Source organism: Henckelia pumila, chromosome 4, assembly GCF_033568475.1.
Source record: "Henckelia pumila isolate YLH828 chromosome 4, ASM3356847v2, whole genome shotgun sequence".
Classification (NCBI taxonomy): Eukaryota; Viridiplantae; Streptophyta; class Magnoliopsida; order Lamiales; family Gesneriaceae; genus Henckelia; species Henckelia pumila.
This window is the reverse complement of record NC_133123.1, coordinates 17,804,686-17,876,774: the sequence shown is the minus strand read 5'-3', so window position 1 is coordinate 17,876,774 and position 72,089 is coordinate 17,804,686. Positions and strand designations below refer to the sequence as shown.

Below are 72,089 nucleotides of genomic sequence, written 5' to 3'. Positions count from 1 at the left end.
GAGTTATGAGTTTTGCAAATATGTTGAACAATAGCTATTTCTGCAAGGAGCTAACTGCTGAAGTATCGGATTCAGAAGACTACTGGAATCGATGGAGGCATCCAAATCCAATATCCACCAATCAAGATAATATCCGGATGTTACAAAGATTTTGTGTTAATTTCAGGCCAATCCAACGGATGGATTGTGAGATTCGAATTTTTGAAAAGTAATGCTCAGAACAAAAGCGAGAACGTGATTTTGCGACTTCCGAGATTTACTGGACGTGTTTGATTCTTTCAAATTCAATCTCCACCGTTCAGATTGAAGATTGAGATGTTTTCAAGCGACTGTCTAAATTTGAGCTCAATCCAACGGTTAGATTGAGAGATATGATTTTTCCACAAAATCTGCTCAGTGCTGGAAAAAGAAGGCAGCGGCGCCTACACTTTGTCTCTACTCCTTGGCTTCCCAATAAACGCTCCAAGCACACAAATTCAAATTCAAATCTTTGCCAACTATAAATAGAGGCTTCCCAAGACCATTTAGAGACATCCCAACTCATCTCTTCTCTCCTTTGCAAGCAATTTCTCACTATCAAAGTGTTTGTGTGATATATTTGAGAGTGTTTGTAAAAATAGTTTGTGAGTTGGTTGTGCTATTGTTGTAAACACTTGAGTGTGAAGCCAAGTGTGTTGTGCTATTGTTGTAAACACTTGAGTGTGAAGCCAAGTGTGTTGTGCTATCGTTGTAAGCACTTGAGTGTGAAGCCAAGTGTTGTGTTGAGGCTATCCTTGGAGCCCTTAAGGCCAAGAGTGTTGAGTTGTATCGGCGCGGTGATCGTGTCAAGTTGTAAGGCTATCCTTGGAGTCATCAAGGCCAAGACATTCGAAGTGCTAGTGGATCCTTGGTTAATCGACTTAACCAAGAAGGGGAGACGTAGACGATTTATCGTCGAACTTCCATAAACAATTCCTATCTCTCTTTTACTGCTTTATTTACTTTACGCATTTATTTACCGCTTTATATTTGATTGCTTTACTAGTCTTCCGCTTGCGTACTTGCATAATCACTTTAAATTGCTAAAGTTGCCAATAGAACCTAAATCTCCCCCCCCCCCCCCCCATTAGGTTCTAACAAATATGAAAAGCTCATATAGGTGAATTATCAGAAAAATTAACGATATCGGTTAAACAAATGAATCAGCTACGTTGGTATGACCAGGTGTAATCAATTGTGAGGAGATAAATCTAGTTGAATACTGATGTACAAAACTTTGTAACTCAAACAAATTGCCAAAATAACTCAATCGAACAAATAAAATTAGTATGATGAATATATTTATAAATAAAAAAATATTGGGTTATCTAGACTATGAGTGAACATATATATTAGCAAATAGGTGAGGCTGCCAATTATATAAAGTTTATCATATGACTGGATAACATGGTTGAGTAAAATAATAACAATAAAATGAGATATATTCTAAAAGAAATGAAAGTAGGAAAGTGACAAATTTTGATATGAACATCAGAGGTAAAACTGAAATAGTTTATATAGAATGTGGTATGTCTTGAATAGAATTACAACAAAACTAAAAAGAATGATATTGTCAAACTGATCTTATTATATCAAGATGAAGAATGACTTTGGAAAAATAAAGTCTTACTCAAATGTATAATCGGAGGCGAAAAAAAAACGAAAAGAAAAGAAAAGCGTATACAAAATATGGTATGAACAAATACAATGTCTAAACTATTGGGTAAGGTGAAAAGAGAAATCAATTTTATAGGTTAATTGAGAGGGAGAAAATAACTTCAAAAAGATGAATACATTTTTGTTTTAAAGACTAATAAACTCTTTTGTATCCTATCTTATTTAAACCCAAAAAAAATAATTTTGACACAATTAATCTCCATAAAAAATTTTCTTATTGGCATATATCTACTAGTTGAACCCAATTTACATAATTATCTTACTTGGTTCTATCAAGTTCACTAAAAAACCCATCCTCTCGGCATGTTTCTTTTAGCCGGACTTTTCTTAATTCTGTCTATGAGGATTACCTACCCAAATTCTTATTAGATGAATCACTAATAGTTGAATTCTTCTCTAAATATATCATGAACCATATTTTTCAATATTTCAAACCTAAATTCCTTTAACTGAGTTACTCCTAACTAGAATCATCCTTAATTAGTTTACCCTTAGCTAAACACACAAGATATTGTGTGGCAGATTTACGAATTAAAATTCTTCCGTTTGGTGATAAGCTAGTCTGTGGCATTTTAGGCACGTATACTTCTATTGGCTCTTCTTCATGTACGTTCTTTGCGCTAACTGGTGTTGGGTTGTAGCTAACTTGATTTGAGTACTTGCACGTCCCATAACTCGTTCAAGGACAAAATTGAAGTTCATTCTAGTATCTGATTACTATTAACAAATCTATTCTATCAGTCAGCTATTTTGTCTTTTCAGATTTTTTCTCTCCCAACTGGTCTATTGTCCCAGCTGGTCTATCTGAACTAGGGCTGCTTCACAACCGAATTTTTTTTCAGCAAAAAACTCCTCCCATCCGGATTATGGAACCTGGCGGCTCCGATACCACTTAAATGTCACGTCCCGAAATCGAGGTTGGTCGAAATCGACGTTGTTTAATAATTTAATATTAAAACAACAAGCCTCATAGTACAAATATTGCCAAAAACTAGTCCATTTCATAAGCCATAACTGTTTTTACAAAGAAAAACACAAGTGCGGAAGCGATAACGTAGTAAGAAATAAAATTGGAATGGCTACTTGAATTTTCATATCTTGAACTTGATCACCAACCCCAAAATGTATGTTGTTCATCATCTTCCAACTAATCTTCGCCCGTATTTGAGCAGGGAAGTAAGAGGGTGAGCATTTGGGAAAACACTCAGTAAGTGGGGGCCGATCGAGCATAATAAACACCAAAGATATATTTACATATATACGTATACAGATCATAATCATAATCTCGAAATAATATAAGTATGTTGAATCTAACATGAACACAAAACAAACGTAGACTGAAAATCATCTCATTTTTCATGGTTTACTGATCAGTCCCCAATATGTTAGTCCTCTAAGGAGCGATGTCAAAGAAACGGTTATTATATCCCACCGCATCAGGGCCAAATCAAATCAAATTATCGAAAATTTCCTTAGCCACTTCTAACTCGAATCTTAACAGTGCATTTCAAATAATTCTAACATGCTTCGAATACTTTATCTAATATCGAACAACCAACGAATTCAAGGTAGCATATCAAGTAAAACGAATATATATTATGTCTATCGAGTTTTCAAAAAAAAACATATGTAATTTATTTTATAAAACTTGAACTCACTCAAAAATAAATATAAGTGTAAAGACTTATATCAAGAAATATAGGTATAAAATCCCACTTACTTCTAATGCTTAAATAGGTTTTGGTAGTCTTTGAACTTGCTCAACTGGATTAAAAATGTGAATGAAACTTGCTGACATGATCGAACACGAAAGCTTTCAAATCCTCGAACTTGTATGTGCAGAATTTGGTGCTTCGAATTTGTAGTATCTAATCGGTCTTGGGTAGCAGCTCCCTGTGTGATTCTTGGACGGAACTTAGGCCCTCATTTGACTTTGAAATTGGTCAAAAAAGGGTACAAAATATGCTGCACTTCTTGCTCGAAAATAGGAGAGTTCTCGGATTTGCATATTCTTGATAATCAGTCACCTTTCATAAGAGTTTGCGACATGTTGAACCGTTGGATCGTGATAAAATTTGGACAACACGTTTATAGAGACGTGAAAGAAACTCTGAACAGTAAGATCGAATTTGGTTGTAATTTGAATTGGTTTCTGGACAAAAAACAGAAACTACTCTCTTCTCGCTTTAAATTTGTGCAGTATTCTTGAGAAGACGTTTTACACAAATATAACCGTTGGATTAGGTTGAAACTTGAAGAGAGTATGTATAAATAAAAAGGTACATTGTGAACGGTGGATATCATATTTTGATCTCTGTATTGGCGAAAAGAGGTTCTAAAAGATGACCTTCTAACTGCTGCAGAAATGCTTAAAATTTAAGAGCTTATGTTCGAATTTGGGAGATGTTTTGCTGCGTTTTTGGGTGTGATTTCTCCCTTCAGCTGATGTATATTTGTAGGTGGATTATAGGCATTCAATCCTAGCATTATGACCATTATGTCTTGATATAATGATGAAATAATGGTGGTCCATGGCTCTTGGTTTTCTTGAACTGAAATTAGCCTTCATTATTGGATTTATGGCTTGTTTAACTACCCACAAAAGCCAATATAAATGACATTTTCAAAATATTCCTTTTTTGTGGTTCAACAATTATCATCTCCCTTTCATGGTTGGTCCGGGTCTTCACAGAATATGGGGATGATGGAGCACGAGATGAGGGTGAGGGAACAAGAAATAATCAATATGGAGGAAGAAAATCGAATAATGAAAAAAGATGTTAACGATCCAAGACTTACTGACATTCAACGTCAGAATTACATGAAGAAGAAAGAAAATATTCTTCGAAAAAGATTCAATTAGTAATTTATTTCGTTAGTATTTTCATTATATTTTATTCGGTTGTAATTTTTTAATTTATTGTCTTCTTTATTTTATTTTATTTCTTTTCTTTTGTTATTGTGTGAATTTTTATTTTGTGTGTTTTTATATTTTCAGTAAGTTTTAAAATTTTAATTATGTGTATTTTAAATTTGTTATATTTATGTTCAATTTTATTATGTTTAAAGAAAAATATTAAACATAATAAAAATTAATATTTCAACATCATTACTATAACATCATCACACCATCTACCATGAAGTTATCAATACTGACATTATCATGCGATCAAATTATCAATATCCTCACACCAAAATTCTCACATTGTTGAACGTGCTCTTATATGAGTAAGCCCAACGTATTTGGGATCGATTCATGCTACCCTTAGGATAGCTACCCTGACTTGATCTGAACGAACCAAATCGCACAGCAAAAAATCTGCTGTGCAATCCGGTCCGTCCATATCACTTTTACGACACTACCCACATATTTGATCCGCTGGTTGAGTAGATGTTATGATTGATTAAAATCAGTGAACCCCATGTGTGACCCACTAATTTTGATCAATCATAAAGTTACACATCACCCGCAAGGTAGTGCCCTGCGAACGACATGTACTAAACCCCGCTGCACACCCGGACATAATGCAACATATTTTGCGCACCCAATTGGATGTCTTCATATGAAAGACGTGGCACGTGAGCTGCAGGAATATTCCTGTCTCCACTTCAGACGCAGAATATTCCACGCTGGCTCCCACGTGGCAGCATTCCCCTGTTAATTCATCTTCCTCAGCTCTGAATCTCGACCGTCAACTCCCGACAGAAACCAGGAAAGTCAAACATTTCTAGTAATCTGACGGTCCAAAAGTTCCACCTTTCGTACTCCCACTGCTACAGGATCAAGAATTCCTCCCATTTCTTTACTACTGATCCGGCACTCATGTTTCTTCAGATTCGCCGCCGAATTTTCCTCGCCATGTTCTTTTCTATTTGCAGATTCCCACTTCGCATCCCCATAAACAAACGGCAGAATCGGATAAATCCAAATGGATGTACGTGCATATCTGTTACATCACTTCGTCTACTGTGTGTAAATTATTTGTGTAAATGACTAATGAGTGATAAGTGAACATATTTCCAAGAAAAACAAACAAAAGGAAAAAAAGAATGAAAAAGGGTAAAAAAAATTCATGGGTTTTGGTGTAGTTGTCGATTGCTTTATTGGAAAGTTCGATCTTTGCTTTTGAACTTCTGCTCGTACATTATTGAAGCCTTTTTTGACATTATAATTATGCAACGCAGGATTCGATCAATTCTGGGTTTTATTTAATCTGCTACTTTCCTTTCTCGACTAATTTTGTATTTCTTTGTTTTAAAAGTGAAGGTTGGCTCGAAGAAAAGTGACAGGGGGAGAGAATTCTAAAGTTTTTTTCTGCGTGTATGTGGGGTGAGTGGTGGCGATGGAGGAGGGAATACACAGCTGCGGCGGCAGAGGTGTCGGACTAAGAGATCTAAGGCCACGGTTGCGATGGACTCCTGATTTGCATGATCGTTTTGTGGATGCTGTCACTAGGCTTGGTGGCCCTGACAGTGAGTCATTTTTTTCTTTATTTTCTGCTTTTTTTGGCTCTGATTGTGAGTAGATTCATCTATTTTCGGTAACTTTGTTATTGAAATTTGTCAAAAATTTCCACATGTATCTCTCTTATTTCTTGTGATGCTTGCTCAAGATGTCAGTGTCGACGATTTGATTTACACATTGTAGAGTTGTATTAAAGAGGATGAACTGGGGATAACTTTTTCAAATCATATATAAGCAACTTTTTTCGAAGAGTAAAGTTTCGTTTTCTAAAACGCACTCAATGATCTGATGGGATCCGCGAAAATTATTAACCCGCTCGGACCTCGCCTTCCTGTATATTTTCACTGGAAAAAAGATGGAAAAGTATGATGTGTTTGATCACAGATAGATAAGGTGAGCACACCGAGTTTCTCAGTACTCTGTTGCACATTATACTGCCAACTTTGTTTCAAAACAAGGCTATGGTGTGATTCATATTCATTCAAGTTTGTGAAACTTTTAATCTTTTTGACTAACATATTCATTAGCTTTGCAATTTCCCATGTCCCATATCGGTTTTAGGGAAGAATTTGACATGATTTATGAGGCTACAGAAATAATTTCTCCAGCAATTTGAGAATTATTTTGGTATCAGTACGATGAAAACGAAGTAACTGCTAGCATAATCTGCTGAATGGTCTGGCTTGTGTTGGACCTAGGATGAGAAGTCTTTTTATTCTATCATTATGATTGAATCATTGGAAGTATTGTTTAGTGCACTTCGCAGGACTTCTATATTTGTCATATGTCGAGAAATCGGATATCAGAGCATGAACTCCTCTGTCTTAATTAAATTAAATGTAAACGTGGTATTCGCCCAGAAAACAATGTGCATTAGTATCAATGTTGTGTTTTAAGTTTGATGGTTTTGAACTTGCAGAGGCAACTCCCAAATCAGTACTGAGGGTAATGGGATTGAAGGGCTTGACACTGTATCATTTAAAAAGCCATCTGCAGGCACTGTTTCTTGTCTCGTAAAAGCATATCATTTTTAATCAATATCATTCATATTCTCGTCAGACAAATAAAGGGATAATCTTTGATATTTGGTAGTGCAGAAATATAGACTTGGACAGCAACAGGCAAAAAAACAGCAAGTAATTGAACACAATAAAGAGCACAATGGTGAGTTCACTACGGTCTTCGGTTAATGTAATTCTTTTTTAGAATGAAATCCCTCTTAGAGACCATTTCTGAATGTTTTGGTAGAGATAATACCCTGCAAATTCTGTCATATTGCAGAAGAGATATAGATGGTCTTTTAAGAAAATGTGCTTAATTTTACTACCAACTGAGTAAAAAGCATACAAAATAGTTGTTAGTGGAGCTCATTGTGCAAAGTCGCCCCTACATTGGTTTGTGGCCTCAGAGCCGGATAAACAGTGCTTCAACCTAATAGAATCTTTATTTTACGATCGTTTTTTGTTTCACTTTTGATCTTTTTGTAAATGGCTTAGCACAAGTGCCGGATCCAAAAAGTTACTGAACAAAGGGACTTGTTATGTTTTAACACGACAAAACTTACAATTTTTTAAAACTCTTAGAGGGTGACTTTTTGGTTGTCCGTGTTAATTTTGGTCTCCCGCTCGGCTACATGACAATTTAAGTAGTTGTTCTCAATATTTGCATTCCTGCTACTTTAATCTCAGCAGAAAATTCTGATGGATATCAAACCTGGCACGGTGTGAGCGCAAGTACAAATTCATCAAGCATGACCAATGATCAAGGGTAGGTTACTCCAATATAGATTACTTTACACATTTTTAGGTATTGTTTTCATGTCTTGTTAAAGTGGATGATAATATTCTTCGCAGGGAAATTCCCATTGCTGAAGCACTAAAGTGTCAGCTTGAAGTGGAGAAAATACTTGAAGAACAGCTTGAGGTATGTCGACCAGGAGTAGACCTGCTTTGGATATAATCCAGTTCTTGTCATTGTGTAAATATTTTGTTTGTAAGGAGATGGACACAAGACAGATTTGAATATTTAATTGCTTGACATGCTAGAAATAGACTCACATGTGTATCGAATTGCTTGGAATTAAGGCCCAAGATCAAAACCTTCAGATTGATTGACAAGTTCGACTACGAGCTCAACTAGAACAATGGCTTGAGGAGGTCAAGCTTTGATTTTCAAGTGCTACTGACAGACATGAACTGCTGAATATAGGAGTCCTCGTATAGTTTAATAGATTTGAGTTGTGATGTGATTACCAACTATAATTTTTGATACAACTATACTCGGTCAACAGTTTTGACATGTTTTAGTTGCTCTTCGGAGCAATATTGGGAGACATTGTGGAGGCACAACATGCTGTATATCCAATCATATCTCTTATTTTGGCAAAGAAAATAAAAAGCAAATCAAACAACCTGAGATTACTTCATTCCTTTTCTTGTAACAGGTGCAGAAGAAACTGCAAATACGAATTGAGGCTCAAGGGAAGTACTTGCAAGCCATATTAGAAAAAGCTGAGCACAGCTTATCAGCTGACTTGAACCACCCCGGTAGTCTAGAGTTCACGAAAACTCAACTTACCGATTTCAACTTAGCTCTATCAAGTTTCATGCAAGGCATTAAGGAAAACGAACGAGATTGGAATGGCAATGATAGATCACCGCTATTAAATGGAGTCGATGGAACAGTTTGTGAACCAAGTTACACAAGAGGGAGACAAGAAATAAAAGGCGTTGAGATTAAACGCGAAGGTCCATCCATGGATCTTGCGTTGCATACAAGAAGTGGCTATGATTTTATTGGGATGAATGGATCAATTTGTGAAGCCAAACCTCTAGCAAATGTATGAGATTATGTTAAGTTTAATAGTGTGGTAATGGTTCCCTTGTTCTTTCTTCTTTTCCTTTCTTTTTTTAATTTTAAAAAACTAATGGCTACCTTGTTTTAAATATACATATATATTCAGTGAGAACTCTTTATATTGCTAGCTCGTATCAGAGTATGCAATTTGTCAGTATGAAATTTTCTTAGTTTTAGTAATAGCAAACATGTGATTGTTTTAGGAAGTAACTACTATTTTAATGTAACTATAGTTTTAGAACTGGTCATCCTAAAATCAAATTGGATTGATTTCTCTTTGAGATTCTAGCTGGACCGCTATCTATTCATGATAGTCATTCTAAAGAAAAGTTGTTGACCGATAATTTCGATTGGGAATTCTAGCAAGCGCACTAGATCAAGTTATAATAAAATTGGATCAATTTCTCTTTGAGATTCCAACTGGACTGCTATCTATCCATGATAGTCACTCTAAAGAAATGTTTGTCAATCTAATATAACACACTAGTTGTTTCCATAACCTAAGCTGGAATCATTTGAATATTTGGCTCTTACACTACTACATCAAGATAGTACAAGTCACCTACTACGTTGACAAGTGAGAAATCGTCAGACTAATCTTGCACAACAATCATTGTGTTTCAATGATTTAAGAATATCTTCTAATAACATGTAGATATGCTATGACTAATTTTCTCTACTGAATTAACTTTATCGGGAGTCGTCAATTGCCATATTTGTTATGTCTAGAATCATTAATTACAGCATATTATGAAGATAAAGGAAATAAACATATTGTTTTTTTTTTCAGTCAATGCTAAAAATCTTAACATTGAATAACATATACAATGTTGAAACTTGAAAGTTCGTGTATTTGAGGAGATCAAGAATCATTAAGAACTCTCGACTCATCTCTTTACAATTTGATCTATAAGAAATTCTCGAGCAATCACTTTCATATTTAAAAAAAGTTGTTCATTCATGTCATACTTTTCAAGCAAATAAATGATCATCAAGGTTCCCCTTGTTCCTGGCCAACACTCAAGTTGTTCGTCTAAGCTATTAGTTTGAAGTGGTCACTTTTATCTGAACCTAGGGTTCAAAAAACGAGATAGTTTGAATAATGAAATTGGTTAAAAAAATTGATCTACGACATTTCTTAAGAAATTTTTTGCAAATTGACCTTCAAACATATAAGAAATATAGATAAATGAAAGGTAATTAAGAACTAAGAAGGTTTGATTTCAAATTTATGGTCAAACAAATGTACGTCATTTAGTTAAATAACTCCTTCAAAAGAATCATTGTTTGATTATTGTGTTGAAATTTATACTAGGAATTTTCAGAATAGGCGATGAATATGTCTTAACTGAAGTATGTTATTACAAATCTATATCTATATATATATAAAAGCGGATTTTTTACTAAATATAGTAATTTTCCGCCAAAACAAAATTACTAAAAAAAGAAATCATGTTAATTAATGATTTTTGGATTTAAAATTTTAAATTAATCGGATATTTTCACAATTTTGAATTTCAATTAATAGTTTTGTGTATATAAATATCCATAAATATTATAAATGATAATATGCCAATTTTTTATTCAAAATTTGAAATTTGAAAAAAATTTACCATTCCTAAAAACAATTAGTTAATTTTTGTGTTTCCAAATATATGTGAAGTATCCATAAATGTCATATATATAATAATGTCACTAATTTCACTTAATTTTTTTTATTTCCATATATATGTTAAAATTACTAAAAAAAGAAATCATGTTAATTAATGATTTTTGGATTTAAAATTTTAAATTAATCGGATATTTTCACAATTTTGAATTTCAATTAGTAGTTTTGTGTATATAAATATCCATAAATATTATAAATGATAATATGCCAATTTTTTATTTAAAATTTGAAATTTGAAAAAAAGTTACCATTTCTAAAAACAATTAGTTAATTTTTGTGTTTCCAAATATATGTAAAGTATCCATAAATGTCATATATATAATAATGTAACAAATTTCACTTAATTTTTTTATTTCCATATATATGTTAAAATTTTCATAAATACTATATAGTGAACTAATTTTTGATTTAAAATTTGAAATCTAATCGGATGTTAACACTATTTTTAATTTTATTTAAATTTTTTGTCCTTATATATATATGTGAAAATTTTCATAAGCGTTATATATAATCATATACCAATTTTCGTTCAAAATTTGAAATTTGATATTGTTTTAACACAATTTTTAAAATTTCTGTTATTTTTATGCGTTTATATATATGTAAAAAATTTGATAATGTTATACATGATAACGTACCAATTTCAGTTCAAAATTTGAAATTTAATCCGGCGTTATCAATACTTTTTGAAATAAGTTAATTTTTTTGTTCATATATATGTGAAAATTTCAATAAATACACTATATGATAATGCACCAATGTTCGGTTCAAAATTTGATCGAATTTTATCTTTAGTTTTAATTTCAGTAAAATTTTTTTCTACATATAAGTGAGAATTTTCTTATTGTTATACACGACTAATGTCATAATTTTCGGTTCAAGATTTGAAATTTGATCGAATCTTATCACTAATTTTAAATTTTATTTAATTTTTATCCATATATATGTAAAAAAATTTATAAATATTAGATATGATAATATCAATTTTTGGTAAAAAAAAAATTGAAATTTGGTATATATGAGGAAATTTTTAAAAACTCTAATACTCTATACATGATAATATATTATTTTTTTGTTCACAATATGAAATTTGATAAGATATTATCATTATTTTTTAATTTAAGTTAATTTTTGTGTATAGATATACATAATTTCCCATATATGTATATGCGTGAAACTTTTCTTAAATGTTATACATGATAGCATACCAATTTTTTATTCAAAATTTTAAATTTGATTTGGCGTTATAACTACCTTTTAATTCTGTTATTTTTTTTAATTATTTTTGTGTTTCAAATTTCCATAAATTTTATGTATGATAGATATTATACCAATTTTTAATTCAAAATTAGATTGTATGTTATCACTAATTTTCAATTTCAAGTAATTTTTTTGTTTGCATACATATCGAACATTTTCATAAAATGTATATTTGGATAATATTCTAATTTTCGATTCAAAACTTGAAATTTGATACAATGTTATCGTTAGTTTTTAATTTCAGTCTGCAATATATATATATATATATATATATATATATATATATATGTGTGTGTGTGTGTGTGTGTGTGTATGTGTGAAAGTTTTCACATTTTTATATATGATATCGTACCATTAATTTTTTCAAAATGTAAAATTTAATCGGAAGTTATCACTATTTTAAATTTTAGTTAAATTTTTTGCGTCCATATTTATGTGAAAATTTTGATAAATTATATATATAATAATTTATTGATTTTCAGTTGAAATTTGAAATTTGATATATATGTTAAAATTTTCATAAATACTATATATGATATTGTAATAATTTTTGATTCAAAACTTGAAATATAATCGGATGTTAATACTATTTTTAATTACAGTTAAATTTTTTGTCCATATATATGTGAAAATTTTCATAAGCGTTATATATAATCATATACTAATTTTTGTTCAAAATTTGAAATTTGATATTTTTTTAACACAATTTTTTGAATTTAAGTTAAAATTCTTGTGTTCATATATATGTAAAAAATTTCATAATGTTATACATGGTAACGTACCAATTTGAGTTCAAAATTTGAAATTTAATCCGGCGTTATCAATACTTTTTGATTTAAGTTATTTTTTTCATATATATGTGAAAATTTCAATAAATACACTATATGATAATGCACCAATGTTCGGTTCAAAATTTGATCGGATTTTATCTTTAGTTTTAATTTCAGTAAATTTTTTTCTACATATAAGTGAGAATTTTCTTATTGTTATACACGACTAATGTCATAATTTTTGGTTCAAGATTTGAAATTTGATCGAATCTTATCACTAATTTTAATTTTTATTCATATATATGTAAAAATTTTCATAAATACTATATATGATAATATCAATTTTTGGTAAAAAAAAATTGAAATTTGGTATATATGGGGAAATTTTTAAAAACTCTAATACTCTATACATGATAATATATTTTTTTTGTTCACAATATGAAATTTGATAAGATATTATCATTATTTTTTAATTTAAGTTAATTTTTGTGTATATATATACATAATTTCACATATATGTATATGCGTGAAACTTTTCCTAAATGTTATACATGATAAATTACCAATTTTTTATTCAAAATTTTAAATTTGATTTGGCGTTATAACTACCTTTTAATTCTGTTATACTTTTTAATTATTTTTGTGTTTCAAATTTCCATAAATTTTATGTATGATAGATAATATACCAATTTTCAATTCAAAATTAGATTGTATATTATCATTAATTTTCAATTTCAAGTAATTTTTTTGTTTGCATACATATCGAACATTTTCATAAAATATATATTTGGATAATATTCTAATTTTTGGTTCAAATTTTGAAATTTGATACAATGTTATCATTAGTTTTTAATTTCAGTCTACATTTAATATATATATATATATGTGTGTGTGTGTGTGTGTGTTTGTGTGTGCGTGAAAGTTTTCATATTTTTATATATGACATCATACCACTTATTCGTTCAAAATGTGAAATTTAATCGGAAGTTATCAATATTTTAAATTTTAGTTAAATTTTTCGCGTCCATATATATGTGAAAATTTTAATAAATTATATATATAATAATTTATCAATTTTCAGTTGAAATTTGAAATTTGACATATATGTAAAAATTTCTATAAATGTTATATATAATACTGTACAATTTTTCGTGTAAAATTTGAAATTTGATCATATTTTATCACTACTTTTTAATTTCAGATATTTTTTTTGTCTTCACACACACAGAGATATATGTGTGTAAAATAGAATTGTTGTTAAAAATAATAGAAGACATTTTTTTTCTAATAGAAGAGTTTGCTTTATTAGAATTTATCGTCTCCAAACAAATTTAAACAGTGACCAACCTCAAGTATATGACACGATAATGACTGCAATTAATTGAAACCAGAGTGGAGTATTCTTTGTATAGAGTTATGGAGGTACTGAAAAAACATTCATATGAAAGACTCTATCGGTAGCCTTGAGATCGAATGGAGAGATTGTGTTAAACGTGACATCCAATGATATTATATCTCTTTTTTCTGCCTGGTGGAAATGTTCATCCCCTCTTTGAGAAATTCCCTTCAATCCTAACAAAAATTCAACATGCAATATCAAACAGGGGAGTCCTATCACGGAGCTTATCGTGAAATCCAAACTTATCAAATGAGATGAAGCTCCAATGATGCACAAGTTTTGTTTTGAATTATTAGACAGAAGCATACGCGACATAATAAGATTTGAAAATACTTCAAGCTTTCACTTCCTTTTTGGAGGCAAAATAGTTGTATTTGGCGAGATTTTCGACAGATTTTTCCTGTTATTCCGAAGGGTGGTAGGCAAGACATTGTTCATGTCACTATTAATTCGTCGTATATGTGGAGACATTGCACAGTTTTGAGATTGACTAAGAATATGCGTCTTTGTAATTTGGTCTCTGATGAGAAAGACGATGAAATTAGAAGATATTTGGATTGGATTGCAAATACAGGAGACAGAAAAATTAAAGAACCAAATGCCGGTTGCACGATGATTGATATTTCAGATGAATTGTTGCTTAATCAAGGACCCTATCGCAACAATCGTCGAGAGTACATATATGTTGTTTGGTAGCACGATAAGTGATACGTCATACTTCCACCAGAAAACTATATTGGCACCGACTTTGATTTTGTTCAGTTCATAAATGTATACATGATATCACTGAACAATTCGGATGGAAGATTGTATTTAAATTATGGTTCGGCGTGTCATTCATAGAAAAATGTTGATATGTTGTACGATTTGCACACTCCAAAATTCTTAAATGGAAATAGATACTCCGGAGTTTTGAACCACTAGCTAAATTTGATGATTGACACTCATGTTATGTTATTGCGGAATATAGATAATTCTCTTGGATTATACAATGATACTAGATTGATTATCACGAATCTCGAAAACCATGTTTTGGAAGGAAAAATTCTTAACGGATGTAATGAGGGTCATAAAGTGCTTATTCCAAGAATGTCATTAACTCCATTTGATTCAAGGCTTCCTTTCAAGTTCCAACGAAGAGAATTTCCCTTAATTGTTTTATATGCAATAACAATTAACAAAAATCAAAGACAATCATTATCACATGTGGGGTTTTTTTTTATTTTAGGAAATATGTTTTCTGTCATGGTCAACTGTATGTCGATGTATCTAGGATTACAAATCGAAAGTGTCTTAATTTTAATATGTAATGAAAATGACAATGAAATAAACTCGACTACAAATGTTGTGTTTAAGGATATTTTCAAAATTTGTAATAATACTTTTCACTTTATTTTTAAAATTTATTTTAGTGAGTGTTAAATTAGATTTTGTATTTACTATTTAATTAGAAACTCAAATTTTCATACTATGTAATTTTTAATCGTTATATGCACAATACAATCCGTGCATCGCACGGATGAGATACTAGTATATATAAAAGCAGAGTTTTTACTAAATATAGTAGTTTCTCGCCAAAATGTAATTAGTAAAACAAGAAACCATGTTAATTAATGTTATATATATTAATAATTAATAATGAGGATAATGATGATGATTTTTTAGTCAAAATTTGAAATTTAATATGATATTATCATTATTTTAAATTTAAATTAGTTGTTTTGAGTGTAAAAAAAATACATAAATACTATATATGATAATATACAAATTTTCGATTCAAAATTTGATAAAATTTATATTTTTTAAAAAAATTCATTTAATTTTTGTTTCTCAAAATATATGTGAAAATTAAATGTTATATATATAATGTTGTCTCAATTTTCAGTTAAAATTTTTTTATATCTGAAAATTATCATTAATACAATATATGATAATGTATCAATTTTTGGTTAAAAATTTTAAATTTAATCGAATGTTATCAGTATTTTTTATTTTAGTTAATTTTGTTGTCCATATATGTGTGAAAATTTTCATAAACACTATATATAATAATATAACAATATTTTGTTCTACTTTTAAATTTTATATCATGTTATCAACATTTTTAATTTCATTTAATTTTTTATGGTATTTCAGTTAATATTTTTTGTTCATATATTTGTGAAAATTTCCGCAAATACTATACATGAAAGTACTAACGTTAAGTGCAAAATTTAAAATTTAATTATACGTAATCACTAATTTATTTGAAATTTAATCCGATGTTATCACTAAATTTAATGAAGTTTAATTTTTTAATCTATCTATATGTAAATTTTCCATAAATGATATATATGATTATGTACGAATTTGTAATTTATTTTTTTATCCATGTATATGTAAAATTTACTATAAATGATATATATATATATATATATATGATAATGTGCCGATTTTTTTTATATATAAAAATTCTAGATTTGGTATATATGTTAAAATTTCAATAAACTCCATAAATGTTATACATGATAGCATACCAATCTTTGATTATATATATAGAGAAATGATATGGTGAGCAACCACCGTGAGCACCCATGTGAGCATCTGCTGACGTGGCATCATGCACATCCAATAGGTGAGTGACACATCAGCATGTGCTCACATGGGTGGTCACGATGATTGCTCACCATATCATTTATATATATATATATATATATATATATATAATTAATTTACATAAATGCATTTTAAATTTTGCTTCTTTTAGATTGATTCACATTTTCATGCACATACACAAACATACCATGAGGTGACACTCAACTATAAAAGAACTCTCTCTCTCTCTCTCTCTCTCTCTATATATATATATATATATATATATATATATATATAGAGAGAGAGAGAGAGAGAGTTCTTTTATAGTGCCCAACACTATCTGCCCACTTCATGCCCACCATGTACAATAGATGAGTTGACCGGTACAATAGATGAGTTGACTTGTACATGGTGGGCATGAAGTGGGCATATAGTGTTGGACACCATAAAAGAACTATATATATATATATATATATATATATATATATATTACAAAAATACTGATTTTAGATTTACTTGCTTAATAAAAATTTGATTTGCCAAAAAATTAATAATAAAAAATAGATAATAATTAATATTGTAAATATAATAATATAGCAATTTTCAATTAAAAATTTGATGTGTCATTGACATAAATTAGAAAGTATAATTTGTTTAAAAAATAATCATGTTATAAAATAGAAATATATCAATATTAATTATATACACATTTTATACGGAGTAATAAACGCTTAAAAGTTTGTTTCGGTTCAAATTTATTAGATTTACCATATATACATAAAAATTACTATTTCAAATTGAACACAATTGAAATATATAAACAATGCAAATACAAAACCATAAAATAATAATTCAATCAAATAATATTATATATGTGCGTGTGGGCACATTAGGTGGCACGATATGTGGACAACATCATCATATATATGTGTGTGAAATATTCAATAATTTTTATGTGTGTGTATCATATCACAATTTACTGTTTTTACTGATGAAAATTTAAAACTCTACCATATATACAAGAAAAATATCATTTGATTTGAACACACACGAAATATATAAATAGTGTTCAAATACAAAACCATGATATAATAAGTCAATCAAGATACACATATGACTCATTTATTTTGATAAGATTAGAGTTATCCTTGATTGACACTTCAATCTTGCATTTGTTGTTTAACATATGATTAGTTCGTTATTACAATCTACCTTCGTATGAAAACAAGGTAGATTCCAGGTTATAATGCATATTTACTGATTTTGGTGTGTATATATATTTTTTTCTTATTGATATTTATCTATTTATAAATGTGAGTGTAATTTATATTTTTCTTTATTTTATTGAGTTCACGCATACATATAATAATAAAATATAACTATTTTATAGGGTTCACGTACATACAACAATAAAATATGATTTCATGGAGAAGTGAAACCAATTATAAAAAAAAATCATCATTTTGCTATTAAAAACATAATTATTGCATAAAATATATTGAAATATAAAATCAAATTTATAACTAAAGCAAATGTATGCAAGATTTTTAATTATATTTTTTTCTTTCAAAAATATTTGAATTCAAGAACTTTAGATATCTGAAAAATGTGAATGTTATTAATTCAACAAAATTTTTTGTTACGTTTATTTCTCTTCTTCTTGCTTTATGAATATATATCATTTTATATCTTTTTTGTTTAATTATTAATTTTTTACTTATGTTTTATTAATCTAACATATTTTTTATCATTTTAATTTTTTAGACGTCATTGACAAAATGGTATCAAGAGACTCCTTCCAAAATAGATAAATTAATATCGTGTTATGAAACTTATTAATTTTGTCATTGAAGATTTAGTGTTAATTTAATTTTTATTAAATTTCTAATTTCATTTATGGTGAGTTTTTTTTTTATCTATATTTATTTTTTGTCTGGAACAATAAGTTACCATATACTTTATGTGAACAATTTTTTTTCTAATTGTACAATATATAATCCATTTAACCAATTTTTATTTATTTTAATCGTTGTTTGGTCTCGTGGGCAATTTCCGTTTTGGATGATAGATCTTGTAATTAAGGATTTGATTCAATAATATTATAAGATCTCTTTTCTTTCAAAAAAAAATTATATAAAATAATGTTTCGTGCATCGCACGGGTGAAATACTAGTTGTTATAATACCAAAGTTTTGCTGAGAATTTATTTCTTGTTGGCAATGATACTTATTCATTCGTTATTTTGTCAAAAACTCAAGTCATACAAGTATCAAATAGTAAATCCTGGACCTTAATTTCCGCAACTTAAAAATCATTTTAAGTAGTTTAGCTGCATCCAACTAGTTAAGAGAAAGGCATTGATAACTAATAACTATGAGTGTAAGTCTCCTATTGCCCTATAAATACTCATATTCGATTATTTTTTGTCAAAAAAATAAACTTGGGACTTGACCTGTAAAGACTTATGTAAAATTCAAGATCGAACAAGATAATACCTGAACTAGTACAAAAGTACCTAATTTTTGTCAAGTCATTTCCTTGTTACTAGGAGTGGGCGTTTAGTGTCGGGTATCGGGTACCAACCCGACTCAATCATGTAAACTTGATAGGGTCGGATATTTCTAAAAAATGTCGTGTTGGTGTAGGTTAGATTTTTGGGTACCCAAATGGATATCGGGTATCCGATTGTTTAACCAATATTTTTAGATCTGGCCCATGACCCACCTCAAATCTTCCATCTTCGTCTATCAGGGAGGGGAAAACACTATGATTGCCATGAACAACACCAAACCTAAATCTTAGAGGTTTCAGCCGCGTTGGTTGGAGTCAAATTCAGAGGGTAAACCTAGGGTCGTGTCGTGGTGATATGAGAAAGAAAATTAAAGAAAATGTGTGAAAGCTAGAGGTTGTCATTGTCGGTTGGAAGCCATAGCCACAGATCTGACTCACCTTTCCACGAGAACAAATAGGCGTGAAAATTCCAGTGGGTTGAAGTAAATTACCCAAAAAATTTTGGGTACCCGAGTTTCTATTATTGAGTCGTGTTCGGGTAGTCAAAATGACTATCCGACTGATCGGGTATCCTACCCAAAAAGGCCGAACCCGATGCTATACAACCCGACGCCTACCCTACTTGTTACCCGACTCTTTACAACAATCACTTCACTTTTATTAATATCACAATTTTTCACAGTCCAAAGATATCCCGGCAACATTTGGCCTAAACTAGCAATTCAATCAATTTTCAAATCAACCCTAAAATAGGTGTACACTTCTTTAAAAAAAAATTTTACTTTCGTGTTCAACGTATAAATTTATTTTGCTACGCCTTTGTAAACAATACTATTCATAGAATTTTTTAGTGTGAAAATGTTAGAACTTTACATAGTTTTGATATTTACAAAACTGACCAGTCAAAGTCGTTAATGTGTGAGTATTGCACTCACTCGACAAGCAAAACCAAAGAGGAAAAATGGTCAAGCCGCAGAGCTAAACTTAAGATATCAACTGAGTTCACTTTGACCAAGAGATAAACTGAAGACCATCAAACTATCAAGTGGTTTCAAGCAGTCGAGTAAATAAACTATCTTCACATAGCAAACTGCATTCAGTTTAGGGAGCTAAACTGAATGAATTCTATGAGGCCAAACTACATCAAATCTCAACTGAAGATTTGAAGTAAAATACATTCAGTTTACGAAACTAAACTAATGTCTGACTCAACTGACCAATAAACTGAGCAAGCAAGACTTAATCATATCAACCCATTTGGATATACTTTTCCATACAAGATCAACCGCCGCATTTATAGAACATATCAGTGTACGTTGATGTTAGGGAATGTCTGCGGAAAAGACAAGTTAACGGACATTGATTTGAATTCGAAAGAGTCGTTGCACGCTCAGTATAAATACCCTTAAAAGGCATTAGAAATTTCATCCGGCTTCTTAGAAAAGTAATCGCACATTATCAGAGGTAAACTGAATACCCACACACAGTCAGTCGAGGAGCAAAGAGCTTATTTCAAGATCGTATTAAAATAGACGAAGAACACGAGCGAGCATAGCATTATATCATATCAATTAAGATCATATATTGCTCAAGTGTTGTATATGTAATTTATCAGTTGAGGTGCGGTAAACTTCGTTGTAACAAGAATCAGTCGAGGGCTGAGTTCTTGAGTGTCTAGGAGTTCTGGGATACACGTTTGTGTGTAAGTACTAGTCTTGAAGTGAGTTGTTATAAGTTGATTGTAATAGTCAAAGTCTTCTAGAGTGAATCCTTCCGAGGTGGAAGAAGGGGTGATGCAAGAGTCTTTGAAATCTCCGAAAATCCATAAACAAATTCTTGCGTCTTTCATTTTCAGTCTATCATTCTCATCCACTCACGATTCCATTCGAACTATGTTCTAATCTATTTTTCGATCTCATTTCGCACTTTACAAGTTGATTGATTAACATAGACACGTGAGAAAGAAAGGATTCAGTTGACCAACCTCAACTGAAATCCATCTTTAAGTTTAAGGGGTCAACTGCTACAGTGATTTACCCAACTGATTACCCCTCAAACACGATCCCATCAAGTGATATCTAAGAAGTTTACCTCACCCAACAGATCCTTACATAAACACTCATTGCTTGGAGTATACACGAGCAAGATCTAGGTAATGTTTGGAAGAGCTTCTAGGAAGCACTTTTAAGTTTTTTCTTAACAAAATAAAATGTCAAAATTTTGTTAAGAAAAATATGAGAAGTGATTCCTAGAAGCTCTCCCAAACACTACCCCAATGTGATTTGTAACTGATAGGAAAATTAAGTGCTTACATCATTCTAGAACATCTTTGTTTAGTTTTAACAGCTTGCTCAATGTACTCATGTCTAACTTTGATATCAATTCTGAAAAATCATTATCTTTGACCCTCTTCTGCTTCGTTTTTTCGAGCATCCCAATCACAATAATCCATGAAAAAATTTAAAAAAAAATTTTAACTAACCTTATGATGAAATTATTAATTGACTTTTATCGACAATGTGTACTGGGACATGGGGAGACATGCAATATATGTCATGATTATAATTATGCTTTTTATTGCTCAAAATATTAAAATTGGCATGAACAAGGTTAGATCATAGTTTGCTTCCAAACAAACAAAGCAATAATTCATGCTCATACAATATTATGGTATCATATTGCAGAATACACCACCACAAAGTTAAAATAACAAACATAACAACTCAAACAAACATAAAATGGAAAATTATGAGTTCATAAAAAATAAAATAGTTTAAGATATTTGTACCCTAAAGTATCCCCTGATGTACTTTTCAATAATATTTCTATGTTCGGTTGATATTTGATCATGTCCAGTATAGTCTTGTCTTCCCCGCGCTTTCAGTTATACCTTCAACATCAATATCATAAAGAAGAAAAGATGCACAAATAAAATTCAATAAAAAAATTAAGCACTACAAAATCATAAAATATATAAATTATTAGGTATTGTGTAAAGCATATGTATTAAAACTACCACAACCAAAAATTGGGTTGAATGTTGTTTTCTCTTCCATTGTGGGCTCGGGCTAGGGGAGAGAGAGAGTCATATAGTAAGAATCTTTTCTATTTTTAACCTCGTTTATTCTTTTTTGAACGATCTTCACAATAGATGATTTTGAATTATAAATAATCATATTTTTCTCTTCTCCAATGTCGCTACCTACTTGATCGTTGTCTCCATCATTTGTGTTCATTTTCACTTCTTCCACAACCACTCTGTCAAAACTCTCCAGTTTATAGTTGTTCTCTATGTTCATTTTCTTATTGTCAACCACTTCATTCAAACTTTCAACAGCAGGATCAACATTTACATTCAAATCTTACTTGGTATGACCTTCATCATACATATGTGGGGCATTCTTAAAGCCAAATCGGGTTGCATCATCTACAACCATTTCATTTTTTTCCTACAACATTTTAATCTCTTTTTCAAGCCTTTTTATGTGATCTAAAAATTCCATTACATTGGACTGAGAATGAACCTGAAAATTGAAACGTTAATTAAGCATTCTAATTTGTTGAATAATATACTATTAATAAATTTGTTGTCATGAATTATAAATGGTTACCTCACCAAATCTCTCTATATCACCAACAAGTATTTTTTCCTCTTGAAATGGTTTGATCGGTACAATCTAAAAATATAAATGAATTTTTTTTTAATTTAGTTAATACATTTAAACAATTTATATAAGGATATAGATTAAATTGCACAAACCAATCTCACAGTCATTAATACAACCTATGAAACTTTAGTATTAACGGGAATCTTGTTCTTTCCCCACTTGAATAAATGAGGAAAACAATTTAAAACACGAGGTTCACCAAGCATAAGAACTTTTTCATATACCCAAGCCTATACAAACATATTACCATTTTCAAGCTTCTTTGCAGAACTCGCTGCCATCACTATTGCTTGTTGTCCGCTGGAACTCTTCCACATTCGAAGGGGTTGCTGTTGGTTGGGGGTGGAGGAGTCGATGGTTCTGTCAGGTGCATGGAAATTGTTCTAGCTAGAGGTGAACCGGTGACTTTGGTCTAGCTCTCTCTGCTGCTTTGTAGTGACTTGTGACCAGAGACGGAGCTGAGATTTTATGTTAGGGGCGAATTTAGTATTATGAAATGATTGATTATTTAAAATTTTAAAAATATATAATAAATAAAAATATAAATAAATATTAATTTTTTACTCATATCATTGGTCTATCTCTCTCGGGCTAGGGGAGAGTCATATGGTCAGGATCTTTTCTATTTTTAAACTCGCTTGTTCTTTTTTGAACGATCTTCACAATAGATGATTCTAAATTATAAATAATCATATTTTTTCCTTCTCCAATGTCGCTACCTACTTGATCGTTGTCTCCATCATTTGTGTTCATTTTCACTTCTTCCACAACCACTCTGTCAAAACTCTCCAGTTTATAGTTGTTCTCTATGTTCATTTTCTTATTGTCAACCACTTCATTCAAACTTTCAACGGCAGGATCAACATATCCGTTCACATCTTGCTTGGTAAGACCTTCATCATACATATGTGGAGAATTCTTAAAGCCAAATCCGGTTGCATCATCTACAACCACTTCATTTTTTTCCTTCAACATTTTAATTTCTTTTTCAAGCCTTTTTATGTGATCCAAAAATTCCGATTAATTGGACTGAGAATGAACCTGAAAATAGAAACGTTAATTAAGCATTCTAATTTGTTGAATAACATACTATTAATAATTTTTTTGCCATAAATTATAAATGGTTACCTCACCAAATCTCTCTATATCACCAACAAGTATTTTTTCCTCTTGAAATGGTTTGATTAGTACAATCTAAAATCATAAATAAATTTTTTTAATTTAGTTAATACATTTAAACAAATTTATAGAAGGATATAAATTAAATTGCACAAACCAATCTCACAGTCATTAATACAACCTATGCACCTTTAGTATTAACGGCAGTCTTGCTCTCTCCCCACTTGAATAAACGAGAAAAATAATTTAAAACACGAGGTTCACCAAGCATAAGAACTTTTTCATAGACCCAAGACTATACAAACATATTACCATTTTCAAGCTTCTATGGCAACCGATATCTTCTAAGCAAAATGTATTTCAAATATTCAAGATTCTTTGCAGAACTCGCTGCCATCACTTTTTTTTGTTGTCCGCTGGAACTCTTTCACCTTAAAAGGTGTTGTTGTTGGTTGGGGGTAGGGGAGTCGATGGTTCTGTCAGGGGCGTGAAAATTGTTCTCGCTAGTGGTGAACCGATGGGATTGGTCTAGCTCTCTCTGCTGCTTTGTAGTGACTTGTGACCAATGAAGGAGCAGAGATTATATGTTAGGGGGGCGAGTTTAGTTGTGACACTCGGATCCAAAAAAGTCCTAGGACGGTACATAGTCCGCAATATGGATGGTTAATACCTGAAAGATGAAAATCCCACAAAAAAAAATGGGCGATGAGTGACATGAATGAACCGATCTCATGCCGAAATTAAAGGTACAAAGGATTTGATATGTACAACTCATATCAAGAAGGTGCATCTTCTTTTCGAGAGCTTATCACATAAAAATTCCAAAGTTAACTGTGCTTGACTTGGGGCAATTTTAGGATGGGTGACCCCTGGAAGTTTCTCAGGATGCGTGTGAGTGAGGACATAAGCACGCTAAAAAGACTCGTCTTGATACAAGTATCAGAGCTTGTCCTCTCCTAGTATAGAGTGGTTCGGGGACGAATCAGGCGGAAGCTGGTGGGCATGTGACACCCGGAGCAAAAAAAGTCCTAGGACGGTACATGGTCCGCAATATGGGTGGTTAATATCTAAAAATGGACACCCACCAAAAAGAATGGGAGACGGGTGACATGAATGAACCGATACCACAACGGAATGAGAGGTACAAAGGAAATGATATGTACAATTCATATCAAGAAGATGTATCTTCTTTTCGGGAGCTCATCACATAAAAACTTCAAAGTTAAGCGTGCTTGACTTGAGACAATTTTAGGATGGGTGACCCCCTGGAAAGTTTCTCAGGATGAGTGTGGGTGGTTAATACCTGAAAGATGGAAATCCCACCCAAAAAAATGGACGACGGGTGACATGAATGAACTGATCCCGCCCGAAATGAGAGGTACAAAGGATTTGATATGCACAACTCATATCAATAAGTTGCATCTTCATTTCGGGAGCTCAACACATAAGAAATCCAAAGTTAAACGTGCTTGACTTGGGGTAATTTTAGGATGGGTGATCCCTTGGAAGTTTCTCAGGCTGCGTGTGAGTGAGGACATAAGTACGCTAAAAAGACTCGTCTTGATATAGTGTGACATTACATTAGTATTAAGAAATGATTGATTATTAAAAATTTTAAAATATATATAATACATAACAATATAAATAAATATTAATTTTTGACTCATATCATTGAGAAAAAATTATTATAATTTTTTGAAAAAAGTTTGAATTTCTTATAATGAAATTTTAAAATTAGAAACAACTACTTCGAAGTTTTTTAATATTTAAAATACTAAAATTAAAAGTTAATCACTGCAAAGAAAATATTTAACATGTAGATTAAAAATTAAAATAGTATATAATTTTTTTTATTTACATGTATATTATATTTCGATAATTTATTATGCTCAAATTTTTTTACAATTTCAAATTAAATAGTGATTAAATTTATTACGAAATTTTGAACAAAATGTGTATAAGTGTAACATTAACGAATAGATGTTACAACATAAATATTTTATTTCATTTGATAAACTCATATTTAATTATAATTTTAAAAGCTAAAAATTCGCACTCTATATTTATAATGAAAATCGAAATATTTAAATAAATATAACTAATATATCAATGACTTATTAGTTTTCAGTTTTTTAGAATAATAATTATAATTTTAGCAGTTTGATACATTCGAAATTTGATGATTGTGCAAAAAATCAAATCAATAAATCTAAATTCTTATTTATAGATACATGTTTATGATTTGTTAAATTATCAAATAAATTTGTTTCAAAATATTTGCAAATGTAATTCATGTTATGTGATTTTTTTTTGTATAAAGTTTGTTTTTACGCTACTAATCATCGATCACGCAAATATAACAGGAGCTCTTTTTTCAAATAAAATTAAAAATATTTATAAAGTTTTAAAAAATAAAAAATTAAAGGGTGCAAAATTGGATCAAAAATTTTAATTTTAATTTATTTATTTAATTATATAATGATATAAATACAAAAAAAGATTAGGCAAGCGGTCCCATCGCCACATCTAGCTAGAGCTGTCAAAACGGGTCGGCGTGGGGCCAACCCGCAACTACCAAAACCAGTCGATTGGCGGGGTGGGGCGGGCCAGCCTACAATTTAGGCGGGTTGAGAAATTATCAACCCAACCCGCCTATTTGGCAGTGCGGGGCTGGTCAACCCGTCAATTTTTAGTTATATTTGACGGGTTGGCTCGCAACCCACCACTTGGCGGGATGGGGCACGCCGACCCACTATTTAGGCGGGTTAAAAATTTGTCAACCTAATCCGTTTATATAGCAGGATGGGACGGACCAAACCAACGAGCTCAACCCACTTTGTCAACTCTACCTCTAGCTCCCACTCTAGCCAAAAGAGACTGGAGAAGAGCCGAGAAATGAGACTTTGTGTCAGGGGAAGAGCCGAGCCGAGAGAGAGAATGAGAATAATTGACTTAATTGGATTTCAAAGTTAATATTAATAATTAGAAAATGATAATAAAGTAAAAATAAGTCATGGGGGAGTTCAAAATAAATTAGAGTTTTTGTGAGATATTAATTCTAAAAAAATACCTAGGAACTTAATTCTAATGAAAAGTTTGGCAAATGGATTTACTATAATTTACCGTAATTTATTCTTTATTAAAAAATGTTAATTTACACTATTTTAAATGGCAACACGTGACATGAACATCACATGGTGATTTACATGCTGACAGTGGAGAGACATTCAATGATTCCTTAATAATTTGCCGTCTTTATATCCTCCACCCTGTTTAGCACTTTTGACCCCATTAACTTTCTTTGATCCCCATCAAGACAAAATCCTTAAAAAGATAATCAGTTTCATGAAAAAATTCCATCTTTTTTCTAAAAAAGGTTATTTTCCCATGTGGATTTTGCTCACAATATGAACAGTTCTTATTGGAAAATATGCTGGTAATATCTTCTTTCTTTTCTCTCTTTCAGTCGTTTTTAGACTGAATCAGCTTAAATTTGCACAAATATGATAAAACTATGAGCTAAATTTGCGTTGAGCCGTTGTGCGACAATCAGATGTGTAATGGGATTTACTTTGATGTGCATTTTCCTATGATTATTATTTCGCAAATGTTGAGTCCGCGGTCCCGTTTCTACATGTGTTGGCTTTGATTGAATGAACCGCCGCCATAGATCTGGGCTTGGTTTTTGGATTTTTTGACTGTTCTTTTTTTATTGGTTGTGGCCTGTGGGTTAATTTCTTTCCAGCAATCCATTGTTGACTTTTATTTTTGCCTCTAATTTTCAAAGTTTGAAAAATTCGGAATTTTGAAAATTGACCCGAGAGGAATAATTTGGTTTACCAAACTTCATCGATTTCTTATTCTCGATAATTTTTTTTCTTGAATTAGGAGAAATATTTGATCAAGAAAGTACTTCGGTGATTGATTTCTCAAGAAACTATTCAGCTATTAAAATTTTTGATACAAATTTCTGTGGACAGGTGGTATTCAGGTGTTCATGTTTTTTCGATTCGTGCCAGTGAGTTGCAGACAGAGAAAGAGGAGAGGCGGAGAGTAGTGGGGTGACTCACTGAGAATAAAAGATTTGGATGTGAAGAACAATATTAGAAAGTATGCTGTGAAAAAGGGAGAGGAGAACACACTTTCTTGGATTTGTTGGCACTGTGTCTTCTAAGGTTTTGTGTTTTCATGAATTTGGTTCATATAGCTTGAAAAGTGAATTCTTGATTTCAAAAGAACTGGAGTAACCAGAAAATCTTGGTCTTGATTTAGATCACCGAAAAGATGGGTTCTTTTCCAGGGCATGTTCTTCCTGGGACATTGTTTTTTGTTGTTGGAATGTGGCATATTTGGTGCTCAATAGTTAGGTTTGTGTCGAATCCCAAATCGTTTCGGGTCAGAGTTTGGAATCCTGTTCCAGGTTTTGAGGGGAGATTCAAGTATTTGGAGCTTTACATTGTGGCAATAGGAGGCTTCATTGATCTATGCATTGAATTTTTGTATGCAACCCATCTGAAGATCTTCGTTCATGGAGTCTTGAATCCATCTCATATGAACAATTTTGAGCACTCTGGAATGCTACTGATGTTCTTCATCTTCGGTGTTATTACACTGCTCTCAGAGAAAACAAGGTGATTTTACTTCTTTGTGTCTTGGTATCTGTTTCTTCCAAGATTACCTGAGACGATTGGAAGAGTATCTTAGGTGCGGTGTATGATCATAAGACTAAAGAGATCCAAGTTTTTCTAGCTACCAGTCTTAGACACTGATTAGTGTAATTAAAGCATAATATATGAGTTGATTATCTTCTTAAGTTCTACGAATGATTAGTGTCATGTACTATAGTTTTAGTAATTTACAATGTTGTATCATACCGGGTAGAAATTAATTCACCCGAGAAACAAAATGTTGACAAATTTTAATGACGGTAAGATCAATATGTAGCAAACCATTGAGGAACTCCATGTTTTTCAGGCTACTTTCATTGCTTGGATTGCACTGTTATAAAATCATTGTTTTTATATGTATATATTTTTTCAATCAAGAATTTTGGAAATTATCGTATGATTGTTGAGACAGTATGAACTGTGACAAGATAATAATGGTTGAGGAATTAATCTTGCAAGCATAGATTAATTTAATAATGTCACTTGGGATTTTGTTACTTCATATGACCATTGCCATTGCAGTTACTTATTCATCGATCCTAACCTCCATGATGCATTCATTAGAAGTGACGAGTTAAAGTGAAGAAATGGAAGTTGTGTGTATAGTTTTATCCCATTTTCATGAATTCATAGATCTGCCCCTACTAACATGCATTGATGTGATATTTTTGGTTAACAATTTTTACCTTTAAAACTACATGATGAAAGGATGTTCACTTCTTTTTCAGCTATCTTCCACTTCCAGAAGGTGCATTATGCTTCGTCGCCTCAGCAGCGTTCACAGCAGAATATCTTCTGTTCTACTTCCACTCGACTACGCACAAGGGACTTGAGGGATACTACCATTTTATCCTCGTCGTCCTTATCGGTCTGTGTATATTATCCACAATCGCTGGCGCACTCATGCCAACCAGTTTTCCAGCGGATTTATGCAGTGGCATTGCCATAGCTCTTCAAGGCCTTTGGTTCTATCAGACGGCATTCACCCTTTACGGCTCAATGATGCCGGAGGGTTGTCGCCTTAAAGAGAGCGAAATAACATGTTACTCCACAGAACACGAAATCCGTGGTGAGATACTTGCAAACTTCCAGCTATTCGTGTTGGTCTTTGGAGTTCTGGTCTTTGTTTCGGGGGCGTGCATCTATAACGAGCAAAGATTTAGCCATTCTAATCTCACGAATGCAGACGAATGATGGTGAGTATGCTACACGAGATTTCATTTTTGTGGTGTTGGTTTTTATGATCATAGGTGAAATCCATCTGATTTGAGTGTAAAAATTTTCTTCATCTTTGGTATTGATTTGTAGTCTTGGTTATGCACCAATGTAAATGAGGGATGATTAAAAAGGCATAATGTTCTATTATTTCAACGAAAAAGTTGAGTTATTATTAAGGGTAAATTGGTGTCTAGTCTTTAAGCCCAAACCTAAATTGGTGTTCAGTTCTGTGTCAGAAAAAAAGTTGTTTAAACTCCTTGGGCCCATATATTTTTTCTCGGATGAAATTAGGTACAAAATATTGAAAATTTAGTACAAATACATGATATTCGAACACTAATTGTTCAAGATCGTGTATAAAAAATAAGATTTTGAGTATAAAATTTGAACATCTTTATTAATATGAACTTGCAACATATGTTTGAATACTAAAAAATCATAGAAAGTCAGTACAAAACATTAAAAATATGGTACGAATACATGATATTCAAACACTAATTGTTCAAGATCGGGTATAAAAAATAAGATTTTGAGTATAAAATCTGAACATCTTTATTAATATGAATTTGCAACATATGTTTGAATACTCAAAAATCATATATTTGTATCATATCTAACACATTTGATACTAAAAAATCATATATTAGTACCATATTTTTAATGTTTTGTACCGATTTTCATTCAAATAAGACAAATGTGTCAGTAATATCAATATTTTCTTAGTACTCAAAGATCATATATTTGTACATGATCTAACATATTTGATACTCAAATATCATAGATTAGTACCATATTTTTGATATTTTGTATCGATTTTCATCCAAAGAAGACAAATGTATCATTAATATCAATATTTGTTTATATATTTGAGTATTCAAAAATCATACATTTGTACTAGATTTAAAATAATTCATACTCAATTATTATGTATTCGTACCATATTTTCAACGTTCTATACCGAATTTCATCTAAACAAATTTTTTTCTGACGAGGGACTGAACAACAATTTAGGTTTGGATTTGGGGACTGATCACCAAATTATCGTATTATTAAACTATCGATATTAAATTTAGGTAGATGTGCAATATATGTTTTCAAAGTTATGGTATTGAATGATGATAAATTAGTTTCATACTCTTTACATATTAATATTAACTGAATAGATCAACTTTATATTAATATGAAACAAAATAATTTTATTTTTGAAATATCAATATTAATTGAGTAAATTAGCTTTAAATTCCCAAAATCAAACATAACTTTGAATTTAGTTCCTGTCATAAAAAAATATGTTTGAGCTCCGTGATCCATAGCAAAATGTTTCTGCACTCCCTGGACCTACATGTTTGTTTTCGGATGAAATTCGATACAAAACATTAAAAATACAGTACTAATACATGATATTTGAGCATAAATTATTTCAAATTTGGTACTAATATATAATTTTTGAGTACTCAAAAATGTATGTAAGTATTGATATTAATTATATATTTGTCTTTTTTTAATTGAACGACAGTACAAAAAATTGAAAATATAGTACTAAATACTACTAATAAATGATATTGAAGAATCATTGTTTTAGATCTGGTACTAATATATGATTTTTGAGTATCCATACATGTTTTGTAAGTGTTAACATGAATAAAGTTGCTCGAATTTTGTACCCAACTAAGTTGCTCGAATTTTGTACCCAACTTTTTATCTTTTTTTTTACGTGGAAACCCGCAACCGCTAACTTCGGTGCGCACTGAGAACCTGCAGCCAAAATTTTATTTTTTGTATCATATCTAAAACAGATTACTCAAATATCATATATTAGTATCATATTTTCAATGTTTTGTATTTATTTTACTCGTAAAAAAACATGTAGGCATAGAGAGTACAGAAACATTTTTGTGTAAATCAGATAGTCCAAACATATTTTTTCTAATAAAAACTGAATATAAATTATGCTTGAGTTCGAAAATTTATTAATTTAAAGCAAACTTACTCATATTAATTTTGCACATCCGATATTTATTAGCGAGCCAAACAAAATCACAAGTTATGAGCTGAGAAATAAAGTCGGTTGGCATTTTGTGTCCAATTTGGAATCCCAAAAGGCTTACATGCTCTGCTCATCACACAATCACATGTTGTGTCACATCATTGGACCACAATCCAAAATCCCACCACCCATTTTTTTGTTATCATGTATTTATTATGTTATAATTATTATATATATTAAATTATTTCTTCAAAAAAATGTTTACATTAAATCATATAAATTATTAAATAAATTAAAATATTGGAAGCACCGACTGAACACAGAGAGTAGATTTGGTTTAGAAAAACCAAGATGATAGGTTACACCTAAAAATTTAATTGGGTTTGAGCCCAATCATGAAGGTCCACTCCAAATAGTTTTGAAGTCCAAGCTTATTTAAATATTATATATATTTAATTCAAGCAGACCCTTAATTATACAAAAGCCCATAAGAGGCTCAAGCCCGTAAAACTCTCCGAATATCTATAAATAGCTTAAGTCACCTCATTATTAAGGTATACACTTTCTTTAGCACTATAACGCTCTACTCTCAATTATTATTCCTTGAGTAATCACTGACTTGAGCGTCGGAGTGCATTCGCCGAAAACCCTCCCAGCTCCTCTGACTTTGTTTTGTGACGTAAGAACAACCCACTGAAGATCTCCCAAAGGAACGTACAAGGACTTATTGATACTCCAAACTTTGCGGAAGCAACGTATCGAGTACAAGTGATTTTTGGCTACATCGGTTTGGCGCCGTCTGTGAGAAATTGTTCTTTACGTCATTGAGAGCACATATTACTTCAAAAATGTCTCAAGAAAATAATAACAATGGAAACGCACCTCCAAGCATTACCCTCACCCATGAAGTCTTGACTGCACTAATGGAAAACACAGCCGCACTCGCAGCAAAGGATGCAGTTGCTCAGTATTTGGAATCCCGTCAGCGCAAAAGCACCAAGAAAAAGGTTCATAGTGAGGGTTCATCATCTGGTGATCCTAATAAAGAAAACCCAAAGAAAACTAAGTCTAAAGTGAAAGACAAAGATGTTGAGTGGACCAAGAAAAATAATACTCAGAAAGACGGTGAAGTAAGTGTTCACACAATTCATGACACTTCTGACGAAAACAAAATCACTAATCCAACTAGGAAGGATGAATCTCGCACATTTGTAAATGGAGAGAATTCGTCAGCAATCTTGTCGTCACGTCGAAGTCCCTTCACTGATGACATCCTATCTGAAGCGCTACCAAAAGGGGTCAAAATCCCCAGCTTACCTGAGTTCGATGAAACGAGTGACCCTCAAGACCATATTGACAAGTTATACGCGAAAGCAGATTTGTATGATATCACGGATGCTGCATACTGTAAGATATTCCAGACAACATTATCAGGAAGATCACTCACATGGTTCAATAAGTTACCCTCTGGATCTATTGCCAATTTGGAGCAACTTACTGACTGCTTCATCCAACAATTCTCAATTAACAAGAAATACCCAAAAACAGCAGCGTATTTGTTCATAATCATTCAAAAAGAAGGAGAAATTTTGAGGGACTATGTTCGGCGATTTACTCATGCGGTGCACGAAGTCTTACACGTGAACCACGATTTGTTAGCTGGAATAATGCAACAAAACTTGCGCCATCGGAAGTTCAAGGAATCAATAGCGGGAAGGCCGCCCAAAAACTTAGAGGAATTATTGGAAAGAACTGAGAAATACATACGGGTTGAAGAATATGTAGAGCCACACTACTTGAATAAAAGAAAGAGAGAAGAAGATAAATCAGATAATAGAAGGCGAGACGAGAAGCGAACAGCGCAGAGCCCCCGCCTCCAGAATATACCCCTCAATGCACGTCTGACCGATATACTGGTAGTGGCTGAAAAACAAGGATTGTTGCGTCCCCCTCGCCCAATGCAGAATAATCCAAAGCCCCAACGTTCGGACAATTATTGTCATTTTCATAAAGATAAAGGTCATACTACATAAGATTGCTTCAGTTTGCGAGCTGAAATTGAAAAACTCATAAAACACGGACATTTGGGGAATTTTGTGGACAAGTCCCGCGGTGAGAAGCGAGATGACAGGCGTCGGAACGAACAACCAAAACGTGACTATCAAAAGCGGCATGATGAAACTGGGAAACAACATGAACAAGCTGATGAAAATTTGCCCACTGGAGGAGTAATCGCCGTAATCACTGGGGGACCTGCTTGTGGCGACTCGAACAATGCAAGAAAAGCTCTTCTGCGGGCAGCAAAAAGAACCAACAATTTGTCTAGCTCCACTTTCTTGCCAATGTATGAAATTGGAACTATCCAAGATGAATCAAAAATCTTAAGAATAACAATTTTCTTATAAATTGTGGTATTTTTTTTTATAAATAAAAGTGATTATTTTTAGAAGTTATACCTTTTGGTTTTTGTTTCTAATTATATATATTTTTGTTTCTAATTATATTTTAAAATATAAATAAAAGTATTTTCAAGAATTTATTCAAACGCAAAATCGTTTTTTTAATTAAGAATTTAAAAAATTGAATTTATTAAAATATTTTTAAAATTACGGTTTTTTTAATCTAAATTGACTCTGAATTTGAATAAACTTTAAATCTTTTTTATATATACAATATTATCCATTTTTAAAGGATTTTCTAAGATTAGGATTGTACACCCTTCTCTTAAACCTCACAAATGAAAAAAATAAAATAAAATCACGAGCAATAATAAATTTTTTTTTTAAAAAATGACTAAGACCATATATCTAATTAACTTTCTTGTGAACCACTCATCCGATACATTAATATTATTTAATTAAAAAATTTTCACTCTTAATCACTAATTTCAATCAATTTGATGGACCTTAATTAATTTTACAGAAATTTTCACACATCTTTATTTATTTTAACATCTCCTCAAACTTATTTCCAACAACATCTGATCATTTATTTATTATTATTGTTTGTCCTAACACTCATCATTTATCTATAATATTAATAAAGTAAAATTCCCTAGCATAACTTACTTTTGGTAAAACCTTTTTTAATATTTTTAAATTGTAATTTTCTTCTTTTTTTTTTCTTTTACACTTAATTTTATCTTTTAATGCACATAATTTTCCATTTTAATTTATTGCCACAATCCACAAAATCATTCAAAACATAAAAATTCTACCAAAAACCACATCAATTTTATTGTTTTATAAAACTCTATTGGTGTAGGATCAAACGTTTATCGATTTAACAAAAGTTATATCCGATGGTAATGGTGCCACTTGAATTTTTTAAATCGCACAACAACCCAAGCGCATTGGCTCGATCGCTCTACCAACAAGGACAATTATTGCACCACACCAAACTTTCTTCCAATAATTGCTCATTGCAATCAATGAGAATCGAACCATGACATTGAGTCTTATACCAATTGTAAGACCGCACAATTTTCACTTTATCAAAAGTTACAGCTAGTGATAATGATACAACTCGAATTTTTAAATTGCATAGCAGCACAAGTGTCATGGTTACATCACTCTACCAACAAGGACAATTATTGCACTCCAACAATTGGATTTATTTTTATATTTTGTGGACACTCATTGCTTGTCAGGATTACTAGTTCATTATTGCTTCTGAACATAAGAATCTTGGATATGATGGGGGTGTGCACGGAAGATAACAGGAAAAGATTGCAGAAACCCGGTGGTTTCAGATTTCTTCCACGTATCTAGATCGGCTAATAGAGTAGCCCATAATATTGCTTGTTTTGCTTGTTCATTCCCTCAACGTTTGTTTGTTTGAATGAAAAATATTTCTTCTTGGTTAGTAAAACTTGTAATGGACGATTATCATCAATAAATTTACAAGTTTTCAAGCAAAAATCTTATCTAAACTCTTGAATATTTGATTCATTTTATCAATCCCGAGGATAATGTAAAAAAAATTAATTAACATTTAAAAATCATTCATCTCATGAAATTGATCCATGAGACGATTTAATACGAATTTTTTTTTTAAAATATGAATAAAATTCCCAACAAATAGAGCATGGATGTCTGAATTTCAAAATTACTGAAATATTTTGTGCAATTTTGTGAGAAAAATATAAATTGCAGGTATATGTTACTATATTATAAAGTGGGAGGCCCTTAATGTAAAGATTTGGATGTGACCCCTTAAAAATTGCAATTATCACTCTTATTTTTAGTTAAATATAATATAATTTATCCCAAAACAATTAACTACTCACAGAAGTTACAATGTATCTCACCCATCAACCTTATGTCACGACTCACGACTCACGGACACTAGTATGCTATAAATAATGAGAACATTTCATTTAAATAATAATAATAATAATAATAATAATAATAATAAATAATTATAATTTTGCCCCCTATCCACCATCCACTTCATGGGTTTGCTCCCCACCGCCACTTCATGCTCCCTGTAATATCAGCATCACACAATAAAGCTCCAACCTTTATCCCAAACCCATTTTCATTTCCCCCTTCACTCGCCCAACAAAATGCCGCCATAATTGTACTGTGCTCTTTTATTGCAACTCTCAGATTCTCAGACTCTTATCAGTTGTAGATAAAAACCCACACTTTTTCTCCCTTCTCTGCTCTGAATTCCACCTTCCATGTTTGGCCGAACCCTAGATCTGTCTACCACTTTGCTCTCTGTCCCTCTGTGAATTACCCACTGCAGGTTTTGCGTTCGTGCGTCCCTCTGTGTTTTTTTTTTGTGGCGTTTCTCTGTGTGGTTGATGTTTTTCCCCAATTCCCATTGTGGCTTTTTCACGAACATTTAGTTTGCATGCGCTTCTTTTTGGTCAGTTGTTCTCTTTTCTGATGTCTGCTTTTGTGGGAAGCACCTTTTTACCATCAGGAATTTTTAGTGAGAGAGAAAAGATGAAGAAGTAATAAATAAAACGGAAAGTCAGACACTGGACTCTGCATGTATGTTTTTCTTTGTTGTGATTGTGTTGATTAACTGTTGGTGTCTTGATTCCGAATGCAGATTCCTTGAGAACTGAAAGGTGGATTATATAACTGAAGTAATTCGTGGGTCACGGCTAAAAGAGGTCGAAAACGATATTAGAGTAGCGAGGAAGTAAAAAGATGAGTGGAACAGCATCAACATCGACGGCTGTTAGGGTGGGGGGAGGGGCGGAGGTAGGTTATGGTGGATATAGGCCACCTTTCACTGCAATGCAGTGGCAGGAGCTGGAGCACCAAGCCATGATATACAAGTATCTGGTGGCTGGCCTTCCTATCCCACCGGACCTTGTCGTGCCTATTCGTCGCAGTTTCGAGTCGATTTCTGCTAGTTTATTCCACCACCCTTCTTGTAAGAATCTCTACCTGTTCATCTATTGCACACTTGTTTGTGCAATTATGTTCATAACGCACACTGTGAAATGGGTATTGTCTTGCTTTCTTGGTAGGAATGTAAACCAATTTTTTAAAAAAATTATTAAGCTGTGGTTGATTGGTATCTAATCAGTATAGAAAGTGAAGCTACCTGTGATTCATGGTAAATGTTTGCGTATAATTAACAGGCCTGTCGGTAGAATTTTTATCTGTTACTGCACCTGTGCCCATAATGCTTGAACTGGAGTTCGTGTTTGTGGAAGTGTATGTTTTCTTTGCTATCTGTACCATATGATTGAACGGTTTAATGTTCTCGGAGTTTGTACTTGAATGTGATTTTCTTTCTGATGCCTTCTCTGAAAAGTGACATTTAGAATCGATTAGCTTAACTTGATGAAACAACCCGCAAGGGATCGGATCAACCACCCTAAGTGTAGGATCGGATAAATCGCAAGGATTAATTTGATCATACCTTAGGGCATTGACCTGATGGTTTATCAGATGGCATACAATGAGCCGCATATGATTTTCATGTGGGACCATATGCTGGACAATCTGAAAAATCAAATGTGGCTCATACTATGCCATTGAATCAACACTAAGTGCAGTTCCCTAAGCATAGGATCGAATAAATCGCAAGGGGGATGATACTACTTGCTCTAGTATCAACTTGTTTGGAAGAATATCTATTTTTTAAAAAAATTCTGGGGCATAAGTCGGACGTGTTTGTGTGCGACGAATAAGATTGAGTCTTTGAAGGTAGGATCTATGTACAAAAGATTCGATGTTGACTTTCTAATTGAAGTGTAATGGTATTAGACATCTGACAGTTTTTTACAGTTAAATCTTTCCTTCAGCATTTTAATATTTTCTTTTCTTGGTTTTTCAATTTTTCATAACTACAGTAAGATTGTGTGTCAGTCTTGAACTGCGAAATGCAAAATCTTGTTTTTCATCTATGTGCTGACTTTGGGACTCAATTTGATATTTGTCATGTAGTGGGCTATTGTTCCTATTATGGGAAGAAGTTTGATCCCGAGCCTGGGAGATGCAGAAGGACAGACGGAAAGAAGTGGAGGTGCTCCAAAGACGCACATCCAGACTCAAAATATTGTGAGCGGCACATGCACCGAGGCCGCAACCGTTCAAGAAAGCCTGTGGAATGTCAATCTACTTCCCAGTCCTTGTCAACTGCATTGTCTCAAATCTCGACTGGGGGCAGTAGTAACAGTGGAAGCTTCCAAGGAAGCAGCAGTGCAAGCTTTCAAAACATACCATTTTACTGTGCTGTTAATTCAGATGGACCATCTCTTGGTAGCAATTTGACAAAGCTGCAGATGGAAACCATGCCCTATGGGATCAATAACAAGGAGTTCAGGTACTTTTTCCGAGTGAGCTGTTATTTTCGGGTACTTGTTTCTCTCATTTTCCAGCCTTTGTGAAAATGGGATAAAATACCTGCAAAAGAGTTTTGGTGGGTTCCACATGTATGGGAATTTAAAAGGTTGTAATCTTTGGTATAACTACTAATCAAATGCCACGATCAGATAAGGATAAAGATCGAAGGGGGGGAAAGGCAAATCTTCACTTGAATTTAGGGTTTCTTTGTTATCAAAAGGATGTGTTTTGGTGACACTCATTGAGGTTCTTCGGATTAGTTATGAGAAAGGATATCTACGACTGTGCGTTTATATATGATGTGATCAATTAAAATTATTGGTTTATGTCTTATTCTTGGGTAAGATCTTGAAACCTCACAAATTGAATGGGTTGAATTGTAATTGTTGACTAAAGTGTTCACCTCTTGTATTAGTATGGAGGATTTCCATCCCCCCATTTTTTGTCTGTCTTCAGGGAGTTCTTTAATCTAACCATGGCAACATTTTCCGGCTTTTTCCTTCTGATTCCACTTTTTAGTATCTTGCCGCCTCTCGATTATTAACAGTTGAATGTCCAGGTATATCCATGGGCTGAATTCTGAAGCCAATGATAATAGTTTCTCAGCAGAAGCCTCTGGAAGTGTCGGAAATTTAGGCTTGGGCCCTAGCTCAGGTGGCAGCAATTGGCATTTCATACCTTCTCAAGTTTCCTCGAGCCCCTACTTAAAACAGAAATCTGATTCCCTTTTTATGGATAACTCCTCTTCCCAACAAAACATGCTTCGTGCTGTTGAACCCATTGATTCGACCATGCCAAAACAGCAGCTGAAAGACTCGTTTTTTGGCAGTGAGAGTAGTTCAGCAGGTCCAGTACAACATGAGCAGCTTCCAGTGCATACTTTCTTCAATGAGTGGCCTACCACTAAGGATTCATGGTCCAATTTCAACGATGATGGATCCAGCAAAAATGTATTTTCATCGACTCAGCTGTCCATCTCAATTCCTCGAGCATCTCGTGATGTTTCTCCAGTGAGTGATTACTCCCCCAAAGGTTAGTCGCAAGAATTGTCATGCATAGAATTTCAAGAAAATTCTAGCTGAGCCAGCAGTTCTCAAAATAACCTTTACTTCAAATAGGATATATATTCGAACATGTTTGAACCATGCTGCCCTGTGTGATGAAGAACATGGAGATAAGCATGACATTGCAGCTAAAAATGATCTCAATATTTTGTCGTAGCATCAACTTACCGAATGTGAACACCCTAAAATTTATGTTTCCTCTTTTTTGGCGCACAGATGCTTGAAGTCGGCTGAACAATAAATGCCCGGTCGGTTCTCTCTACGTGTTGATTGTTTTATGGCACGCTGATGCTTGTAGCGGGCGATTTTAAGAACGATGAACGCCGGTCAGTTCTTTCTCTGTGTTGATTGTAGTTTGTTTAAAAAAGATGCTCGTTTTCTTTTTTCGCATTTCGTGTACCATGTAAGCCGATTACTAGATACTTGAGAGTCCATTGTCTTTTTTTCTTGTTTATGTTGTAAGCTAATGCTGGATGCAAACTCGGATTCAGCATCTTGAATAAATGTATTTGCTTATTTGGTTAGTCCTTGTCCTGAGGTCACATCATGGTATTTTGGAGTATTGTCGAAGAGTAATTGAAATAATATATATACCAGCGATTGAAATATATAAATATTATAAAATTATATACGTGATATATGAACATTTATTTGAAAATATATAGTTAGTTAAATGATTTTACCAAATCATCTACATGCAATTGAAATTGATAAAGATAAAGAAATGTATTGAAGTTAAATTATATATACGAGGAAAATGCTAAAAAAGAAATTAAGATTTTCACATGTATCTTCAATATTAATTTGGAATGATGCGGAGAGATCGTTCGCAAAAAAAAAAAAAAAAAAAAGGAAAGGAAAAAAAATGATACGGAGAGATATTAAATAATAATAAATTGTTAAAAAATATCATCTCTTCTCATATTGTCATCCGAAATAATTTGTTTCATAATGAACTATATATTATTAGTTTTTGAAAAAAAAGGTAACAACAGTTTTGGAATAAATAACCGAATATTATGACACAAAACTTTTATGGTAAAATAATCTATCTGCTCCAAAGTTCAAAAATATGTAGATAATGAAACCACCTGAAATTGAGGACAGATACGGTTCACTACATATATTTCGATATCTTATTGACTTATTGTAGTAAAATATAGTATAATGTTAGGATTGGGTAATTGGTTTAAAGAGGTTAAATAAACAATCACACTATTTTTTTTTTTGCCTAATTCAATTAGGTTAACAACTTTGATTACATAATTCTCGCTTAGTCAATATCAGTTTACTAACATATGAATTATACACGGAAGGTAATCTAACTAATATGTCACTCCTTTTTCTTTGCAAGAAAGATTTTCACTAAATTTTTTTGAAAATTATAACTCTCGTAAAGACCTGATTTAATAGGACATATCACTGCCTAACTAAAACTTGATTATACATAATTCAATTAGGTTAACAACTTTGATTACATAATTCTCGCTTAGTCAATATCAGTTTATTAACATATGAATTATACACGGAAGGTAATCTAACTAATATGTCACTTTTTTTTCTTTGCAAGAAAGATTTTCACTAAAAGACTTTGAAAATTATAACTCTCGTAAAGACCTGATTTAATAGGACATATCACTGCCTAACTAAAACTCTTTGTATACTCACTCACACCAAATTCGACCATTTAGTCACCGTCAATTCTTGAATAATCTTTAAACACAAATCTTAAGCACAAAGTGATCTTTAATAATCATACTGTAATATTGAAAAATGTTAGGAATGGTCAACCAAAGTTCAACATTGGAAAATTAAAGAAAAGATCATGAATTAATATATGGAATGATATATCTATTGGTATGAGACCTTTTTGGGGGTTCCAAAAAGCAAAATCATGAGGGGTTATGCCCAAAGTGGACAATATCATACCATTGTGAAAATATCCGAATTTCATTGATCAAACAAATGGCGCTGTCCGTGGGAACGAGTCATGGTCTGATAGAACCAATGTGGGTGGAATCCTCGGAAACTCAAGAAGAAGAATTTTGAGGGCCCCGATTAAGATATGTGAAAAAGCTCTCGAGGGGAAGCTCCCGGTAATTCATGTAAGGCGTGTGTGCTTCAACGCAATGAAGGTGAGTAGGTATCGATTGGAGGGATGGATTGAGGAGAGACCTGGTGGGACTTCGTTTGAGGGGATGATTGTTAGAAATGGTCAACCAAAGTTTCACATTGAAAAATTAAAGGAAAAACCATAGATTAATATATAGAATGCTATCTCCATTGGTATGAGACCTTTTTGGGGGTTCCAAAAAGCAAAACCATGAGCACTTATGCCCAAAGTAAACAATATCATATCATTGTACAGACTTCCGACTTCCATTGATCTAACAAAAAGTGTGCTGAAAAACTTTAATCAGTTTGGATTTTGAAAGATTGAGTACTTGAACTTGTGCGCGGTTGTCAGAGAGCTAACCAAACTGATAGCATCTTCTATATATTTATAGTTTCGTGATTTATAGGTTAGTGAAATTAAATTATATTTGTTTCAAATATATTAGCAGTTAATCTTGTCTTTTTTCAGATCATTGTCCTTTCTGACAATCATACACGAAAGATAGCGTTTGTGAAATTTCAGTGACCGTTGATACGAAAAACTGTATCCAAAATTTCAGTACTCAGAGTTAATGGATTTACTTTAGAGAACGTTAGTTGGTGATAATAAAAACTGATCTTATTCTTTTTCAGTTAGGTAGACTAGATCTTTTAGTTCGGTAGTTTTGGTCATTCAGCTCGATAGATTTAATATTCAATTTGGTTTAAACATCTTTTGTCTTAAAATATAATTCTTAGATTATTAAATCACCAAAACTCAATTGATCCAACATATAAAGTATTCAAAACATGGATATTAAATTAAAAATATGAGTAGTAGTGTTCAATATTTACTAAAAATTACACTAAAAAATTATTGAACGCAATATTTGGCGTACAGTAACACTATTTACTATATTTGGAGTACATTATTGAAAAATTTATTCTAAAACATATCATGATTCCTTAATTTAACGCAATAAAATTTTTAAAAATTTAAAACTACCGATTAAAAATAAATTACTAAAAAATTAGAGGTGATAATTAACAGAAGTAACTTGAATGATGAAATGTTTCAAGTTCTTCATCCATAACAAATAACAATCAATTCTGAAAAAGAAAACACAAATCGGAAGGCAATATGGAAATTGAAAGTTCATCCTAAGATTAAATTCTTTGTTTGGCGGGCGGGGAGAAACTGCCTTCCTAATCGCACTAACCTACAGAAAAGAGGCATTCAAATTCCCTCTGTGTGTGTGTTTTGCAATGTGGACATGGAGACTTCTTGGCATACTTTTATTGATTGCCCTTTTGCCCGAAATTGCTGTACAAAAGCTAATCTGTTATATGCTATTGATTTTCGAAGAGATAGCAGTGAAATCTTCTCCGAGTGGCTTTTCAAAACCCTCCATGATCTAAGAGATTTGGAATTGGGTAAATTTTCATCTATCCTTTGGTCAATCTGGAAGCAAAGAGTTAATTCCTTTAACTCTTTGTATTGCAAGACTATCCATTTTTGTGCGACCTCTAGGAGTTCTAGTGGTGTCGGTGTCAGCAGAATCCAACCCAGTGTTACCACACCAACTCTTTCTAGTGGTAGCATATTCTACTTTTTCTTTACCCTTGCCCAACTTTGCGTCTGAAATAGTGGCAGCATATTCTAATTTCTCTTTACCCTTTTCCATTTTTGCTTCTTTCACTAATATTTATTGTTTGCAATTGTAGAGGGCAGAACCAACTTCACTAATCTGATTCTGCAAAAAATTTAATCTGCCATTAGCAAAGTGAGTGATTCTAACAAAAAGTTTTAACAAGACTGAAGTTAATAGAATCTATGAGACGAATGGCACATAACAGATAGATTTAACATCAATATAAGATGAAAAAGTTCAGCACAAAACTACAGAGATAAGCCATTCACAAAAATATACACTAAATGTATAGCAGTAATATAAATGAAAGCATGCATGCACGCAGCTGAACAAAAAGTTCGTCACATTGTTCGCAACAATGACGACCGTAGAATGAATGAGGGCTTTAGGATTAAAAATAATTGTAAATGGAAAGGGCGGATGTGATTTGATTAAGCCGATAATTTTTTTTATATATTTTGTTATTTATTATTGGCATACCTAGATATCAATCAATACAAGCATATTTAAATTTAATGTGTTAAACTTTATTCAATATTTCACAGACACGCAAAATGTGTGAGTTTGAAGGTAGTGTTATACAAATGTTAAATCTCTTATATTAAAACTACAGAGATAAGCTGGGACATTTCCCTGCTCAACTTATCTCCACTCAGCTGACATCGATCCATGCAATATACAAAGTATTACTGTGGGGCCTTGCCAATCATCTAAGGGCTTGTCCCGAAGGATATATTGATATCCACATTAAAAGAAAAAAACCAAAATTACATTAATTTAGGGAAAACCAACGAGTATGCAACATTACTGATATAAACTAAAGAGATAAGCCATTCACAAAAATAAAGATACTCACAGATGAATACACTATCCCTACGAGATCAAGAAAACCTGGGAGTAAAGGAACTTTGTCGATGGCCTGTTTTCAAATCAAAGACAGTGGACAGAAATTAAAGATGAATTAAACCGTTAAATCAATTAAAATATATAGAAAATAAGTTCTTGCTATTCTACAGTTCAAACCAGATTTAGCCCCAAAAAAGCAGAAAAAACTTTGAAACAGCAGACGCTAATCAGGAACTGCTTTGCTTCGTTGGGCAGCTTTATATTTGTTCTCCAACAGCTTTTCAGAAGCCAAAACCTACAGCAAATACAAGCACTGATAAGTATTCGCTAGTTGTCGAACTCTTTCCTGTAAACTTTTAGATGCATTATGTAATCACAAATAAATGCATTGTCTAGAAATAAGAAAGAAATATAGGCAACAACAAAAAATAAGAACAATTCATGTAAGATAGAAGTACTCTCAATATCCAAGAACTACTAATTTGTCATTGTTCGATTACTGAATGTCAAAAAATATCTGATCATAACTAACAATGTCAAACAAGCATCTTCAAAGCGTAAATAACATCTCAATGTAAATTTTTTACAAACTCATCTCAAATGTGAAACTTAAGTACTTAATTATTTTCAACCCAAATCCCATCACAGTCTTCACGAATGCATGGTTCATTGTCATCTGCAACATCAACATCCATTGGTGCTAACCCTCTGCTAGAAGACTGATAATGCATTGCAGTTTCTTCCAACTCTTCACCCTTTGTGTATTCAAAGTACTCCCTACTTGGAGTCGCAAGTACAACACTCCATAAAGGATCTTCAGGAGCTTCAATGTAAAAAACTTGCTTCGCTTGGCTCGCTAAAATAAATGAATCAGATTTGTATCCAATTCTATGGAGGTTGACCAACGTGAATCCAAGATCATCTACCTTGATACCATTACTATTCTCCACCCAATTACATTTAAACATCGGAATTTGAAATTTGTGGTAATCAACCATCCATATTTCTTGTATTACTCCATAAAAAACCATATCTGACACGATATGATGTTTATCCTTTGCACTAGAAACTTGCATTGTCTTTGTAACTAAGCTGACTCCGGAGTTTTGAACAACTCGCATATCATCACGCTCTCTTGTAGCATAAGTAACCTCATCAATCAAATAACTAGAGTACTTTAAGACTTGCTTGGAAGGTCCACGCGCCATCCACTTTAATCTTTCGGATACTTGATAAGTGGAATGATCATCAACACGTGCAACCTATATTATTTATGTGATAACTTATTATTTATGCACAGTCATGATAATAAATGTACGCCAATTGTGATAATAAATGAACTCACACGATCAAGAAACCAGGTACTAAACGTTCGGTTATGCTCATCCTGTAACCACCTCTTGGACTTAGCCATTTGTGGAAATCTTGCATTCAAATATGCCATGTGTTCCCTATTCAAATTATTATTACGAGTAAGCAAACATGTAGATTTAAGAAAACTTAATGAACATATTAGTAAGTGGAAGAAATTACTCAATATAGCGATCAGTGTCAACATCATTTTCCAATACATAACGATGTGCTTGTTGCAACTCATCCTCAGCAATGGATTGCACAATTGCAGCCGACAAAGGTTTAGTAAGTTCTATTTGTCGATGACTTGTAGGGATCCCAATTGTGTGCAAACTACCAAGATAGTCTGAGCAAAATTCAACCGCCTCTTCAGCAATATAACATTCATCCATGCAACCTTCCGGTCTATTGCGATTTCGCACATAACCTTTCAAAATCTTCATGTATCTTTCAAAGGGATACATGTACCTATACCAAACTGGGCCACATAATTTCACCTCTCGCACAAGATGAACTGTTAAATGAATCATTATGTCAAAAAACGAAGGTGGAAAATACTTTTCAAGTAAACACAATATGATCACAATCTCTCTCTGCAGCTCATCCAACTTTGAGGGATCCATCACTTTATTACATAGCTCATTGAAGAAGAAGCACAAACGAGTGATAGAGTCTCTGACATGTTTGGGCAAGACACCACGTATGGCCACTGGAAGTAATTGCTGCATTAAAGTGTGGTAGTCGTGTGACTTAAGGCCAACAAGTTTCAAGTCCTTCATCGAAACAAAGTTTTTAACGTTGGATGAGTAACATGTAGGTAATTGCATTCCACACAAAGAATTCAAAATCTTTCTTTTCTCATCTTTTGTAAGTGTATAACATGCTGCTGGCAGAAAAGATTTCTTCTCCCCCATCACTGGAGCCAAATCTGTCCTCAAATTCATTTCAGCAAGGTCTAATCTAGCTGCAATTCCATCCTTTGTTTTTCCCGGAATGTCAAGCAACGTACCGAGAAGACTTTCACAGACGTTCTTTTCTATATGCATCACATCAAGAACATGTCTAACATATAGATGTTTCCAATACTCAAGTTCAAAGAAAATTGATTTCTTTTTGAAGGATGGTTTTACATCATCTTTCGTGGACTGAATCTTCTTTCTCATTTTTCCCCAATGACAATGAATTCCATCGACTTTTTTTAACACTTCATCGCCACTCAATGGTTTGGGTGCAGGGTTGAACTCTTGGTACCCATTAAATGCCTTTCTTTGCCTTCGATAAGGATGATTTGCAGGTAGAAACCTTCTATGGCCTGTGTACGACATTTTCCTGCTATGTTTCAACCTTGTTGAATATGTTTCTTCACCACAAATCGGACATGCGTGATATCCTTTCACAATACATCCTGACATGTTTCCATATGCAGGAAAGTCATTGATGGTCCACAGCAAGACAACTCTGAGCGAGAAGGTTTCTTGTCTATATGCATCATATGCTTCAACACCTGTATCCCATAGGAATTTCAAGTCATCGATTAGAGGTGCTAAGTAAACATCGATATCATTTCCTGGTTGTTTGGGACCAGAAATCAACATTGTGAGCATCATAAATTTTCTCTTCATACACAACCACGGGGGAAGATTGTAAGTGATCATTAAAACTGGCCAACAACTATATGTAGAACTCATCATACCATGGGGATTGATCCCGTCAGCTGAAATGGCCAATCTAAGATTTCTTGAATCAGCAGCAAAATTTGGCCACTTGTGATCTACTAATTTCCAAGAAGGTGCATCAGCTGGATGGCGTAAGTATCCGTCATTAAGTCTTTTATCAGCATGCCAAGTCAGCTCCTTGGAAAACTCCTTATTCCGAAACATTCGTACAAATCTCAGAATTGGAGGGAAGTACCATAGAACCTTTGCAGGAACTCCTTCCTTTATTGTATCTTTTTGGCCCATCTTCCACCTTGACATCCCACAAGTAGGACAACTGTTCATATCCTCATACTCCTTCCGGTATAAGATGCAATCATTAGGGCAAGCATGGATTTTCTCATAAGTAATCCCTAATGCACACAAGCTTTTCTTTGCATCGTAGAAAGATAAAGGCAATTCGTTGTCATCTGGAAGCATTTCTCCTAACAAATTGAGTAGGTCGGTGCAACTTTTGTCACTCCAACTATATTTGGCTTTCAAGTTGAATAATTTTACAACTGCAGATAACCTTGTAAATTTACTGCATCCAGGATATAAAGGTTTCTCAGCATCTTCAAGTAGATTTTTGAATGTGGTTGGATTCTCAGCATAACTATCAAATGCAGCATGTACCATATCTATTGGTTCCTCGGCGTCAAACTTTGGTACATCTTCCCTTTCTTGATCACGATCATTATTTGAGTTCTTCATCGTAGACCTTTCACCATGCCATATCCAAGTATGATATGTCAAATCTATACCATTAGAATACATGTGTGCCCTTATAGTCTCTACCTTTTTCTTCTTCAGATTACCACATTTTGTACATGGACAAGATATTGCTTCCCGATCCTCGGCATTTTTTATTGCAAATTTCAAGAAAGACTATACTCCATGCTCATATTCCCTTGATAACCGAGACTTTGACATCCATTCTTTGTCCATTCTTTTAGTAAGTAACACTATAGAGAATAAAAGATATAATGTTAATATGTATATTTTCAAGCTGATGATAACCAAGACTTTGGCATCCATTCTTTGTCAATTTCAGGGGACGCAAAGCACATCATTGGCAATTTCAGGGAACTTCTTAAAGAGCTTTAGTATTTTCTGATTCTGATTTTTATACATATCATTGGCAATTTCAGGGAACGCAAAACAAATAATCCATCTTCTGTTTCACCAATTGAGCAGCATATTCATTTAAATAGAAAACAAATAATTACATAGGTTAGCCAAACATTAACTAGAATAGCCATCAGCTGGAGTTGGTAGTAATTTGGTGAGAAAAATGAGGTATAACTCAAAGATCATCACCAAAAAAAAAACAAAAAGGCTGTTATGCCAATTTAAAATAGTTGCCTTGCATGTTCAGGCATAATATATTCTACGGTTTTTATCATGTCAGCATGAACCAGAAAATAAATAAGCATCCACATTTAAACTACAAAATAAAGAATTAAAAAATAATTTTAATAGTCAGCTTAATGGCCAGCAACAAGATAAAGCAGTTCATAGAGTTGGCTACAGAATCGCCAAATATTGGAAGAAATAAAATGTCTAAACAGAATTTCTAATTGATTTCTAATGATTCTCCTTTAAATTTTAATCTCCATATGGAAATAAGAAACATGACAATGGGAAATTAAGCGTGCTTCCTCAAAAGCAAAAACTCATATATCAAGTATATTGAAGGGCCTTGCGATTGTTTAATCAAACCCACGACATTAAGTTAATCATCAAAATTGATTTCTAATGATGCTCCTTTAAATTTTAATCTCCATATGGAAATAAGAAACAGGACAATGGGAAATTAAGCGTGCTTCCTCAAAAGCAAAACAAGCATACCTGCTGGCCTCTATCAATGGAAGATGATCATTGTGTGGTTTTTCTATCACATTTTGTACCTGGAAATCCATAAATCATTGCATCATTATCATCTGTTGTACAAGTTTTCCTAGACCATCTTTCTAGGCACATAAACTCATGAAAGGGTGAAGAATCTGAGACATATGAAGGCATCTTAGAGCAGTAGATTGATATTTTGCATAGTGGAAACATATATTTTAAACAAAAATGTATATGAAACTTTAGCTACATCAAACCTTGTGGTTTTGATAATTCCAATGACAATCAATCCTCAATTCTTACCAAAGAAAATGTAGATTCAGTAACTCTTGACTTTCTGGGGGTTGCTTTTTCAAATTCTGCGGCAATATGACAGTGAGCAGCTCTGGTTTTTTAGCACGAAGAGCTCCTCTGATTACGGCAATATTAGTACATGAAGCTCCTGATGTATAAATATGATTTTTCTGCAGAAAAAGAATATGGTTTTGAGACAAGAATTCATACAGAAAATCATGGATATAAATGAGTGGACATCATAAAGAAAAAGAATCAATAGTTAAAGTGATAAGTCAGATTGAAAAATTCCAAAAAGAAGTCACATTTATGTTTTCAATTTAAATAATTTATTTAAGGTGACTTATTTGAGGAAACTAAGGTATGTCGTTGAAATAAGAGAGGATCAGGTGAAGGAGGATTTCAAGAGAGATCGGTAGGAGTTGATGTTCTTGTGAAGATTATTGTGCAGATTTTAGTCGATAATTTGGATTTCGTGTCGTTTAGAGATTGTGAAGAGGCTTTTGGCGTTCTTCATCAGTTCTGTTGTCGGAAGAAGATGAAAGAATTCCCCAGCTTCTAACGAAACCCAAATGCATGAAATCTATGGCGATCATGCTTCAAATGGGCAGCGAGGAAGCAAGATTCTGCATGATTTCGACGTTTCAGAAGCTGGGAAGAGCTGAATATGAATGGAATTACGTAGTACAGGATCAGGGGTTGGCTTTTTCAAGTCACTGTTAAGAGATTTTATCGGACGAGAACTGTACAACAACAAGTCCTTGTGCTCTGCAAGTGCTGCTTCAAGTGTTGGAAACTTTGAAAAAATCTTAGTTGAAAGCCATAAAATCTGGAGCAGTATGCACACTGATCGAGCTTCTCCCAGATTCAAGCCGATCAAAGTGCGATAAAATCATTAGGACCTCTCATATAACATCAAGTAAAAAGTGATTTTTCTTGACAATGAAAATCAAAGTTTTATCAATTTCAACACCTATATCTTAGGACAACCACTTTTCTATCGGATTTATGAGTTCTAAACATAAAACAAGACATAGACATGTTTTAACAAGTTCAACAGCTTGTGATACATAGGGTAGCATAGACTAATCCCCAAAATAACTTAGCATCGTAAAATGCAAGTTCAATCATATCTGATCATAACTTGGGATATGCCAATATGTAATACACTCATACAAAAGATGAAGTATATTAACCAATCTGAAAGGTTATACGATCATATTATTATTCATAATATCATCCCAATTGGTGAAAATTAAAACTGAAAGAAAACAAGTTATTTCACAGCTCATAAATCACAAGAAATTCATGCATCATTCAGATGAAGAACTCCAGTAATTAAATTTACTACACAACATCACAAGTACAAATCCTTATGTAAATCACCAACCTAACCAAGAAGTGGAGTACTTTCCAAACTCTGTCGCTACTCTGCTATGGCATGGCTTTCTAATCCATTCACATTTACCATGAAATTGGCAGGAAGGGAATCAAAAAAATCTAGAGAATACTGCGAGGCCTCAAATATATGTCGTTGGAATCATTTTCCTCTGCCCAGCTTGAGTTTCCTCTTCCTATTGGCATTTAAAGATCGACCTGAAAAAATAATGCCAGAGATCCTTAAAAAGATTCCATAAAAGAACAGAAAAGTGGAAATGAAAAAAATTAAAAACACAGGCTTCCGCATACTTTGAGGAAACCATGAAAATGCGACAAGAGTAAAATTCTCAAACAGATAGAAGGCATTCTACTCACCAAATTCTTGCCAGCACTTGCGTAGGATTCGCGACTCTTGGAGGTGAGTCCCGTGAGGGTATACACATATAAACCCAAGTTGGAAGGAAATTAGCTAGAGCTCTTCCACTGGTGGTTGTTTTCTCAAGAAATAAAAGAAGCCGAGGAAATCGATTGCAAATTTAGAGCTCCTGGAGAAGGCTTGTCGGAGATCACTTCAAAATTCGTCTAAGAATCGAGGAAAAATTGACATGGGATTTTCAATTGAAAGAGAGAAAAGGAGAAAGGCTAAGGATCAGACGCGAGAAGAGAAGGAATCGGGAAGCTTTTGATTTGGGGATCGGATCTGGTTAATATTATTTATTTAATGATTTATTTTAACTAAAAATAATACATTTTCTACAACACTATTTAAAAAGGGTTGTTATACATGAAAAAAAACGCTAATAGACAACGCTTTTAAAAGCGTTGTCTTTGACCCCAAAAAAATGCTATTCCACAACGCATTGTAAATAAAGCGTTGTCTTTCTTAAATAAAAAACATATAACGACAACGCTTTTAGTAAAAAGCGTTGTCTTTCAAAAAATTACAACACTTTTCACTAAAAGCGTTGTCTTTTAGGGGTTGTGTTTGTGCATTTTTCTTGTAGTGACTGTGGGAAGATCGCATCGAGTCTCCGGATAGAGTGGTGACTACGTCTATGAGCATGTTAGGTGAATGGATTTCTGCTTCTAATAGAAATGAGTTACCACAAGATCAAGCTGCTTTGAACAACAACACTTGTCGATGGACACCACCACCTCCTGGTTTTTTAAAATGTAATATCGATGCAGCATTCTTTGAGGACATTAATCAGGCTGCTGGTGTAGGAATGGTGGTGCGAGATGAAGAAGGTAAATTCTATATGGCCTGAACAATATTGGTAAAAGGCTTAACCAGTGTCAAAGAAGGAGAAGCTATAGGCCTCTTGGAAGCACTTTCTTGGATCCATCGCTTAGGTTTGATCAACGTCCTTTTAGAAGTAGATGCACAACAGGTCTACTATGCAGTTAAGGCAAAATATAATGATCTTACAGAGTTTGGAGGCATCATTGATAATTGTAGAAATTTTCTAGCAATACAACCAAGTCTCTCAGTTCATTTTGTTCGTAGACAAGCTAATGAGGTTGCCCATGTGCTAGCTAGGCATTCTCATTATTATGTTAGCCCTTGTGTTTGGGTGGAGGCACCATATTTTATTGGTGAGCTCTTGACTATGTATTATGCCAATTCTAATCCTTGATGAATGAAATCTTCTTGAGTTTCAAAAAAAAGTAGTTGACAAAATTTAGTAATATAAAAATTTAGAGTTAAAAAATATTGTATATATCAGCTCACAGCAGCTAATAGTTTACTATTTTATCACGCCGTTTTTGCAATAAGAATCAATTCTTTTTTTAATTACTTAGAGTGATGAATGACTGATAAAATACAAGAAATGAAAATATAACAAACACATATATATGTATTTAGTTAGATAAGCACATAAAATAATATTTGTGTTTTATTTATGCATATGGAAAACATCAAGTTAATTAAGCATTACACAAATAATTTAAAATTTCTCAAGAAAATTATAAATTTAACACTATATCCAGAAGACAAAAAAATTAGTCAAAATGTGACCTCTTGCTCAACATGTCCAGAAATTGCAATATTTAATTAAAACTTTCATTAGCTCTGGTGTGAGTTCTTCTAAAATATTTCAAGTTGAGATTCGTCCCGTGCTTTGAGATGAGTTTGATGCTTGGGATGACATCCTACTTCGTGATGGTCCACTTCTTTGTCTAGATTTGTGAGATCTGACTTTCTGTTTAGAACATATTGTTCTTGTTTTGCAAGAACATTTTCCACCTTTTCCTCTTTTGGCATATGGATGAGATCTATAACTTTTCTTTTTTTGCCTTTGTGGGGTTACTTTCAATAACCATTGGAAGATCATTTTCTCTATAACACAAATGAGTACGTCTGTTAATACACATTAGTCTTTTATAGTTCTTTTGTAAAACAACCAAATAACCATTCTGTCAAGTTTCCTTTAAGAAATGAGGGTTTCCGAGCTAGAGATATGGATTTCCGGAGATGTACTCCCTCATTATCATTTCTCTCCAGAGGCTTGACATTTTTGGTGAAAAAAAGTTGCATCGTTGTACTTTCTTCGACTCCTGAATCTCATTTATATTTAGTGAACAACATACTATATTCTTATACTAAACAGATGTCTTGTAATTCAAGACTATACAGAGCTTGAGTATATTTCTTCTTCTTCTTCTTCTTCTTCTTCTTCTTCTTCTTCTTCTTTGTATCTCGACTATTAAAATAGTTCACACCTATGAATTTTGCTTTAAATAGGGTGAAATTTTTTTTCGTCTATCTTACTAAGGGATTCTCCAGCAAGGATGTACTCTTTGGTTTCTACAGAGGTCATTTCCCAAGCGATTTTACTGATCCCATAAAACCAATTTCTAAAAGTTTAATAAATCCTTCTTTATTAAGATCAAGAGTTTTGTTGCGATTCTCATAGCTAACGTTTATTCGTCTATGAGATCTTTCATGTTTTAAATTCCAGTACATCAAGGTTAAGCGTAACACCATAAAGATGTATTGGTTCTAAAACAATCTTTCCATAGGGTGTTTGGTGCGAGAGAATTTGATTCCTTCTTGACCTTGTCTCTGTTGGGTGTGATTCTCCTCCTATTCGAAATTCTGTATGATTTTCTCCCATATTTGTGTGTTGGGATCCCACACTTTCTTTTCTTGGTGGTTCTTAAAATATATGTCTAACTAGGGATTGATCGTGTAGTAACCCAAATCCTAGTTTATGAGTTTTAATGATTTAACATGATTAAGAGATTCTAATACGATTAATAGGACCAAGAAATCGACTCCAGGGTGTCAAAAAATGGTCCAAGTGTCAAAGTTGACTCATGTAGTTCGGAAGTTATGAGTTCGGACCAAGCGAAGGAGTACAGAAGCAAGATCGGAACTTCCGAACCAGAGATCGGAGCTTCCGAAGAGTTAGGTCACGCGCACTAATGACGTGACACCAACGTTTTGACATACAGACACATGCATGAGATCGGGACGTACGAAAGGTGAGATCGGAGCTTCCGAACATGAAAGTTCGGCACATGGAAGACACACTAGGTTGGAGCTTCCGAACCAAGGATCGGAGCTTCCGAATCCTTTCCTATAAATAGGGGCCGGAATCCTCACAATTATTGTGTATTTGGATGTATTTGAGTGTGTATCATTATATATTCTTAGAATTTTATACTTTTACTCGAGATCGGACATTAGCGAGGTGCTACAGGGTTGTAGCGGAGTTGTGCTTGGGTCAGGACCTTCGACATCAGTAGACTGACAACGAACGCAGATATAATCTGAGATCCCTATTAGCTTAGTTAAAGCTTACAGACCAATATTAGTGATATGGTATTATCATGATTTGTAGGCTTGGACTGTAGATATTTGTACATCTAGGCCAGTGATTGAAGTACGTAAGTACTGACTGAGATACCCAACGAGTATGCATGCTTATATGTTGTATATTGTGTGTCATGATACATGTTTTACTGCTTTGAAATATTATGTTGCATGTGCATATTCATGTTGAGCCGAGTCTCTTTCGAGATAGCCTTAGTAGTAGGGTCGCTCAGCCCTACATTCCTTGATATATTGTCTGACACCGGGAGATGTCGTAATGATTGGGACTGACGCTACGGTGGATCAGACGAGTGTGCGGAGGTATCCAGCGGAATTGACCCCAGATGATACTACATACTCATTGTCATCCAGACTGAGTAGATATCGTCTTAACCAGTACCCAGTCTTTTGCATGCATCATACTAAGTTTGTATACTCGTTCTTATTGTATTGAGCGTAGTTTCTCACGTCCATGTTGTTGTATTTGTTAGACACCCCATTCAACGGGACAGATATGCAAGTGGACCAGGAGCGAGATCGGTGATTAGTTGGTGACCAGAGCTTAGTAGCAGGGGTCACCGGTGGTTTCTAGTTTATGTTTTTATTTGGTATATACTTTTACTCTGGTTGTTTTCCGCTTAGTTGTTGGTAACTCTGATCAATTTTTTTTATTATTGTCATTGCATGCTTAAGATTCTAGTTAGTAGGTGATCCGGGTAGGGTCACTACAGATCGCCCGTAGCTGTGTTCATTTTTAGATATATGACCTTGAGTTGCAAATGACTGCTGGGTCATGGCTATCCTCAAAACCATTGCTTTCTTTAGTTGTCATCAGTTTTTCTTTTCTGAGACAATTTTAATAAGATTGATCAATTTTTCTTTACGGTTAATGGTTTATGTACTTCTTTGGCTTTTCTCTTATGATGTAAGAGAGGTTTTGTACAAAATGATGGTGATAACCTTCCTCCTATGACCCTTTGACTAGAACTAGGTTGTTGTTTTAGGTTTTGAATACTTGTTCAAATATCCTTTATTAAAGTTTCCAAAATTTCGTCTTGGTTTTTAGGTATACCTCCAATTTGTCGTCGTTGGCCGCCATTTTGTACAACAGGTTACCCGTTGCTGCAACAGGTTCACACCCGTTGCTGCAATCTGCAGTATCACCATCATCATCGTCGGTTTCAAGCATTGCATCGCATCGTAAAATCGCCCCATTCCGGGATCCAACCACTGAACAAATAATTGATCGATATATCGGTTAGTTCATGCTCAAACCAATGCTAGCTCCATGCATTATATATCACTTTGCTTAATTCTCGATCTGCAAGAAATATATATAACCAATTAGTTGAACTTTTGCTACGTACCTTTGATTTTGAGCAGGTTGTAAACATGATCGGCGTCTTCCTCCTGTTAGTCGACAAACAGAATGAAGAATAATGAAGCTTAATATATTATAACATTCGTAATATTAGATGATGATGAGATCCACCCAGGATTAGGAATTAGCTTCATGTTCTCTGTATCTAATACATATAATTTGTACGTATATATAAAGTCCAAGAAAATTATTGTCCTGCCACAATGGGACAAAAAAGCCTACTTACAGAGGGAGGGAATGAGTAAAATTTAAAAGCGTTAGAGACGTTAGCTGCTACATGTATATGGTGAAGTGATGAATTTGGAGGGATTTGAGCAAGGTTCTAAAACGCATGAAGCGTGTCGAAGCGTGGGAGCCAAGTTTCAAGCTTTTTAGGTTTAACCGCGATTACTACGAGTTTAAGCGTAAAAAAACATTTTTAATTTAAATTATAATTTTAGTCATCTCAAACAAATTAACGGAGTAAATAATGAATAAATATAATAAATTCAAGTGTAATGCATTAATTTTTTTTTTTTGAGATTCTAGTTCAATCTATTACATCATTCATTTCATATCTCGTGTCATCGAACATAAACTAAATTAATTGGTCTATTTTAAAATATTTGCTGTAAAATCCCTCAATATGTAATGCATTCACATCATCGCTACGCTTAACCATCCGATATTGTGCATTTCTAACATTGCTAACAATCACATACTAATAAAATCGCTAATTTATGATCATTTTTCGTCTTATTAATTAATCAATTTTAGTTTTTATAAAAATCACATTTAAACGTATTTAATGACATTTGACATCTGATTAAAAAAATGACACTTGACATTGTTAACTTATGTCTGACCGTTTTTTTTATCGCTTTTGGCCAAAGCGAATCGTTTTGGAGAAGCTTCAAGCTTAAGCGAGCTTTTTAGAACACTGGTTTTGAGTCATATTTACTATTTCTTTTTTGGAAAATGAAAAAGAAGCCATTTATATTAAAGTTGTTTTTCTAAGATGGCGATTTAGAAAACGAGGGTTTTACTATTTCCCCACCTCATAATTAAGATGAGTATCAGAAATTGAAATTTAAATATATGAATAAACACGATTGTCGTTTCATTTTCTTGAAAAATTCAAAAACATTATCGCTTACTTTGACAATACGAAAGTTTATATAAATACACACCACATAACATATATAATTCATTAAAATATTCCTTTAGTTTCAATCGAGTCCCGATAATATTCTTAAAATTTTTTCGGGGCCATTTATATCCCTCGTGTTTTGAAAATTATCTCAAATTCATCCTCACCATCAATTCTTCTGTTATGTACAACGGATCTATCACGTCAGATGCATGCACCATCTTTGCCCAACTAAAACTGGGTTTTTAATTTGGGGGCACGGTTCCCCATGTTTTATTTTTTAAAAACATTTTGTCAATTATATAATTTATAAAAAAAATATTATATTATATATTACTTTTGTTATCAAAATTTTATGTAATTTTTTCTAAAAACTTTCATTTTTTTGTTTTGATTTTTGACTCGATAATCATCAAAAAAATATTTTAAGAAGACAAAAAAAATTCTAATATAATTTTTTGGAAAAATATATAATTACAATCGAACAAAAATAAAATTGTTGTTATTCCTTGAATATATCAAATGCATTCATTAATAATTATAGTACAATAAATATATCTTGTTGAATGAATTTGGAAGCAAAAATATTTTATTTTGAATTTTTTTAGTAAAATTGTAATAATTTTACGATTAGATAAATATATAAAAATTTTCTTCTAAATTTGAGGTATTTGAACAAGATTGAAAAAAATATAAATTTGGATTTTAGAAAAACACTTATTATAGTTTAATTAAGTGTTTTTAAAAATTTTACAAGATCCATTCAAACACACTAAAAATCGTAAAATAATTTTTTTTTAAAAAATAATAAGAATTTTTTATACTTTATATCCTTAATCCAAACCCATACATTCATTTGTTTTCAATTGTATTAAAAAAAATTAGTTAATCAAAATAAATTTTTTATATCAAACCCCTTTTTAAATATATAAAATTTATATTTAATTTCTACTACATTTTTTATTCTAATTTGATGTTTAATTTAAAATTTTTGTTTGTGTGGTTAACAACACTTAATTAAATTAAACTACATGTTCATCCAAATTTATAGTTTTTCAAATCCTATTCAAATAACTCAAATAAAAAAATTATTTTAATCATATTTATATAAAGATGAAATTATTACAATTTTACTAAAAAACACTTTCAAAATAAAATATTTTTGTTTCCAAACTAATTCGACAAAATTATAGTCCAAATATTTATAAAAAGGTAAAATTATTACAATTTTACTAAAAAAAGTTCAAAATAAAATATTTTTGTTTCCTAATTAATTCAACAAGATATATTTATTGAACTACTATAATTATTCAATTGATATATTCTAGGAATATCAACAATTTTATTTTAGTTTGATTGTAATTATATATTTTTCCAAAAAATTATATTATAATTTTTTTTGTTGTTCTAAAATATTTTTTTGATGATTATCGAGTCAAAAATCAAAACAAAAAAATGAAAGTTTTTAGAAAAAAATACATAAAATTTTGATAACAAAAATAATATATAATATAATATTTTTTTATAAATTATATAATTAACAAAAAATTTTTAAAAAATAAAAGATGGGGAACCGTCCCCCAAAATTAAAAACCTGGTTTAAGTTGGGCAAAGATGATGCACAAGTGCATCTCACATGATAGATCCGTTATACGTAACAGAAGAGTTGACGGCGAGTAGGAAATTGGGATAATTTTCAAAACATGAGGGATATAAATGACCCCGAAATTTTTTTGGAGATATTATCGGGATTCGGTTGAAATTAGAGGGATATTTTAATGAATTATCCCGATTAATTAACACAATGACTAAAATTTAGCAAAACTGATTTTTATATTTAAATAATCTTTCTCATTAATAAAATTAGCGCAATAAGAATTTATCATACAAAATACGATGTCATGTACATTTGATTTTAAATCATAATCAACCGTACACCAACTTAATGAGCCTCCGTTTGAAGTAGAGGTGTCAAAATGAGTTAGGCCCGTCGATTTGGTCCGCCCCGCCATACAAAATTTGTGGGTTAGGTTGACAATTTTCCAACCCGCCTAAAAAAATGGGTTGGTCCGCACCGCCCCGCCTAAAGGTGGGTTGTGGTGGGTTGCGAGTTGGCCCGCAAAAACCCGCCAATTTACACGTGAACCCGTTGGGTTGGCCCCCCCGTCACCTAAAATAGGTGAGTTGGATTGATGTTTTTCCCACCCGCCTAAAAGGTGGGCCGCCCCGCCTAATGGTGGTTTGCGACGGGATGTGGGCCGGCCCGCCCCGGTGGCCCGTTTTGGCACCTCTAGTTTGAAGACGTATGTTTTTATAAAACAAATGATTTTTGAATTTTTTTTTATAATTTTTTTTTTAAAATAAATATGTATTTAGAAAACTATTTTACAAAATCATTTTTAAATTAAAAAATAATATATTTTGATTGTGAAGACCCGAAACTTGGCTTCCAAGCCTACACCAATATGGAAATATTTTTCTACTAAACTGCAATCTTTCCTTTATTATTATACCAAGATGATGACTGATACATGGAATTCAAATCAAAACTTTTGGCAACAAACAAATCAAGGCTGAAGTTTAGCCTTTATTAAGTGCAAGAATCAACCCCTTCATCCTCAATATCACATTTTGCATCTGCTCACTCAAAATATACAAAATTCACAACAGAAATCCTCCCTCAAGGCTGCTGAATTTTCAAACTCAAGGCTGCTGGATTCTCGAAGCTCTATAGGCGTTGTGCTGCTGGTATTGTTACTCGTTTGAGTCGCTTTGAGTCAGTAAGTTTGCCTTCTTCCCCTGCCTATTCCTTGAGAATTTAGTTTATCTTATAGGCTCATTATTCTGCCAATGTTTCCCCATAATTCGAAGGTTAGGGTCAAAGATTTGAGGGTCAAGGCTACCTCAATTTCAAAAATTCAGTAGGGTGAATTTTTGAGTTTTGCTTCTCAAGTTTCTGCCCAAGCTTCGAATGTTAGTTTTGATTCAAGAACAACTCGGTAAGTGGGCTTGTTTTAAAACTATTACGTATGTTTTACAGTTTCGGTCGTCATAATATGTTTAAACCCTTGTTATGAATTCTTATTTGCATGTATGAAACTTAAACTGTTTGAGACACTGTTAAGATTCACATTATGAGTGGAAAGGGAATTTTCGAACAATGTATGTTATGGCCCTGATGCGGTGGGTAACAATAACCGTTCTATAACCTCATCCCTTAGAGGGATTACATATAGAGGACTGATCAGTTAGCCACGAGTAATGAGAGGATTTTCAGTGTTTTCGAATGATAATTATGTTATGAATGATTATATGCTACGTTATGTGATGATCTGTGGTAGCGCTAAGTCGTGTCACGCCCAAATTATCCAACTCAAATCAGATAACAAAATATGCAGTAGTGTGAGTAGGGATCGTTCCCACGAGGAAAGTGAAATTTAAAAGTGTTCTAAAATAAAATAAATGGGGGTTTTGAGTTTGAAAATTAACTACTAAAGATTAAACAATTAAAGATAAATATAATCACTAGCATGCAAGATCAAAAATTTAACTAGAGAAATCAATAAGAGACAAGCCTTGGTATCGGTCGACTACACCCTTGATATTTATTCATTCAATCATCGATTCCCTAAAAATAATTAATCCTATCAAATATTCGTCATCGAAAATCAAATTCCTGTTTCACCTTAATTTTAGTTATTTAGAAACCAGCATTCTAAATTAACCCTTACCAATAAATTAATCTGGATTCCAACGATCTAGATTTAAATCTAAGGCAACATTCAAACGAGTAAAACTGACGAATCTAGACAACACAAACACCAGCGGTTGTATTTAGCCAAGTCAAAAGTTGACACTACGATTTAATAAATTCAACAGCAGAAAATATCAAACGTAGTTGCTTCGCAAATTAGTTGATTCAAAAAATTACGGATTTGAATTCTAATTTAGCTATAGTTTGCATAACAAAATCCTAAGATGGCCAGTCCTAAAATCTCGCACACAAGCATAAAATAATACAGATCAACTATTGATACTTAATAAAGAAATCTGAAAATAAATCTCATGAATAAATTATATCAAGGTTTCGTCTCCCTCAACCAAGAATAAAAGTTTAGCTACAACGATTCATCAAAAACTCAAAAAAATTCTAAAAAAAAGAAGAAAACTTGAAAGAGAGATGAAAAATAAAACCTAGCCTCCAAGAAAATCTCCAAAAGTATGATAATCCACCCTCTAAAACGGAATTAAAACCTAATAATAAATAGAAGCTAAAATAACAAAGTTTTCAAAATTAAAAATTTTTTCCCGAATAACGAGGCTCGCTCGATCGGTAAACATTGGCCGATCGAGTGAGACAAAACTCCCGAACCTACTGTTTTCAAAAATACGTACGCTGCTCGATCGGTAAGATGTTGCAGATCGAGCGGCCAAAAATCCAAAAGCTACTGGCTTCATCATATAGGCGCCCGCTCGACCGGTTAAAAGCTGCTGATCGAGCGGCGCACATTCTGCAGAAATTTTCCAGCAATTCCATGACTCCAAAGTTGCGTCCTAGTCCGCCAAAATATACGACCTAACCACAAAAACCGGAGAACAAATCATGCAAACACAGAATATGAAATATGAACAAAATGCATAAATAAAACACGTAAACTAATGCAAAACAACAACAAAATGACATTAACAAATGCAATAAAAACATAACTATCAAACTCCCCCACACTTACTCCTTACTCGCCCTCGAGTAAGTCATGCATAACGAAATGAAACAATGCAAATATAAAAGCAAGAATGAGTATGCACAACATAGCCTCAGAAAAAACTACTTTCATCTAAAACAAATTCATAGCTACTCTCAATCATCAATGATACACCTTCAGTCGAATGCGAACGTGTGTGTGTGTCATGTTATCCCAGTTACATGCAACTTCAAAAGACAAAGCTTCAAGACTGTTCGCCGACCTAGAACAATTCAGTGCAAGCCTCACAATCCAGAACCCTCCTCTCAACAATCCTTCAACACAACACAACTTCCTTGAGAATAATTACTCACCGTTGGATTTTGCACCCGACATTTTTAAAGTCCCAATAATTACCCGCATACTTAGCTATAACTAGATAGGATTCGAATTTCAATCCCCTCGTCTATAGCCCGGATGAAACTAAAATCCCATTAAGTCCGCAAACTTAGCTATGAAATAGTGACTAGAATTTCAATCACTTTCCAAGCCCGGATGAAATTGTTATGTCAAAACTTTTCAAAAATTGTTTAATCTCATTTTACCCACAGACTTAACCATAAGCAAGACATTAGGATTTCAATTCCTTACTTACAGTCCGGATGGAATTAAAGTGTTATCCTCATTTTTAATTTTAAAAGATTAACCCCATGTAATCCGCATACTTAGCCACAAACAAGATGAATAGGATTTCAAACATCTTGCTCGCAACCCGGATGGATTTAATTGGTTTCCAAAAATTAATTTTCCTTCTTAAAAATAAAAAATTTTAGGTGCTCCCAAGAAAGTATATGCCACATCAAAGAAATCATCAAAATTCAAGAACTATCATGTTCCACAAACACCTATCGTCGTGCAATGGTCCAACAAACATCCACAATATCTAATAAATCGCTACAATTCACCGGTTAAACATGCGTATTTAAGAATATTCAACAAACAACCTACGGTTTCTCAAATCTGATCAAGAGCCAAATTTTTTCAAAAATTCATCATTTTTCAACTACCTCATCATAGGCTAAAATCTCATCCCCATCTCATGCATTCGAACAACACAAACGATAACAACAATATGCAATACAAAACAATAAAATGCAATACAACGAAATGAAACAATATGCATGCAACTCCCCCCACACTTAAACAAAGCATTGTCCCCAATGCATCACAACCCAAAACACAACCAAACAACTAAACAGAATGCTATGTAAACAAAAGAAAAACAGAACTCCCCTGATATAGTGGTCGGCGTCTTCCTCCTCTTCAGCCTCCGAAGGAAGGACATGAGCGGCATACTGGAATGGGTAAGGCGGTGGATACGACAGAGCAGCAGGAATGGCGGAGATATCGATACCCCAGTGCAAAGAGAGACCCCGCATGAGAGAGTCAAGAGCTAGAGCATTATGAGCCGCCACAGTATTAAATGCGTCCTGATGTTGAGCAAAGGCGGTTAATTCTCGAATGGATTCATCCTGAGATCGACGATGAGGTGGAGGCGGCTTTGGCGGTGCTGGCAGTGGTTGAAAGTGATCATCCCTTATGAAATGCTTAACACGATATGCCCTCTTGGCTTCTATAAAGGCTGCGTCAATTTGTCGCATAGGTGGTAGCCACTCTTCATCGCTACGAACGGGGACCCCGGTGCGAATGCACAAAAAAGTGATGATCATGGGAAAGTAGAGACCCACGGTGACATTAGTGATCGACCGATGAATCTCGCTATGAACGACGTGCCCCACATTGACTGGCCACCCCATATCAAGCGCGTAAAGAAGGAGAGCGCACTCAAGATTGACCTCGCTAGAGTGTAAGATCGGCATCAGACGCCGAGTCACAAAAGCGTACCAAGAAGCAGGAAGCACAAGTAAAAAATGCTCTTTGAAATTCAAAGAAGATACTGGGTCAATCCACGCAGCACCAGGATATGTCAATTGAAGGAGCAACTCATCCAAATCCGGGTCGATTTTAAGGCTTTGATAGAGAGAATCGTCAACCTCTGGGATTTCAAACAAAGCATTCAACTCATGGGGCAGAAAATAAATCAGTTTTCCCCTAACAACCGCCTTGCTATCCGTCCTTTCCACTGCATTGGCATAAAATTCACGGACAATCGATACTACAGCGGGAGGAGGTTGAGCGCAAAATTTTGTCCAACCACGCTCTTGAATAATGCCAAAAATATCACTATCGCCAAATTCTAACTCAAATCCGCGTTCGGGAATGGGGAACGATTTACCTTGGCGTGATCTTAGCGATCAATTGCCGCTTGATTCACGAAGTGCTCGGCGATGTTGGATGAAGAACGAGCCGCGATCGCGCCTTGGCGAGAAGATTCGCCTGTAACTCGAATGCGTTTAGGCCCCATGGAAAGTATGAAGATGACACCAAAAGTAAAGGATGCAATACGTTGAACACTTGGTGTGCGAACAAAATCCGGTGACTCCTTGAATAAACGTGAGATCAACAACCGAAGACGAAGTTCGGTAGAGGTGACTGATAAGATGGATAGCCCAAGGAGAATGATCGGCGACGGGAAAATCAGTGAGATGATCGAACCGGCGGCGTGAGCAATTTCCCGACGTGAGAAAATTCCCGAAGTGAGAGAAGATCGAAAAAGATGATCGGAGATGATGGTGCCCGGAGAGTCGTAGTGTTGCCTCCGATAAGTTCCCTGCAGATTAAGAGAAAGAACAATGAATCATACGAGAGAAATTGGTAGAAAGGGTTTTGGGGATTTAGGGATTTGAGAGAAGAAGAGAGTATGAGATAGAATAAGAGAGGGGAGATGGGGAATCTGCGATTAAATTTGCGTAAAAAAAAAGTGTCGCTCGATCGGTAAGATGTGACCGATCGAGCGACAACAAAAACCCAACTTACTGCCCACGATATAAATGCTCTCGCTTGATCGGTAGGATGTGACCGATCGAGCGAGACAAAAACCTCAACCTACTGCCTCCTATTAAAATAGTGCTCGCTCGATCGGTAGAAAGTTGCCGATCGAGCGAGACAAAAAACCAAACTTTTTGCCCAACCAAAAAAACATCACTCGCTCGATCGGTAGAAAGTTGCCGATCGAGCGAGCCAAAAAAGACTAAAATATTTTTGGATTTTTCAAAATTTTCGGAAAAAAAAACAAAGCAACCAAAAGCAAAACACACCAAAAATTAAAATCAAACAAAAACAAAAGGGAAAAAAACACTGGGTTGCCTCCCAGTCAGCGCTAAATTTGTAGTCAGTCTATAGCTCGATTGCATGCCGTGATTTACTCGACATTTGGTGGAGCATCTAAAGTAAGATCATGCTCGTCCCCTCCGATGTTCGCTTGAACTCCTTATAGTAGTGTTTAAGCCGGTGACCATTCACCTTGAATGTTTTGGATGTGTCCAAACTTTGAATTTCTACTGCACCATGGGGAAAGACATTAGTAACAACAAACGGTGTAAGACCCAGAAGTTAATTATCTGGTAATTTGGCATAATTAGAATAATTATTGAGATGCTAAATTAAAATAATTATTTATGTCAAATAAATTAGTAAGTGTATTAAAAATATGTATTTTTGAATATCGAGATTTAAACGATATAAAATACATATTAGAGCTAAAATAATACACGAGAGTTGTAATATCTGGACTGTGTCAAGTTGCCCAAATAATAATTAAATAGGGCAAACACATATCCTCATATACATACATACATCACATGCTTAAATAATAAGAAAGAGAACAGGGAAGAGAAGCCCAACCCCCAAACCCGTTCATTCCCATCACCAACTGCGCAGCTGCGGTATTTCGGCCATATCCTCTTCGTTCGGAGTCCAAAATTTGATTCGTTTGTTGGGTTTTCTTCCTTACATCCATGGCTTCGATTGAAGCTAAGAATCGCCGATTTTGGTCCACGTTTAGGCACAAATCAACCCACTTTCAGAAGCTGGTCGTGCTGCTGTTTCTGCTGTGTTTCTTCAAGGTAACTAGCTTCGATCTTGGAGTATTTTAGACAATATTTCTGCTGTATTTCGAAGTTTAAGGATAGCTGAACCTTCCCCTGTTTGTTTGCCCCTTTTCCAGCCATTTTCCGGCGAGTTCGAAGGTTGCTACGGTCCAGCTAGTTTAGCTTCGAGTTGTGATGTTTTAATTCCTTCTTCCAGCCTTGAGCGTGAGTTTCCAACTTGTTTAGTTGAGGTATAGTGGGCTGCCCGATATTGGGATTTTATCCGCTTGGATTTAATTTGATTTCGTTGGTTATATCGCATCGTTTTGATATATATTGGAATATTAATTGGGTTGTAGGCAGAAGCATTGGGATTTAGATTGAGCTTTGAATCTTCGTTGAATTGGTATAGGTATGTTACGGTTGGTAACATACGACGGTAAAAATATAAATATTGTTTTGCCGATATTATGTTGATTACGTGAACTATATGGATTATGTGAAGTTAAATTCCTTGTTGTTTATATGTTAAATTATTTGACATATTTTGTGTCATTTAGAATAGGGCATGATATTTATGACATCACATGTTGAGCCCTATCATTTCTTGTTAACCGTTATCATGTTGTATTGTACTCTGGGCACACGTATTGTTATTTCGGGAATCAGCTGATGGCTTTTTATGCCTAGTATCCCTGAGACCGAAATCATGATTGTCTATTCCTCGATGCATTTTCTGTGTGATATGTGTTGGAGAACGCGGCGATCAGATCAATTAGGATTTGATACCCGGTGCAGCGGAAGATTAAAATTTTTATATGGAACGATTCCATAATGGGTATCAACCTTACGATTAAATTGTGTGTGTAAAAATTAAATAACGATTATAAAATTTTTACCTTTAATCTCGAATCGAGATTTTGGACACCAACAGATTTCTCTGCTCTTATTGTATATCCCTGGAACTGATGGACGAACTGTTCTTCAATCAGGTCCACGAACGGATATTTAATCCCTCTGATAGATTGCACTAGAAAATCTATCAGAAGTTTCTACGAAGAGATTAACGAATTTGATCCGTTAAACCAGACTGCAATTCAAAATTCACAGGCTGGATTTTTCGAGCAGAGGGAGGGAGGGGGCGGCCACTTATTAAAAACGCAGCTAGGGTTTTAAAAATATTTTGTGACCTGTTGTGTCTAATTTCTGTACTGCAATAACTTATTTATAATATAGGCCACTAACAGCTTAGGGCCCATTAGTCATAAGTTCAAGCCCGACAAGCAAAGCCCGCATGTTCAGAAATTAATATAAAATTTATCGTGACTCCGATTGATAAACCGATTTCACCAATGTGCACAGAAACCATTTCTGCACCTTTTAAAGTCAAGATAAATTTTTCTGAATCCGAATTCAGTGGTTTCCAAAAATGCCCATCCCTATGTCATTTTAGGAAATCTTACTCCTCTACTCATAATTAAGAAGTCCAACTTCTTTGTTCATTAAATTTAACTCTTTAAATTTAACTATCTCAACGGGGATTAAAAATCCATTACACTGTGTGACCCTCAATGGTTCAGGGATACAGCTAGCCGTGGGCTCACAACTCCTTGTGACTCGGAACAACAATTTCCGACTTGCCCATCGAATCATGGTAAGAGCGCCTAGCAACATCGCCCCATGATTCCCTAGGTATCACTGATAGTGCCTACAAGAACCAATAGATTTTGGTTAGCGTACAGTACGGTCCCTTCATCCAAATATCCCGATCGAATCAACAACCATTGGTATATCGAGAATCGCTCGAGATTCGATAACTATGCAATACATCTTGAAGATCAAATAGTGACATCGCATGTGCTACTAAGAAACCATTTCTTAAATCACATCATGTACTCTGGCCAGAGATTCGTCACACTAATATCTCCTCAGATCGCATAGGATATCCACACTCGCAAGTATGTGGTGAATCCTTGACAACAAAGCATCGACTCCTATATGTGTTGTAACTGTATCCAATCCCGACACCTGATGACCCCAATAGAGTCGGTAAACGAGTCAAAGCACAGTACTAGCATATAGAGTCTCAATGATGTTTCAAGTAGTAAGGACTAATGGTGTACAACCAAAACCGCGGACTATATCCACTCGATAAGTGATAACCACTTGAAAAGTCCGGATAGGGTAGTTCGATCATTCATCATATGAATATCCATTTGCATGCTTCGAACATCTCTATGTTCCTTACCAATGAAACGTGGTACTCTGTATCGCAAATGCTAGTCTCAAACTCGAGCGATCCTTATCCTTATTATCGGACGGCTCAATCGACTAGGAACAGTTTAGAATATATAGTGACTATAAGATGTGTTTCATGATAGACATCTCCATGTTCTACCACATCTTACATACACTATATTATATTCAAGGTCTTTATCAAAACAACAATAGTATATCACAATATAACAATATGAAGAAAGATAAAGTCATTGCCTTTAATAAAAGTGTAAATAATATTAAACAAAAGATTGTTTATACAAAGAGTCATCAAAGCCCTTAGCCACAAGTTGGCTCACCGGGCACCCACTCTTTCAATCTCCCACTTGCCCTAAAGCCAACTAGTCATACTACGTAGACCCATTGCTTCGCGATGTTTGTCAAATAATGGTCCTGGCAAGGGCTTAGTAAGTGGATCAGCGATATTGTCTGCAGAGGCCACTCTTTCGACAGTGATGTCTCCTCTTTCCACAATCTCCCGGATGATGTGGTATTTCCTCAGTACGTGTTTGGATCTTTGATGAAACCTTGGTTCCTTTGCCTGAGCAATGGCACCCGTGTTTTCACAGTACACCGGGACTGGACCAACAACTTCAGGAATGACGCCCAACTCTTAGACGAAATTCCTCATCCAAACGGCCTCTTTAGCAGCAGCTGATGCTGCAATGTATTCTGCTTCAGTGGTGGAATCCGCTGTGGTGTCCTGCTTGGAACTCTTCCAAGAGACAGCACCGCCATTGAGCATGAACACAAATCCAGAGGTTGACTTCGAGTCATCCACGTCACTTTGGAAGCTAGAGTCGGTATAGCCTTCCAATTTTAGTTCTCTTCCTCCATATACCATGAACATATTCTTAGTCCTTCGTAAGTACTTACGAATGTCCTTCACGGCTTTCCAATGCATTTGACCAGGATTAGCTTGATATCTGCTCGTGACACTCAGAGCAAATGCTACATCCGGTCTGGTAGATATCATCCCATACATGATACTACCTATGGCTGACGCATATGGTACATGTGTCATTTTCTCTATCTCTTCATCTGTCTTGGGACACATAGACTTGGATAGAGAAACTCCATGACACATGGGTAGATGTCCTCTCTTGGACCCATCCATTGAAAACCGTTTCAATATGGTGTCGATGTAGGTTGACTGAGTGAGTCCTATCATTCTCTTAGATCTATCTCTATAGATCTGTATCCCTAGAATATAGGATGTCTCACCCAAATCCTTCATCGAGAATCTACCTGATAACCATATCTTTGTTGACTGCAACATCCCTACATCATTCCCAATGAGTAGGATGTCATCAACATAAAGTACTAAGAATGTCACAGCATCCTTAACTACTTTCTTGTACACGCATGGTTCCTCCGGATTCTTGATGAAACCAAAATCTTTTATTGTTTCATCAAATTTCTGGTTCCAACTTCTTGATGCTTGTTTTAGACCATAAATTGATCTCCGAAGCTTGCATACCTTATGCTCGCTTCCCATGGATGTGTACCCCTCAGGCTGCTTCATATAGATTTCTTCCTTAATGTCTCCATTAAGAAAAGCAGTCTTCACATCCATTTGCCATATCTCATAGTCATACCAAGCAGCTATGGAAATAAGGATTCTTATGGACTTGAACATTGCAACTGGTGAAAAGGTTTCATCATAGTCAACTCCTTGTCTTTGAGTATAACCTTTCGCCACCAATCGCGCCTTGTAGGTCAATACCTTACTATCAGGCCCAAGCTTTCTCTTGTAGATCCATTTACACCCTATTGGAACAATTCCATCGGGAGGATCTACTAAAGACCAAACTTGGTTTGTATGCATCGAATCTATTTCCGACTGCATAGCTTCAAGCCATAAATTTGAATCCGCATCAGAAATTGCTTCCTTGAAGTTTCTTGGATCACATCCAACATCGGGTTCATCTTGATCCCCTTCAAGAAGAAGACCATATCGAATAGGAGGTCTAGAAGTCCTCTCGGATCTTTTAGGTACAGGCGTGTCTATCAATGGTTCCTGAGGTGTAGGATCGTTATTTTGTATTTCGGGTTCTTCTCGAATTTCTTTGAGTTCCATCATCTCGCCTTTCTTATCCAATAAGAACTCCTTCTCCAAGAAGGTGGCATTCCTTGAAACAAACACCTTTGTTTCAGCAGGATAATAGAAATAATATCCGATTGAATTCTTCGGATACCCTACAAAATAACATAAGCTGGATCGACTATCCAACTTATCTCCCACTGTCCGCTTCACGTAAGCAGGACATCCCCAAATCCTCAAGTACGAATACTTAGGAACTTTGCCATTCCATAACTCGTATGGTGTTTTGTCCACTGCTTTAGTGTGGACGTTGTTCAACAACAATACCGCCGTTTCAAGCGCGTAGCCCCAAAACAAAGGTGGAAGCTCAGTGAAGCTCATCATGGATCGAACCATGTCCAACAAAGTTCGATTACGACGCTCCGATACACCATTCAGCTTTGGTGTCATAGGAGGAGTCCACTGAGAGAGAATCCCATTCTCTTTCAAATAGTCCAAAAACTCGGTACTTAAGTATTCTCCACCTCGATCCGATCGAAGTGCTTTAATACTTTTACCTAGCTTGTTTTCTACTTCAGCCTTGAATTCTTTGAACTTTTCAAATGCTTCAGACTTATATTTCATTAAATATAAATACACATACCTTGAATAATCATCAGTAAAGGTAATGAAGTAGGTGTGGCCATATTGAGTACCAATTCTAAATGGACCACAAACATCTGTATGGATCAAATCCAACAGATTTTGACTACGCTCAGGTTTCCCCTTAAAAGGAGATTTAGTCATTTTTTCTTTCAGGCAGGATTCACAAGTAGGTAGAGAGTTAATATCAGACATATCAAACATGCCCTCTCTCACTAGCTTGTTCATCCTCCTTGAGAAAATATGACCTAGCCTAGCATGCCAAAGGTTTGCCGGGTTCTGACTATCGATTTTCCTTTTGTTTGTTGTTACCGGTTTATCAACATAATTTATTGGAACGTCTTTTAATTTTAAGTTATATAGATCGTTTTCAAGTTGTCCATTTCCAATCAAACATTCATTCTTGTAAATATTGCAAATCTCATTCACAAAATTGCAAGAAAAACCATCTCTATCAAGCATAGAAACAGAAATAATGTTTTTAATTAAATCTGGAACAAATAAAACATCTCTCAAAAGTAACTTAAAATCGTTCTGCAAAATTAAATAAATATTTCCCATAGCTATGGATTTAACTCTGGAACCATTCCCGAGCCTTGACTGGGTCTCACCCATCCTTAGCCTATTACTTCTTGTCATCATTTGCAACTCATTGAAAATATGAGATCTACATTTGGTATCCAATATCCAAGAAGTAGTATTAAGAAAAACATTTATTTCAATGTAAAACATACCCTTTGCAGTTCGCAACTGCTCGAGGTATACCTTGCAGTTACGTTTCCAATGATCGGGTTTCTTGCAGTGATGGCAAACTTGTTTAGACTTGTCCAATTTTGCATGTAACATTTGGCCTTGAGATCATGGTCCAACCATTTCTCTAGTTCGGCTAACCTTTTGGCAGTTACATCAGCCGGGGCTGTTTTCGGAGAAGCCTTTTCTAACACTTAGAAAATCTTTTCCGAACTTAGGACAATCTTAACTTATGGAATCATTCTGTATTGTTTGCGCCAGTAAGTTTGTTTTGTTGGAGAATTGAAACATGTGGATTACGAAGATTCATCATAATGATATACTGAGATGAAACAGACAATTATCGATGATTGTTTAATTAATTTACTAAGACATAAAATAGGCGAAATTTATTTTATGAATCTCACTCCCACTATTTTAACGATTTCACTACCCTCTAGTGAAAACGGGAAACTGTTTTTCTTAGTGAGAACA

The 72,089-nt window shown here is 33.8% G+C and overlaps 5 protein-coding genes across 13 annotated transcripts; 4 read left to right on the top strand and 1 right to left on the bottom strand.

Annotated features, from left to right (window-relative positions):
• Nucleotides 1-5,484: 5,484 nt before the first annotated feature.
• On the top strand, nucleotides 5,485-9,139 carry LOC140865719 (myb family transcription factor PHL11). 6 transcript variants are annotated; one of them, XM_073270448.1, is made up of 7 exons: nucleotides 5,485-5,630; nucleotides 5,958-6,168; nucleotides 7,080-7,156; nucleotides 7,258-7,324; nucleotides 7,849-7,927; nucleotides 8,014-8,083; nucleotides 8,604-9,139. In XM_073270448.1, exons 2-7 carry the CDS (start codon nucleotides 6,039-6,041, stop codon nucleotides 9,003-9,005), a joined length of 825 nt encoding a protein of 274 aa, XP_073126549.1. In that variant the 5' UTR covers nucleotides 5,485-5,630; nucleotides 5,958-6,038; the 3' UTR covers nucleotides 9,006-9,139. The 6 variants fall into 6 exon arrangements, with proteins under 6 accessions (XP_073126549.1, XP_073126551.1, XP_073126548.1 ...); XM_073270450.1 differs by having other exon boundaries at nucleotides 5,509-5,630; nucleotides 5,963-6,168; XM_073270447.1 differs by having other exon boundaries at nucleotides 5,618-5,755.
• An 18,081-nt stretch (nucleotides 9,140-27,220) lies between these two features.
• On the top strand, nucleotides 27,221-30,048 carry LOC140864569 (uncharacterized). 2 transcript variants are annotated; one of them, XM_073268833.1, is made up of 3 exons: nucleotides 27,221-27,422; nucleotides 27,967-28,617; nucleotides 29,382-30,048. In XM_073268833.1, exons 2-3 carry the CDS (start codon nucleotides 28,271-28,273, stop codon nucleotides 29,845-29,847), a joined length of 813 nt encoding a protein of 270 aa, XP_073124934.1. In that variant the 5' UTR covers nucleotides 27,221-27,422; nucleotides 27,967-28,270; the 3' UTR covers nucleotides 29,848-30,048. The 2 variants fall into 2 exon arrangements, with proteins under 2 accessions (XP_073124934.1, XP_073124933.1); XM_073268832.1 differs by lacking the exon at nucleotides 27,221-27,422 and having other exon boundaries at nucleotides 27,560-28,617.
• Nucleotides 30,049-36,329: 6,281 nt separating this feature from the next.
• LOC140866481 (growth-regulating factor 4-like) lies at nucleotides 36,330-40,253 on the top strand. Of its 3 annotated transcripts, none has more exons than XM_073271480.1 (5): nucleotides 36,330-36,610; nucleotides 36,923-37,252; nucleotides 38,275-38,653; nucleotides 39,233-39,705; nucleotides 39,954-40,253. In XM_073271480.1, the coding sequence occupies exons 2-5, from the start codon at nucleotides 37,024-37,026 to the stop codon at nucleotides 39,959-39,961; spliced, it is 1,089 nt and encodes a 362-aa protein (XP_073127581.1). In that variant the 5' UTR covers nucleotides 36,330-36,610; nucleotides 36,923-37,023; the 3' UTR covers nucleotides 39,962-40,253. The 3 variants fall into 3 exon arrangements, with proteins under 3 accessions (XP_073127581.1, XP_073127579.1, XP_073127580.1); XM_073271478.1 differs by lacking the exon at nucleotides 39,954-40,253 and adding an exon at nucleotides 39,792-39,937; XM_073271479.1 differs by lacking the exons at nucleotides 36,330-36,610; nucleotides 39,954-40,253 and adding exons at nucleotides 36,626-36,840; nucleotides 39,792-39,937.
• A 5,605-nt stretch (nucleotides 40,254-45,858) lies between these two features.
• LOC140860588 (uncharacterized) lies at nucleotides 45,859-48,090 on the bottom strand. Its single transcript, XM_073263589.1, has one exon. The coding sequence runs from the start codon at nucleotides 48,088-48,090 to the stop codon at nucleotides 45,859-45,861; it is 2,232 nt and encodes a 743-aa protein (XP_073119690.1).
• Nucleotides 48,091-51,956: 3,866 nt separating this feature from the next.
• LOC140860587 (uncharacterized) lies at nucleotides 51,957-52,538 on the top strand. Its single transcript, XM_073263588.1, has 2 exons — nucleotides 51,957-52,149; nucleotides 52,255-52,538. The coding sequence occupies exons 1-2, from the start codon at nucleotides 51,957-51,959 to the stop codon at nucleotides 52,536-52,538; spliced, it is 477 nt and encodes a 158-aa protein (XP_073119689.1).
• Nucleotides 52,539-72,089: the final 19,551 nt, after the last annotated feature.

Excerpts from the sequence above, each read along its gene's own strand:
- LOC140865719 (XM_073270448.1), top strand. The coding sequence starts at position 6,039 with ATGGAGGAGGGAATACACAGCTGCGGCGGCAGAGGTGTCGGACTAAGA. Across the intron at positions 7,325-7,848 it reads ACACAATAAAGAGCACAATG|CAGAAAATTCTGATGGATAT; the intron begins GTGAGTTCACTA and ends CTTTAATCTCAG. Across the intron at positions 8,084-8,603 it reads TACTTGAAGAACAGCTTGAG|GTGCAGAAGAAACTGCAAAT; the intron begins GTATGTCGACCA and ends TTCTTGTAACAG.
- LOC140864569 (XM_073268833.1), top strand. The coding sequence starts at position 28,271 with ATGGGTTCTTTTCCAGGGCATGTTCTTCCTGGGACATTGTTTTTTGTT. Across the intron at positions 28,618-29,381 it reads CTGCTCTCAGAGAAAACAAG|CTATCTTCCACTTCCAGAAG; the intron begins GTGATTTTACTT and ends CTTCTTTTTCAG.
- LOC140866481 (XM_073271478.1), top strand. The coding sequence starts at position 37,024 with ATGAGTGGAACAGCATCAACATCGACGGCTGTTAGGGTGGGGGGAGGG. Across the intron at positions 37,253-38,274 it reads TTTATTCCACCACCCTTCTT|TGGGCTATTGTTCCTATTAT; the intron begins GTAAGAATCTCT and ends TTTGTCATGTAG. Across the intron at positions 39,706-39,791 it reads GAGTGATTACTCCCCCAAAG|GATATATATTCGAACATGTT; the intron begins GTTAGTCGCAAG and ends TACTTCAAATAG.
- LOC140860588 (XM_073263589.1), bottom strand. The coding sequence starts at position 48,090 with ATGAAGAACTCAAATAATGATCGTGATCAAGAAAGGGAAGATGTACCA.
- LOC140860587 (XM_073263588.1), top strand. The coding sequence starts at position 51,957 with ATGAGCATGTTAGGTGAATGGATTTCTGCTTCTAATAGAAATGAGTTA. Across the intron at positions 52,150-52,254 it reads GGTGGTGCGAGATGAAGAAG|GTTTGATCAACGTCCTTTTA; the intron begins GTAAATTCTATA and ends TCCATCGCTTAG.